At 43.3% G+C, this 71,834-nt stretch overlaps 6 protein-coding genes across 8 annotated transcripts in view; 3 read left to right on the top strand and 3 right to left on the bottom strand.

Annotated features, from left to right (window-relative positions):
* The window catches only part of arhgef25a (Rho guanine nucleotide exchange factor (GEF) 25a), a 47,860-nt gene extending 47,736 nt beyond the window's left edge, over nt 1-124 (top strand). For all 3 annotated transcript variants that reach the window (XM_080014730.1, XM_080014729.1, XM_080014731.1), the window contains one exon: nt 1-124. This exon is cut by the window's left edge. The gene's annotated coding sequence lies outside the window, so the exon portion shown is untranslated.
* Nucleotides 125-1,869: 1,745 nt separating this feature from the next.
* Nucleotides 1,870-3,554, bottom strand: sp5l (Sp5 transcription factor-like; the record flags this gene model as incomplete). The annotated part of the gene is made up of 2 exons (XM_080014902.1): nt 3,474-3,554; nt 1,870-2,910 (listed from the first exon to the last, which is right to left on the bottom strand). Exons 1-2 carry the CDS (start codon nt 3,525-3,527, stop codon nt 1,870-1,872), a joined length of 1,095 nt encoding a protein of 364 aa, XP_079871028.1. The 5' UTR covers nt 3,528-3,554.
* Nucleotides 3,555-22,865: 19,311 nt separating this feature from the next.
* Nucleotides 22,866-32,430, top strand: slc26a10 (solute carrier family 26 member 10). The gene is made up of 18 exons (XM_080015794.1): nt 22,866-23,341; nt 23,999-24,109; nt 24,220-24,377; nt 24,862-25,026; nt 25,530-25,682; nt 25,814-25,896; nt 25,970-26,117; nt 27,435-27,548; nt 28,106-28,183; nt 28,312-28,407; nt 29,185-29,291; nt 29,481-29,550; nt 29,891-30,073; nt 30,180-30,234; nt 30,493-30,581; nt 30,686-30,740; nt 30,876-30,982; nt 31,095-32,430. Exons 1-18 carry the CDS (start codon nt 23,077-23,079, stop codon nt 31,131-31,133), a joined length of 2,076 nt encoding a protein of 691 aa, XP_079871920.1. The 5' UTR covers nt 22,866-23,076; the 3' UTR covers nt 31,134-32,430.
* A 2,728-nt stretch (nt 32,431-35,158) lies between these two features.
* b4galnt1a (beta-1,4-N-acetyl-galactosaminyl transferase 1a) lies at nt 35,159-48,258 on the bottom strand. Its single transcript, XM_080014719.1, has 11 exons — nt 47,821-48,258; nt 45,269-45,518; nt 44,981-45,157; nt 44,635-44,741; nt 43,888-43,925; nt 43,609-43,789; nt 42,845-42,937; nt 41,880-42,067; nt 41,640-41,780; nt 38,905-39,142; nt 35,159-38,097 (listed from the first exon to the last, which is right to left on the bottom strand). Exons 2-11 carry the CDS (start codon nt 45,481-45,483, stop codon nt 37,889-37,891), a joined length of 1,587 nt encoding a protein of 528 aa, XP_079870845.1. The 5' UTR covers nt 45,484-45,518; nt 47,821-48,258; the 3' UTR covers nt 35,159-37,888.
* A 6,431-nt stretch (nt 48,259-54,689) lies between these two features.
* On the top strand, nt 54,690-57,055 carry c1galt1la (core 1 synthase, glycoprotein-N-acetylgalactosamine 3-beta-galactosyltransferase 1, like a; the record flags this gene model as incomplete). The annotated part of the gene is made up of 3 exons (XM_080015199.1): nt 54,690-54,796; nt 55,204-55,868; nt 56,714-57,055. The coding sequence occupies exons 2-3, from the start codon at nt 55,263-55,265 to the stop codon at nt 57,053-57,055; spliced, it is 948 nt and encodes a 315-aa protein (XP_079871325.1). The 5' UTR covers nt 54,690-54,796; nt 55,204-55,262.
* A 1,009-nt stretch (nt 57,056-58,064) lies between these two features.
* tac3a (tachykinin precursor 3a) overlaps nt 58,065-71,834 on the bottom strand; it is a 28,057-nt gene continuing 14,287 nt past the window's right edge. The window contains exons 2-8 of the mRNA XM_080015944.1: nt 59,882-60,004; nt 59,333-59,448; nt 59,145-59,241; nt 58,906-58,935; nt 58,771-58,824; nt 58,616-58,682; nt 58,065-58,210 (exon numbers count right to left, since the gene is read on the bottom strand). Coding sequence (XP_079872070.1) covers nt 58,192-58,210; nt 58,616-58,682; nt 58,771-58,824; nt 58,906-58,935; nt 59,145-59,241; nt 59,333-59,434 — 369 coding nt within the window. The 5' untranslated portion in view covers nt 59,435-59,448; nt 59,882-60,004 and the 3' untranslated portion in view covers nt 58,065-58,191. The remainder of the gene's footprint in view (nt 58,211-58,615; nt 58,683-58,770; nt 58,825-58,905; nt 58,936-59,144; nt 59,242-59,332; nt 59,449-59,881; nt 60,005-71,834) is intronic.

Raw genomic sequence — 71,834 nt, 5'->3', positions numbered from 1 at the left:
GCCATCGAGTTAGCGATGCGGCATTGGATAAAGTTTACACCGCTGTTAATCTTGACAATCTTAATCTTGACATTATTCGATTCTTTGATGAGACAATAAAACACACATTGGTGTCATAACCCCGGTGATGAAGATGCTGAGCTTCGATAGACCGAAGAGATGCCCTTTTGTTATTTTGACAAAGGAAGGGCATTTTGCCTTCTTCATTTTCATTGCATCAATCCCCCAAGAGAAAGTTCAAACAGGCTTGAGGACAAAGACAAAAGAACCCCTGGATGAGCAGACATCTGTTTGGCTGGCCGACTGAATAAAGCCCCATTCGGGGCAGTAAAGCGGGGCTGATCGTAACACGGCTGTGATATATGGAGGCCGGGGAGAAAGGGGGCACGGGTATTAACTTTCACAAGGGTGCAAAATCAAAGGGAGTTCCTGTCACCACTGAGGGGGTCCCGGCAACAGGGGGCCCATTCACAGGGAATTCCTCTCCAGTGCCCTCTGTTGCATCTGTTGACTCAATCCTCTCCATTGAGAGAAAGAAAACACTCATTAAAAGCCACATGACTGTGAACTTGATTGCAGAGGGCGAGACACACGGCCCCTATCAATGGGTTTGGGTATTTACTTTTATGTGTGAAAATCTTTGAACACCACGTCATCAGGAAGGTGCTCAGCTTTACGCCGGCAACACAATGACCAACAGTTCTATCTTCTCATGCCATCTCAAGCCATCGCTGAAATTAGATGTTAGGCTTTTTGAGAGTTTCAGGCCGTTCAAAGAAAGAAAGAAATGTTCACTTAATGAGGTGGAAGTAAAACGGGTAATAGATCATTTTAAACAGTAATAGAAATGTAAATTGAAACGGTCGGTTGTAAATATTCAACACACCTTAATTAGACATTTAAGACAATGTAAAAAAGCCAGAAACAGCGAATGAGTTTCAGTTGGTATTATGTTTATTAAAATTTACATGCGGCTGTAATTTCAATAAAGCTGTCCATGATATATTTACAAATAATTTACAAAGAACTTAGAATTTAAAATACTTGCTCGGATCTCAACTGATGGGCGTTTTACACAGATAAATACACAGATTAACATATTCAGTACAATCTGTTTATCAAAGAGGCTCACATTTACGTTTAAAAATCTCACGGTTGAAGCAGACAAATTAAGTTCTTTCCAAAAATACAAATCCAATAAATCCAATAGAAACAAGAAACCATTTTTTTTCCTCAAACAGAGCAACAAGATTAATTTGTATACACTAGCCTTTTGCAGTACTGAGGCATGAACTTTGTTTATGTTATTATGAACAACAGACCAAGGTAAAACAACAGCAATTTTGCCAATGTGTTTGCCAACCTCAAATACATGAATGATATATTTACATGGTGAAATATGATGACAAATCTGATTACAGAAAGATGCAAATGATAGTCTCAAACGGTGATAGAATTTTCAAAAAAATAAATTATATTTATTTATTAATGGCAAAAATTTGGTTTACGTGGACCATCTTGACTAAGGCAGGAAATATTCCAAATCATTACAAACAACTTACACAGTGGCAGAAAAAGAAATTATTTTGACTTTTTTTTTTATTTTACAATTTATATCTTCTATCCAAGCTTCGAAATAAACGTCTGCAAAATCACCCGGAAATATTTGAACCATTTTTAACACAATTTAAAGGCAAATGAACATTAAAGTCAAAGGTTAGTTTTTGGTGACAGAAGATGAAGCTGAAGCATGACGCCTACCACGGATTAAACCTGAGGCAGTGCATTTAAGCCAAACAATTTGGTCATTGTTTTTCTTTCATTTAATTCTTTCATTTTTTTTCATTCTACATGGTGGACTACAGCATCTTATTCTCTCTTGATGTTGGTGAGCAAGGGGTCCGTGGGGCCGTGCTGTGAAGGGTGGCCTGAGCGGCCCTTTCTTGTCTGGTGGGTCTTGACGTGTTTTGAAAGGTGGTCACTTCTCATGAACCTCTTGCCACACTGCTGGCAGCCGAAACGCTTCTCCCCGGTGTGCGTGCGAAGGTGCCGCTGCAGCTCGTCTGAGCGCGTGAAACTCTTACCACAGAACAGCCAGTTACAGATGAAGGGTCTCTCCCCAGCATGCCACCGCAGGTGGGCCTTGAGGTGAGAGGTCTTCTTGTAGACTTTGCCGCACTCTGGGATGTGGCATATGTGCAGTCTTTTCTTCCCAAACTCCAGCCCAGCGCCGTTGGCCTGGCAGTTGGGGCATTTGCAGCGTCGGCAGCGGCGCGTGGAGCTCAGAAGTCCCTTGGAGGTTCCCTGAAGGAGCGCAGCTATCTGAGGCTGGTGGCCAAGGACGAGCTGCCGGCCGAGGGAGAACGGGTGGTTGGAGGGATTGGTGTTGGTTTGGGGCAGGCTCCACCATTGCTGTCCGTCCTCCACGTGACCTCCAGACAGGTGATGCCTTCCTGAGGAATTCTGAAGGAAACTGGGGAAATTCTGTCCCACACTGTTGTGTTGGGGATAGTATGGGCTGTTACTCTGTGGTTGGGAGGCGAGCACTTTGACAGGGGAGAGTTCAAAAGAGTAGGGCGAGGGGGGTTCAGCTGGAGGGGTCAGGGGCAGCTCATGGTGGTGGTGGTGATGATGGTGATGGTGGTGACCCAAGCCAGACTGCATGTGTCCAGGGAACTGGACCTTGGGCACAGTGAAGGCCATCTGGTGTGTACCTAGTGCTGAGCTGGGCGCCATATCATTGCTCCAGAGCTGAAACATCCCAGATGTGGAGCTGACTGTGCCCTCGTAGGGGAACTGAGAGCCCTCTGGGCCCATTGTGCTTCCCACCTGCCAGGCCTGGCTACAGGTCGTGGCCAGGAAAGACAGGGCATTAGGAGCTCCCTCTGGAGAGGAGCTTGGGGTCCGGTCCTGAGAAAGGGATACACAAATACACGTTTTAAATCAGTCACCGTGGTAACTCATGGAAAGTTTAAAATATCTTTATAACTATAAGTAACTATAATAATAATAATAACAATAATAATAATAATAATAATAATGTATACAAAACATACCAGAGTCATTTATATCAATGGATTATCATTATACAATAATATGCATTATTGTTAATATTATTTTTTTTGGAAAAAGATCCGTCAATAAATATTTTTATGACTAACATTTGTTTAACTGGATGAGACGCCCAGTGTTAACTACACTTTTGAGTTTTTAATTATATTTTTCAAAAATGTGCAACTAAAATTGTATTATTAACATATAAGTGTATTCACCAAACACTTTGCCAAAGTCATCCATCAACTTAAAATATATGAAAGCTTATCCAAGCATGGCGCGCAAGCTATGGCGCGCTGCGCTTCTATTGCGCTTTTACGCACACGAAGTAGCGCTTGCTCCGGCCCTTTCTGAAACATCGGATGAATGTATCTCAATTTGCATCGACTGAATGCATATTCAAAATATATACCACAAACCTGCAAAAACGTATGCAAAAAGTTGTCGGTCCTTTGTATCGTCAGTGCAGCCATCTGTCCTGGCGCTCCTTCTGCATACACCTGCAACGCGATCTGCGCGACAAACACGGGGCGGACGCCGGGAGATCAAGACGCTCACATTCGAGGGGAAGACCTCGTCGCTCTGGAGGACTTCACTACAGGACGACTACGGGTAATTCCTCGTGTTCGGCCCACGGTTCAAAAGCGTCGGAGCGCGTGCGCCCCGTGCAGGTTGTCCGACCGCGCGTTTTTGGAGTTGGAGCGGAGAGCGGGAGCGCGGTGTAAATCCTGGAGACCATCTCAGAGACGCCTGCGCTGCGTCTTCTCTTTATAGAGAGAAAAGATCCTCTCGACGGGGTCTCTCATGATGCAGGAGAGGCAGTCAATAGAGAGGGGTGGGGGGCGCAGAGGGGGGGGGGGGATATGCAAGCGGGGAGGGGGAGGCCGGGGGGGGGGGGGGGGGGGGTGCTTCGACTGTTAGGTGAAGGGGTGGGCTACTCGTAATTTCGCTCAAACTCAACCAAACGCTGACCCCGCGGTCTGACTCCTCCTACGATTGTTGTGAAGGAACCCGGGGCTCGATGAAAGGTCTACTGTAGATCTCTCACCTCGGAGCATGAAATTCAATTTGCACTTTGCTGAACATCCGCAGTCATGTGCTATCTCCCCAGTCTCCACAGAAGGAAACCGGCTGTGGTGCTGCCTCGCGTCGTTCGAGGGGTATTTCGGAGAGCTGCTATTTAAAACAAAACAAAACAAAAAAAACACCTGCATTTATTACTGAGACGTGAACCAGAACAATGTGCTTAGCCAGTTGAAAATCTAACATTAATATAACCTGCATAGTCAATTAGTTCTCACTCTGAGGGTATTTACATAACGCAATATTCATCTCCGTTGTGAGAATTAAAAGAGAGATACTGACTTCAAGGCACTAGTGTAGAGATATTCGGTTGTAGATATTAATTAAATGTATAGAAACAGGAACATGTTATTTTTAATAGAAATACACGACTTAGCTGAATCTGCAATATGCATTTTTAAAATGGGTCAAAATTAGCTATATTACAATTTACAATTCATGAGTACACTATGTTTTTGTTAATACATTTATGACTTCATTGCTCCAAGTGCATTCTAGAGAAACACACGCCTATTTCCTGGTATAAGCAGATGAAAAAAACAACAACCTAAAAGCAAAATTTGTATTACAGTATTTAATTACACTCTAACCCTGGTTTCACGCTTTCAGAAAGCGGTGCTCGGAGGACAGGATTAAATGGCCGCTTCTTCTCTCCTAAACCCCTGTCTTTGTGGGAATGCGACACAGTGAAAGAAGTGTTTTCACTTCAGAAAGCTAATTGATAAAAACTCAATCAAAGCCAGTCAGCTCTCCCCGGTAGGTGACATGTCAAATAGGCCGCCCTGTGTGACATTCTCACATTGCTGGGTTCAAGTAGAGGCCGCTTCAGATCTGCTCCATTAAATGCAGATTGGGGCTTAATCTCATTCTGTAAGTCTGTTCACCATTACAATGTTAAGATCTTAAATCCAGGCTGGGAACCCATTTCTCATGGTAATTCCCTGTCCCTCACATTACTCCTCTGCCCTTTCTGACGGCTGCTTATGGGATTCTTAAATAAACTTTTCTCTGAAGGAGAGGTCATCGATAGTGACAAATGGCCCAACTTTAAACATTACACATGCAAATAAAAAATGAAATTATTATTCTTGAATTCTAATTGGGCTTTTATTTTGAGTGAATATTTGCGTAAAATAATATTGGTTGGTTGTGGATATAGGAGGAAATGATAATTTGCACAAAAGCATTTCAACTTACCCACAATTAATGTAATTTCATAATGATTGAAAGTACATTAATATATGAAGGGGTTAAATTAGGACAGATTAAAATAATGTTAATTTAGTAATTAAAATTCAGTCAAATTAAGTGTTTACTTCTGACATTTTACTAAATTTAAAAGCTGGAATAATCAATTTTTCAAAATTGTAAAGGAGAAAGATATTTGTGATGATAGAAAATTACATTACATATGTAATGTTATTAAGTGTGTATTCTAATGCATTTCCAAAAGTGCAATATAAAATTATATGTTTTAGTAGCTCAAATATCTGCATGGATAACTGATCTGATAAATCACCCTCTCATGTTTTTGAGACGCAAATTTAACATTTGTTAAAATCTCTACTGTAAAATAAATATGACGTAACTCTTTTAAGGAAAATAAGAGCTAATATCAGATTAAAGAAAACATTTAGGATGAAAGAAAAAAGAGAAGCAGTAAAGGGACGCGTGCAGGAGCGTGTCCAAATACTGAGTGTGTTTTCCAGGCAGAGGTGTGTTGTTGCATCTCTCTCCTTGCGGTTTATTACGGAGCAGAAGTTGTTAATTACCCCGATTCTTATTTCCTGTCCCCTCGCCCCCCACCACCCACCCATCCCACCCCACCCCACCCACCCACCCACCCCCACCACCCCCACTGTACTGCCTCCCAGATGAGGGGCTTTGAAGTGCAAAGTACTCTCTCCTCACTTTGAACTGTGAAAACAATACTCATGTGGTGGTTCTTACCTTCCCCATGTTACCTCATTTAAATAGACCTGGATACGGCTTCCACCCGTTTTCAAGGGAAAACTCATTTCCAGCAAAAGAGGTCCCTCTGTTTATTAAACAGCTGTTGAGATTGCCGGCAATCGTCCCTCGCAAAAAAAAACCCACCGACGTTTCATACGGTGCTGAATGGGTGGCCGTCGGAAAAACTGCAGCTTCCAGGAGCAACGCAGTGATCCAGATACTCGGTGCTCACACAAAGAGAGCTGTTTCCTCGTATGAAAACAACCACTTCTGCATTTTTACATTTCTACTTTATCTGCTGGATCAACAAACCTGAATTTACCTCGATTCATAAGGGGAGAAAAAAAATCGAAAATATTTTGCCTGTAAGTTCCCTTTTGGAGGAAGCAAAGACTAGTTTCTGATACATATTTAGCCTGAAGCTCTGCAAAACAATGCAGAATATGCTGGTGGCGACTCAGGCTTCTTTTTTTTCTTTTTTTTTTTATCGTGCCTGGGGGGCAGTTTAAAAGCTTTAGAACACTAAATTGTGCCAGCTGTCTTGGCCATCTGCACCCTGAAAGGGCAGCCATGGAGCAGAGCAGTCTTTGTACTGGTGTGGCCATATCAAAAAGCCAATTTTACAGCACTGTGTTGACTAAATGGCCCTCATGTGACAAATGTGGTCTAATGGATGAGAGAGGCACCATGTAAAAGCCTGCTGCTGGTTGTAGAACATTTCTTTTAACCATTCACCAATACAAGACGGGACAAGATGGGGCATAATTACCATGACACCGCATTTCATTGGAATGAAAACCAATGCCAACAGCTGGACCTTACAGTGCAAGTATTTGTTACCTCATTTAGCGGACAGGAAAGAGGCTCCTAAATGGGGTAACAAATAGTGGTGTAGTGTGAGTGTGTGTGTGTGTGTGTGTGTGTGTGTGTGTGTGTTCGCGCGCGTGTGTGTGTTTGTATGCATATGTTAATTAAGGGGGGGGGGGGGGCAGGCTAGGAGAGCATGTATACAAAGATAAAAAAAAAAAGTTATTTTGTTAAATCTGTTTTGTTAAATTTTGATAAAGTTTGTCTTGGAATAGCATCGTGGCAGATCTGGAGGCAGATCAAAGAAGAATAGCAATGTTTTACGTCACCTCTCAGTATTAACACTATTCCCTGTAATGGAAACCCTAAATATCTAAATATAATCTTATCTTACTATAAAGGAAGGAATCTGCCTAATCTCTGTGTCTGTCTGCCTGTCTGTCTGTTTGTTTGTCTGTCTGTCTGTCTGTCCTTCGATTGTCTCGACAACCATTCATCCGATCTACTTCACACTTGCCAGGTGTATTGCCTGGGGACCCATGGACTTGCAGTGTCGAATGTGGTGCGATTTGGACACGCCACACATGTAATATTAATAAATTTTGAATAAACAAGTAAACAGTAACTTACGTCTGCAGGCCCGTTCCGAACAGGCATGTTTTGAACAGGCGTGCAGTGTCGAATCTGGTGCAATTTTGACACGTGACACGTGTAATATTAATAAACTTCGGGAACAGCGAGCCGCTCGGCTCTGTGCAGCAGCGGGGCGGGGCTTCGCGAACAGCAGGCCCATCAGCTCCGGTGTTGCGCGTGGGCGTTCACGTAGCGTGTGTGCGGAAAGGATCTCCTGTGAGGAAATATATTGAGAGAAACTGTTCCTTTTTTGGTATCTATCCTATTGAAGCTAGAATCTCTCATTAAAACGAGATGTAGTATAGGTAGTATTGATACTCATTGATACGGTATCGATCTGCCCACGCCTACAATGCAGCCCGTACCGAACATGCATATTTTGAACGCGCTTGCATCGACTGAGATGCGAAGAGACATCTTGTGTACAGTGACTTTTAAGGTCTGATCATTTGGATTAGACGATTGGACAATTTCCCACTAATTAAAAAAATATGTATATATAAAAAAGAAAATAATCTGTATTTCCTATATTAGTCATCGACAGTTGAAGGATTTCATCTCATGAAAAGATGCTAATTGAAAAATATTTGTACATCTCGAATTGAAGATTTTCTTCTGTTGTAGTTTTTATCATTTTTATGCAATGGTTATTACAATTTCACCATGCAAATCAATTGTGTATGCTTGTGTTTTGGCTTTTAGCTGTTTATCGCCCGGATACACGTTATTTGAACATTTAACTGTGTTGAAATGCAGTGAAAACAAAGTAAGGCATCAACATTGATTGCACCATATGGTTGCAATATTTTCATCACATTAAAGGTATTTGCAGAACATTGATAAGTTCAAGATTACCAAGTGTTGTCTCAAGTGGGATACAGTGAGGAAATCGGACTTGACGCTCTGGTAATTCCCGCCCCTACTACAATTTACATCACTCGCTGTGTGGAAAAAAAAGTCAAGTAATTCCCTTATCTCCGGTCTATTAACATGTATGAAAAGCCCAAAATCTCCACCGTCGGGCCGACACAGACAGACAACATGCATCCGCACTTGTCAAAGAAAACTTTTATCAATACCAAGAGCACTTGAAGTTTGTTTGCATTTTGTTTTCCAGCACTCTTAACAACTTCAGAAGTCAGATCACAGGAGTATCTGATCAAAGCGCTTCGTGGTTAGTTCTGGAAACACAGGAGTGCTACGCCATGCTTTGATACTCCACATCAATATTTCAATTCAACAATCGCTTGACATGCACCCATACTCCCAAAGACGAAAGACGAAAGGAGAGAGCGAGACATCTAGGGGAGGCGCGGGGGGTGGGGGTGGGGATGGGGGTGGGGGGATTGGGGTTGTGGAAGTAGATATAAAGAAGCTAGATTGAAGAAATTGTACGCTCCCTTCCTCGCCCCCTCTATCAATGTTAGCCGAAAAGAACTACAGCGGCTCTATCGATTGAACCCTCGGCTTTTGACGGGAGAGCCATTCTACTGCGCCCATTTCGATCGACGTTAATCCGCGACAAATATGGAACGTTGGGCCCCCCCCCCCCCGAACCAGAAAACCAACGCTGGAGAGAGATTCGCGTTTCGGGGCCTTTTTTTTTTTTTTTCCCGCTCCGTGACAGACATGAGAACCCAAAGACACAGACCGAAAGTCTAAGCAGACGATATGTTTCAGGTTCCATCAAAGGAAGGTATCATGGGAACTCGGGGGAGAGAAGAAACACAGTCCATCTGCCCAAATGACACTTTCATGGTGCTTCTTAATCATTTCATCATCCTGAGTGGATGTGACACGCTTTGAAGGTTTGGGTCCATTAAATATGGAGTTTGATCTGAAAAAGAGTGTTGTGACAAACTGGCTTGGAAAAAAAAAAAAAGCCAGTAGCGAGACTGCTTATATCTGGGATGAGCTGCATTGTTCAACTTTTATACACCATCTTAGGACGTAGTTCTAGTTAATTGTAGTTAACATGTAGTGGACAATATATATGTATATATATATATATATATATATATATATATATATATATATATATATATATATATATAAGCATAATCACAATTTGACCACAATCACACTTTTATCACTTCCGGGAATCGAGCCGCGGAGTCAAGATAACAGCGCGAAACCGACAACAAGAAATGTGTTTTTTAACAGCCGCCGCGATTTTGATGCTTTATCAGTAGAAGCAGTATCCGTTATTAATTCTTTCCTCCGCGTGGCGCATCTATGTTAATTTGTTTCCCCACACAACATTTAAAAATTGATGACAACTAATTTAGTGGGGGAAATCAATTGTTTATTCATAGGGTTTGGTGTGTAGATTCCCTAAAAAGACTAATTCCCTACAATGGCTTGTCTGTATAACACCACGGTGTATGAATAATAAAAAATAAAAAAATAAAAATGCAAGGGCATAAAACAAAAGGAAAAAACAATGGGATTATCAATCACGGTGCGGCTGGAAACACACACTAATACATGGAGGAACAAAGGTAAATCATTAGCCGTAGAGCTCGACGGCGTCATCCCACAGCCATCAAGTCGACGTGGGTATTGTAGCAAACATGGACCCCCGCCACTTGATCTCGGAGCTTTGTTTTTCGTTGGCCCGGGGGGGAGATGGGAGCAACTGTCACGTCGATATCAACGTCTGAGCTCGCCCCCGGCGCGCCCGGAGGAGGCCCGGCCTCGGATGGAATGGGTATATACCGCGAGTTAACAAGACACTCGCGGCGTGAGACCAGGCCATTGACGATGCGCTCTCATCTCTGGTGTCGAGCCGGGCAGATTTTTTTTAACCCTGTCAATGCTGACGGGGGGTAATGAATACAATTCATCTCTGTAGCATCTGGAATGGAAGGAGGATTCACGTGGCCACGGGAACCACATCTTGGAATCGGTAATTCAGAAAAAAACTAAAAAAAACAAAAAAACCCAGCAGCTGAGATATAAGGGCTACATGTTCAGAGAGAGGTGCCGAACAGCCAGGGCGCTGGATTTTTTTTTTTGGTAAATGTATTCCGGCGACGCCGCTCCGTGTTAAGCCCCTCCGTCAGCCCGGCGTCTGTAATGTGAGGGGAAGTGTCACCCTGTCAGCGCCGTGCCAGCGATCAGCCCCGGCTGTTTGTGTGCGCGGCGAACGCGGCGCCGAGGAGGAGGGCAGAAAATGACACTTAAGACTCTTTCATCTAATCTGTGTGGCGTAATTTGCAACCCAGTCACTTTAATTGATGACTACTGATCAAATGCATGCTTTTGAAAATAAAATCTCTCGGATTGTTACCCCCTCCTCCCCCTCCCCCCCGCCGTCACCCCCACCCCTCCTCTTAACCTGCAAAAAGAATTCTTAATGAATCTGATTCCTCTCCTCTCTATGGGAGTTATGCTGGTTCTTTTTTTTTTTTTTTTTTTTTTTTTCCCGAGGGTTTGAACTTAAGGTTTATTGACCATTCGGTGCCCACCTCCAGAAGAAAGTAGAACATCTAAGTTATGATCTCGGAATATATGAAAAAAAAAATTGCTCGAACACACAGGCAAACTTGTGCGGAGTAGACTTTCAATGGCACAGCTAAACTCGCGGCGTATGCACCTGGGCTCTGTGCGCATTCCTTCCTCCGGAGATCTAACCTGAGCCTCAATGTCACTCAGGCAAATGGATAGTGACACGTCAAGCTTATCAGTGTCAACGCGCGGCTGCTCTGCGCAACTTTGATTCCGCACTTTTCCCACAGCTGAACAGAAGGCTGAGCTTTGCAAAACAAACCAACAAACAGAAAACCTGAAGAGTCTGATGAAAGAGTAAACAACATGGTCTGGTAACATGCCCCAAAACCATGACACTTCCTAAGTGGGTTACCATGCAGCGTAACCCAATTTAATATGGATGTCTGATCTCGGGAGCCACGCTGAGAACTCCGTCCCGGCGTCCGGGGGAAGCCGGGGCGCTATCCAAACACGGGCTCATAAAGATTGATCAGCCTTAGAAACGTGGGCCCCGAGAAATCAAATGGGGCCACAGTTAAAGCAGTTCATTATCAAGAAAAATGACATGGAGTCAATCTATTGATGTTGCTTAACTAATTGTAAAACAGGGACTCAAAAGCAGATGTTGCATTTCAAAGCAGCTGAGAGCAAGGAGACAGGTTATGATTTATGCTAAAATGTGTGGCTTCAAAGCATCCAACGCGCCTTCTAAACAAATTGAACAAGTCAAGCGCTATTCACCCAGGACCAGGAGGGAGCCCAGCGCAGAGATCAGAGGCGCACGGCTGCCGCTTGTAATATCCCTCACCGGAGGAGAGCTCCCTTTGGGGGGAGACAACACGGAGAGGCTACCAGAGAGGAGGAATTATGTACGAATGCAGCTGCAACACCTGTGCCGAAAAACACAACCCCCTCCCCTGCAAACTATCACCGTGATAGGGGGAGTGGAGAAGGGTGGGCAGCACCTGGAGACTTGACACCCTTTCTGTGGATGGCACTATTATTAAGGGAGGAGATCGGAGAGTCGGTGGAAGATACAGGGCTTATGTCAACACACTGATGCAATTTTAGTAAACATGTTTAAAGCAAGGCCATTTGTTGAGAAGAAGAGAGGAGGGGGTCGAAATGTTTTTTTTTTTTTTTATTGCTGTTAAAAGAGGGGGGGGAAAAAGCTCTAAAATGCTTCGTCTCATAGATTTAGTTTCCGAATAGAGGTTTTGAATGAAATTATTTCGTAAGGCCAAAATAATGAATTAGTGGATCAACTTACATTTTTTTTTGTCAAATCTTTATTCCTAATTAAGACATATTTTAAGACAAAAACAAAAATATAGATTTAACAAATCGAAGGGATTTTTTGGGATCCAATGACTCTAAGCCAGTGTTGTTTTTCTCTTTAGTTCTTCATGAACCTATGTGAGAATTTTTTTTAAATGAATCAAATTAAATGAATACTTTATTCTGTAAATAAGCTGCATCTATAGGTTGAAACAATAGATCACAGCAAAATAACAGACGCTACAGGATGGCGAACGTCTGGAAACACGGTTGATATGTCATCCATCATTTGATGATGCAGAGGTATCTTTTCACACTGATGTTGCCATACATGTAAAAAGACAGACTGCGCGGACTTAATACTCTCAGAAGTCATTTTTCCGTCTGTTTTCTTCTATTTGATGCAACCTAAATTGGGACGGGAGAAACGAATTGCTAAATTTTTAATTAACTTCATAACATCTGCACTTGTGCTTTGAGAGAGCAGCGAGCTTTCCTTTTAACCTATTCCAGCACATTTGCACACCAAGGTAAATCTTGATGCTGGCACTCTTACAGAAAGGAAGGGAAAAAAAAAAAATCAAAAATGGAAATGAACTCTCACTTATGTGTGCAGATCAAAGAAGCAGAATTATTCAACTTTTTGCCATTGCTTGATCTTCAAAAAAAAAAAAAGGAGGAAAAGTAGGGGAGAATCGAGATGGATGAATCAGTTTGAGTTAGAGGGTTCTTCAGTTGTTTTAGTCCCATTTTCTCATGGAGTGGATTTACTCGTATACATCCTCACTTTCATGTATCATACATCACTGAACAGTTACCGAGGGAGGCATATCCAAACATGTAATTTATTATTTGCCCTCGGGCCGTTCCTCCTAAACTAAATTACAATACGTGTAAAACACAATTCAGACAAAGGGGTACAGGCCTAGGGGCTCCCTTCAGATTTAAAAACCATAGCAATTTAAAATCTTATAAAAGTCATTGTGTCGTTTTTTTTTAAAGGCTTAGATATTTAAAAGAAAATAAAATGTCATTTATATTTATCAATGAAATTGTGGCTAATTATTCACAGAGCATCCACTCATTCTAATCTTTTGAGTGATAATGATCTTCATAATCAAGGTTAAACTACACATATCCTCGAGTATAATGTCAAAAAGAAAAAAATATGATCAAAATAACCACATAGAAAATTACAAGGTTATTGTAATATATTTTAATATTTAAAATCGAGTTTATTCAATGTGTATTCAAATTAATAGAATAAAACTGAAGACAACCATGCACCTTCCTATTTAATTTGTGACTATTTATAATACATAACATAATGAACTCTTCTCACTAGTTGTTTTACACAAACAGGAACTCATATGCACTTCATAATCCCCGCAGACTATTGAGCAATTGATTATGATTCTGTTTAAATATTTAGTTTGTGTGTCACATACGGCACTTAAGTTTAAATCAAAATATATTTATTTCTGGTGTGTTAGCATTGGGTCAGCACCATATTGACCTGACAAAGAGCAGCTGGCTCATGTGTCGCTACGGAAACAAGAGGCCTCATACAGTTCACTGCAAACTGAAGGTAGGTAGAAAACCTCTAAAAGATTTTTATTGACAGACAAGGCATGCTGTCACAGTCACTGTATGCAGTAATGTATATATATATATATAAAATTATATATATATATATATATATATATATATATATATATATATCACCTTATTTCATACAAATGTTGAGAGAGAGAGAGGGCATTCATCTGTATTACGTGCTTATTCTAAACAAATTTCTGTTAGCTTTGATAACCATCCCCTTCAACATTACAGTCCTTTCTGGTAGAACCTTGTGAAATAGGAGCAGCCAGTCCCCCCCGACGCCCGCCCCCCCACCTCCTGGTTGCAGGCACCTGCACAGGCCGCCCCTGACTGATTTGGGTGATATCACAGCAGAGCTCCTTCAACAAATCTGTCTTTGATATGGCACACACAATGGCATCTCTATAGGACGCCAGCTTACTTTTCCAATGTGTGTGATTGTGTTAGTCTTGGACTGTGTGTGTGTGTGCGTGCGTGTGTGTGTGTGTGTGTGTGACTTTTTTTTTTTTTTTTTCAAACAATGGAAAATAGTCCCAAGACCAGAACTAGGGAGTAATATAAAGTGAACACTTATTTAGAGATTTTATTGTAAAGTGGCTTTACCTCATCTCACCACAAGAGGGTACCACTCCCATGCCCTATCTGCATACACAGTTCAAGGATAACTCACACACTTGTACAGGCTATAATATTGTATTAAACTACATTTAAAACATAAAAAAATTTAAAATAGCCATGCATCTGCAAACTAGTAACGGTTTATTACATTTTAGATGAGCGAATGAATCAGATTAATTTATTTCAAATTAGGTGGATCACTTCTACACTGATAGTGGTAAGGAAGTCGGGGGGGGGGGGGGGGGTCAGTATAACTATTACTAAGAAAATCAAAACAACATCCTATACATCCCCTACTTGGCAGCTTTTGTAAAGGCATCACTCAGTGGGCCTTGTAATTTTAATGGACTTGATATAATAACATACAGACCTGCGCAGCTCAGGTTCCCCCCTTGAACCAAGGATGTTTTTCAGTTAGACAGCGTAGGTTCAGGTGGAGGCCATAAAAAAAACAAAAACAACTTGTGGCACTTTTTTGCATCTACCTGAGTCGGTGGAACTGTGAGAAATGGAAATATTGTAAGAAAGGGAAAAAACCCCGAAAACAAACAAAGGAAAACAAGACAACCTCAATGCAGCTAGCGAGACGAGGGAGGGCGTGTATGCGTGTGTGGGGGTTGGGGGTGGCTGGTCCCTTGGCTTTGTCTGCCTGTTGAGTGGGGCCATCAGATAACAGCCAGGACAATGGAGCTCCATTCTGAGGGCTCTCTTAAATGAGCAGGAAGTGTCGGTGAGCGGCCGAGCAGGGTCTTCTGGTGGGCTCCCTGGGGTCTGCTCAGCCCTGACGGAGCACGCCTCCGCTGAATGAGTTGGAGAGCCGGGAGGAAATGAGAAGGCCCGTGGCCACCCAGACGGAGCCACGGGCGCCCTTTGATGCTGCCCCGGCGAGCCACAGTGTTTGCGGGGTGGAGGCAAGGTGATGGAGAGGAGACATTGGGAAAAAAAAAGACAAGGAGAGGATAGGATGGACAAAGACAGAAGAGTGGCGGACGAAACGGGAAGAGAAACGCAGAAAAAGAAATGAGAGGAAAAAGGAGCTTGCGTTTTTTTGTTTTTTTTCTCCTGTGAAACACCGTGTGGAAAGGCAGACAAAGCCCTGGATAGTCATTCAAAAAGAGCTTCAAATGCTTATACAAAGAATAAATGATGTGCAGTCTCGCATAAGCCCCCTTTACTATTTAATTTCCATCATCTGCTTGTGCATGTCTCGAGAAGGACTTGACAATGACGGTTGCAAATGTGGGCGACCGTCAACCATCTTGTGCAGTCTGATTGCCTCATTGTCAACCAGCATGGCATACCTCGCCATCCATAGAGAAATCTATTGATCAATCTCAAAATATATACCACCCAATTATAAAAACGATTGACATTTGGCAACCATTTGTCAGTCTTGGCAGCCAAAAGCCGATTTACTTCTGTGAGTTTGTGTTGTCCCACGAATACATGTGCCTGTTTCAGCACAAGGCGTTCTGCGCCGGGATCCACGTCGGCCTGTCCTGCATTTTCCCGCTGCCAGTCTGGTACGTGCTGAGAAGTGGGTCTGCTGGTGAGGTTAGCAGCCAGAAACACTTCCGTAACAGTCAGATCCTTGACTAGATAGATCAGCGAGCAGACTGGGGGCGGCGGGGGGGGGGGGGATTCCAAGGTTTATACAGCAGACTTTCTAAAGGCTCATCTAGGCTGGCCAGGCTGCACACAGGAAAGGCCTACATGACAATATGACTGAGTGATGGATGTGTTTATAGAGATTAAATGGGAAATATGTATAGAACAATGCCTTGTGCATTTCACTCTTTTACATTTCGACAGAGAATATATAGAATTGGTCAGGGGTTCAAAATTGGGTACACAGTATAGATCTAGTGAGTAGAGACAGTACTGTACTAGTACAACCATATAACACAACTTGCTTAGGCAGAGAAAATGAATGAATGGACAAGGCAGAACATTCTGGATTTTTGAAATTCAGTATATAATGTGATACAGTATGAGACTTAGTGGTAATTTACAAGGTTAAACAATTTTGCTGATGGAACTGATTATTGTCCTTATGTTTTAGCTCTGATCCACACTTGGGCGGTGAGACCTGTGACCTGTGCTTTTAAGGTGAGCCTTGCTGCACCGCTGACTCTCAAGAGTCCACTCCACAAAAAGTCTCACGCACAAAACTTAATCGTCAGAGGCTCTATAATAAACCAACACAAAGCCCTGGTGGCCAAAGCTAGAATATTGGTGGTGTGCAGTGAAAACTATTCAGTACTACGCAGTACAACACCCTTCAGAGAAAGCTCATTTTAAACAAACAGCCTTTCTTTCATGTATTGTATCTTAGTCTCTTATATTTGCTCCATATGCTTGTTATTGTTCTATTCTTGGTGCATTGCTTTAATCCCAGAAGAGAATAATCTCTGATAAGGCAATGTATATTAGGGAGGGTGCCTTTATAAGTCTCCAAATGACAATTTGTGGAAATTTTGTTGTTCCCCAGTTGTTCTGAATGCTGGGGACCTGCAGTTAAAAGTGAAAATAGTGTTGATGGAGTGAAGGGGAGGCAGACAATGCAGCAGCAGCTCTTACAATGAGGTTCAAGGCTGTGTCCCCATTGTGCGCTGGAGCTGCACAATGCTCTGGCACAGTCTAGGAAATAACACATCCCACCACCAGACTCCGCAGACAACTGCCTCCCCCCCTTCGGAGAGCACGGGCAAAGCAGCTCCCCCTGCGCGCTCGAAAGCAACCTTGCCGCTTCCAAATTGAGACGAAACTCCACCCGCTCGCCGGCAGTTTGTCAGCGAAAGACAAGCTGAACGATGTCTGTGTGGCAAATACCTCCAACCTCCTCAGAAAATGAACGGATATGGTGATTCAGTGAGGAGAACTGCAGCTCACCCACAAAAATAAAAATACCCTGTTCAGGCTAGACACAGAGCAGAGGAGTGTTATGTTTTAAATCTGTGGCACCGTACCGGGATGTAAGTACAGCCAAGGCCAAAGGTGTCGAACAATCTGACCTTCTGTTCTCTTCAGAAGATATGCAAGACACGCTCAGAAAACGCCTTGACCTTTCCAGGATCTACTGCGGTTCTGTGCTCGCCGACATGGAGGAGCGGGAGAGAGGCGCAATATTAAAAGGACACATCCTCAACGAGGTAACGCAAAACAATTACATAATACAACGCCATCCGCTCCTTAGTCACATGCAAAAAGATAACACGACCAAGTGTGCCGTTTTCCTGTTTGAACAACAGGGCTTAAAAAGGACGCTAAGCAGGCCATCGTCTGTGTGGCTGCCTCATTGTGGTCGTAAAACACAATCATCAAGGATGCTTGGACACACACACCCTCCAGCGGTCCCTCTGGAGCCTGTGGACGTGAGCCAAGGAAAAGAAAGGGCAGCAGGGTGCTGCGCCGCCTCCCCCAAGACGGATGACACGGACGGATGATGAACGGACACGGCCGGCGTAGGTGTGGACAGGGTCAAGGGATGTTCACCGCCGCCGAACGCTCGCGGCAGACGCCTCTGCTTCAACACAAAAAAAACACAACACTTGTTCCAATTGAGGAACACGTTAAAAACGGAGGGAATGGTGAAAACACAGAAAACCGCCGTGTCTGACAAGCGGTTTACTGGAGAGGGGTGGGAAAAAGGGAGGAAGATTATTCACAGAACTTTGACAAGAAGTAATTAGATCGTAGCGGCTGTCTGGGGAAATCTAGACATGCTTAATTACAGATTCCTTCCCGCTTAGGAGGATTCTTTGCAGTGTAAGAAAAAAAAACTCCCTGAAGTTAGTTGAATATGCCTCACAGGCCACAGGACATGGTGGTATAACTAAATAATGGAGACCAACCTCCCATCATATAATGGTTGAAAGAACATCTTAATTCACTGGAATTGCTTTGCAGACACTCCAAGGAATGCTGTAATAAGGAACACACTGGTAAATTACAAACGGCAACATAATCGCAGGAATCAAGAGAGCATCATAAAATAAATGAGTAACGATGTCGAAGGCATCGAAAGCACGGTAAACAATGGATGATAAGTGACAGAGGGTGGAACGGGAAGGGAGAGGTGATGAGACCGAGACGCGAGGAGCCGCCCGCCGCCCGCCACCCACAGCCTCGCAGACAAGGTCGTTCCAAAAGAGCGTGCCATGGGGGGTCAGAACAAGCGTCCCATAGAGGAGATAATAAAGGAACAATAGGAGGAACTATAGTCCAAAAGATGACCGGAGCCTCTCCTTCGCACAAAACATCGGAGAGACCCTGTGAGAGCAGGTCATGCCTGAATGAGAGGGGTGGATGAGTTATTTTTATAATGTAATTAACACCGATGCAGCAGATAAAATGGGAACATAGTATATCTCGATAAACAAACTAAAGCTGGCTTCACGTCTTTGAGTTTGCGAAGGCCTCAACATAGTGTTACACGATAACCACATCTAAACATTTATAGAAGGCAAATGTTTGTTTCAATGAGTGGGAGCCTTTTGTTGCGCAGACGTTCACTTCGATTGGCTCCCGCACGCCACTTTAACTCTCGTGGATCGGGGTGCCACGCTGGAATGCAGACTTCCGTTTGGGTTTTTAAGGACTTTTTAAGGACTTGTCTGTGTCATGCAGGAGAAGGGCTACATGTACGTCTAGCTTTAGGGTTAAGGTTCCATATCCTTTTCCACTCAACGCATTGTTCCCCTTTTGCCGCAGATTAATATCTTGTTTAAACAGCCACCAGACACACCACGCCGTCGGTGTGTTCATAAATCCTCCGGAGCTGATCAACACAATGGCCCGCATTCTTGTAAAAGGCAGCCGCTCGTATCACCCCATTTATATCACTGCGTCTCCAGCCGACTGGAGACACATGAATTCTAGGAATTTTAAGACTGTAATGGAAACAACGCCGAGTATCTTCTTTATTTCATTAAGTCAAACCGTGAGTGAATCAACGGCCCCTCACACCTTGGAACCTGTCCAGCCAACGCTGCGTTACTACAGATGACCTCCCACCTACCCTCCCCTGCTTCGCTCCAACCGCATATTGAGCAATGACGGAATAACAACAACGCGGGCAAAAGGTCATAGAGGACTTTATAATTCATATACTGCAGCATCAAACTCCAGCAAGACCTCACAGGTGGAATTGCCAAACACCTTGTGCTGCGGTTGGATTACGGTGAGGGATTCATCGCAGGGACTTGACGAACAAACGGTCACGTCGGGGCCAGGACATTAACATGTATGAAATGGACAGTTTTCTAGCTCTTGATTGAACCTTTTGAACATTCAAAATCTTGCGACAAATGAAGCTCTGGTCCATCGGTAGCGAACCCGTCCCACTCATTATTTGACAAAACACTCTTTCATGTGCGCCCCGATGACTATTTTAAGACGTGGTTGAAGGTCTGTGTGTGTGCGCGCGTGCATATTCATTACCGACGCAGCCAGTCAAAGGCTCCCTTGGGCTAATAATGTTGTAATTAATCAACGATATTCTGCCAGAATAGCTTGAATTGGGGCAACAAAAAGCCAAGGCAAGTATAAGACAACAAAGCAGCGGTTTCTTGCTCTTCAATAAGCCCGTGCTTATCTGTCCCTTATCGTGGGGGGAAAATATGGTAAAACGTGTAAGTTCACACATAGAATGAATATAGGTTATGGAAAAAATGACTCTAAAACTATCATCTGGACCAGATGGACTCCTTCTAAAGCCACCGGGCGGTGGCTTGTTACAATGGTTGGAATACTGCAGCGGGACATGTGCTTTTACACGTAGCCTTTGCCACACGGAATGGGAGAGGTTCATTCAAAAAATACAAAATCTCCATTTCCATTGTTACACTGTTTGTATTAACTCAAGTCAATCCGAACCTCTCCTCAGATTCTAATCTCCGTTCGTTTTAATTGAGTCCTACAACCATGACACAAAAGGATCTCACACAGCTGCCAGCAGAGCCGGTTTGCAACACGTTTCACACAATGACGCAAAGAACTGACCGTAATCGTTGCAATCGTTCCTCAAAACAAGCTTCCATTTTGGTGATATGACGTACGAGTACAGACTTGGAGACCCGCTTATAGAAACAATATCGCATAATAAACTGTATTATTATTTTTTTTTAATTCAGCTAAAAACCTCCCATCCTTTATCCAGCAACTTTTTCCCCCCCTATTCACTTCAGACAAAGACAGAATCCTGCCACACAATCTGTGATCAGAGTCAAGGTGGAGTTTGATCCTTGAACCAAGCTGCCATGTGTGATTGAGTTTCACCAGGCTCTCCTGGGTGGAAGAGTCCCTTACCTGCTTTAAACACCCAGCCATTACATCCAGGAAATGAACAACCTGTAATACCGCTGACAGATACGGGGGTCTGGTGTTCCACCCCAAACCCGCCGACAATACTACTTTGATCCGGCCTGGCTTTTCACAGTGCTATACATTGTGTAAGTCGTACCTCCCTGCTTGTAGCTCCTTTGTAGTTCTCCGGTGACTCGACAGAAGGGAGGGTCCCTCCATAGCCGGGGCTGAGCTGTGGAGGTGCGGCAGGGAAGGGGGTCGGGATGGTAGTTACTGAAAAGTGGTAATTAGTTAATTACTCACTGGGACCGTCTCACGGACGCCGATTACACCCGATTTTAGACCAAATCCCACTTTTAATGAAAGTGACTCGATGAAATGGCCTTGCTCAGCCATGGTTTAAAATAGTCTCTCAGATGCTCTAATCTTCCAGATGAGGGCTAATCTAGGTCAAAGTGAAGTGTTTGAATTAAACCTGGCCGGAGGCAGGTTTATCTTTGGATTCATGGACGTGGGCCTCCAGGTCGACATAGACAACAGAGAAACTTGATTATCTGGAATTATTTTGATGGTGATGAAGGACCACCACCAACACCAGACAGGATGTTGGTGTCGTGCCATGTTGTAGACATCAGCTGACCAGTCTTGAAGTAGGACTTCCTTGTCCACAACTAATTCATCTTCATTTTAATGTAAGCAACGTTCCAGACAGGCATTTTTAAATTCTGTATTTATTTAAGTAGGATTAGCTTAGTGCTCTAAAAATGGCGACCAGTCCATAGCAACCGTCAAACTTCCCTCTAAACAACGCATGGTCTGGTAACCATGGTTCTATTGCACATCCTCCACAACATACCTGGCTTTAGAATCGCTGGATTATTAGAACCAAGCCAAGTTTGTTTGAGTGGGGGCCTGCAGCAGCTTGATCGTTCAGTTTATTTTCGGCTAAAATTATACAATGTAAAAAAAAAAAAGTATTATTGTGAATTATGACTTTAGTGTTTTCAGTGGGTGCTTGTTGTGAAGATTAGCTTTTCTCGCAGAGGAGAGAGAGCTTTCTCGACAGGACTCTGATTGCACTTGGCTAAATAAGTTTTAAACCCCTCACCAAACCTAAGTACGTAGATAATTAGAGTAATATAGTTGATTATTACGTTTATCGGCCACACCGATCGGAGTGACGTAAACTTGGCGTTAAGCGCAAACAGGAAGCAAGAGTGTCGCCCCCCCCCCCGATAATTGAATGGTAAAATATGAAAATAACAACATTAACTAGTAACGGCCCCTTTTAAATGTCCCGTAACTGCAATTTAGTCACTCAAGTTTGAAAAACATAACTTGACATTATTAGTTACTGCAACACAACAACGGTGGAAAGTAACGGCGTACACGTTCTTCGTTACTGTTCTTTTAGCGCACATTTTCAAGTATCTGCATTTACCGTAGTTAAAAAAAAAACAAAACAGGATTTATATTCATATATCTGAAGTATGTCTCGTACAATTATTTAGTAAATTGTAATCAGGATGCCTATCGCATATGGAGTAGGTACCCTAACCCTGTATGACCTGTTACAGGCTCTGTTATCTCAGGACTTTTGGATATTTTTCAGCTGTTTCTTTTTTGTTAACTTCAAGATTTATAGCATATTGACATTTTTCAAAAAAAAAAAAAAAAAAAGTATGTTCTTTTTACTTAATTGTTATTGCCTGTTGTTTTCATGGGTGCTTCTGTAAACACCACCATAAAGTAGCTCTCTATCAGTCATTTAAGAAGAAGAAGAAGAAGAAACAAAAAACATTCACCGAAGGGAAAATGTCGATGTGGTGCTTTCCCTGTTTCTAGACTCATTTTGCGTCAGGGCGTTTGTGCTTTTTACTTGAAGATGAAGAGCTCCGAGTGTCTCCTCCAGCGACAGGGCAAGCGACGCGGAAGACGGTTCGCAGTAGGACCCTGAGGGAATAACGCCGCCGGGCTCCCGGAATGGACAAGCGCACCTTTATGGAGCCGCTGCCCGGAGGAGATGGGGAAAGAACCTCCCGGAGCAGTTCAACACAATGACAAAAAAGGTGAAACTTTGAGCCATGTTATTGGCTGAAAAGGAGCCGGACAGGAAAACACCATGGCTCCCAGTGCCAGGGCGCCCTCCTCTATATATGGAATCAAATAGACAGCGACCTTTTGGTGCTGGACTGGAGCTCGGAGGACCGGGAAGATAAATAATACCGCCGGTCATTATCTGGGTCCGAGATGAGCTCTTCGGTGGCGGTGTACAGGAACGTTTACACCGAGGACAGGTTCAAGCAGACGTATGGCTCCGAGGAGAAAACGGGTGGAGGCGCAGGGCTCGGCCGGAGGCTGGCGGAGCGGTGCAGGTGCTCTCGCCGGGCTTGGCTTCACCTGTTGGGGGAGAGGGTTCCCATCCTCACCTGGCTGCCCAGGTACAGGCTGAAGAAGTGGATTTTAGGAGACACCATAGCAGGGCTGACTGTGGGTATTCTGCACATTCCCCAAGGTGAGATGGGAAAATGATGCTCAACCTAATATGACGCAACATAATTAACAATAAAATACAATATACATTTATATATTTTTTACTTTACACGATTCTCGTCTTTACAGAATTTCGTTACTGTTCTAGACTATTGTTCTTACTATTGTTATACTATTTCTATTACTATTTTTTATACTTTTCTTAATATTTCAATATTATTTTTATTACTATTTACTTTCATGATGTTGTGGCTGACTTTATATAAGAATTTCACAGCCAGCAATATCTGATTCCATGCTGTTTTGTTGTGCGTATGACAATAATTTAAAAAACAACCATATTCCTTGAACCTTAATTGGGGGAAAATATGTTGTGGATATATTTTTTGACGCTATTTTATAAAATGATTTTATATAATCACTGGTGTGTTTATATGCTACAATGCTGTGGCCTGGAGACGTCTTTTATTATTACTTAACTGAATTATAATATGCACTCTTAAGTGATGACAACACTGTGCACTTGGGACACAAGCAAAAGTTGGCTAAACATTCCCGACATAAACACACATAATAAACAGACATAAACACACATAAACACACATAATAAACAGACATAAACACACATAATAAACACATGACCTGTTGTCAACCTGTCTTCATATCTGACCCCGTACAGGTATGGCCTTTGCTTTACTAACATCTGTAGCACCGATATTTGGCCTGTACACCTCCTTCTTCCCTGTGGTCCTGTATATGATGTTTGGCACAGGCCGCCATGTTTCCACAGGTAGGAACCACTGCATATTTTTACATCAACTATTCATGATCTCTCTACCGGGAGCCTTTGTTATCCTTCCTCTTGTTTGTTTGCGCTGCTGATGACGTGACGTGTCTCAGGTACCTTCGCTGTGGTGAGTCTGATGACAGGCTCCGTGGTGGAGCAGCTGGTACCGACTCCTCTGGAGCCAAACTCCAGCATCTCAGAGGCTGCGGACTTCGAGGCCCAGAGGATCGGAGTGGCCTCCGCTGTGGCACTTCTCTCAGGAATTATTATGGTATGGCCAATAGAGATGGTGGCAAATCAATAGAGCTGGATATTGATTTTTATTGTTACTAAACAATACTATTGTTGATAAAATGTCCTTTATCTTTCTTATGCAGATATACAGAGTTTACAATCAAGTATGCTTTAAAATTATATTTTAAAATTCTTATTGAGCACTGATGCTGATGAGATCCACTACTTTAGCTGAAATTTGGCATTGAATGCCACAGAAGTTTTTGATTCTTGATATAATTTATTTGGTTTTTGTCAATACCATAAAATGAGTGAATTTACACACCCAGCCCCGCCAATGAACTTGATGACAAACATTCACATTAATAGATCAGTGTTTCTCTCTAGTTTGCTTAAAATTGCATTACACTTCATTCCCAGATAGATAGATAGATAGATAGATAGATAGATTGATAGATAGATAGATATGCATTCCCACGATGCATTGTGACTTAACCCTGTATCAACCCTTTGTGCCCCAGCTCTGCATGTTTGCGCTCCAGCTGGGCTTCCTCTCCACCTACCTGTCGGAGCCAATCGTCAAGGCATTCACCAGCGCCGCGGCCTTTCACGTCACCGTATCACAGCTGCAAAGCATGCTGGGACTGCGACTTCCCCACCACACGGGGACCTTCTCGCTTTTCAAGGTACACAGCGCTGCATCAAATCCAAGCGGGCCATGGGAGGGGGGGTCTGTAAAGGAATTTGTTAGCACAGTTATTATCAGAATGTACTGGTAATTTCACATGATATCGCGATATCTGTAACTATCCAAACATGTCCAAACATCCATGTTAAATAAATACTGCGGTTGATTTATTTCAATTGTATGGTGAGGTAAAGTATGACAAAACTTGTTTTGAGATAAAGCTCCCTCAATTATTTTTAATTTCATTTTAATTTCATTTTAAATGTTTACGTTTTATGTCCTTATTATCATGAATTTTGAATACAAAATTGTGTATGATGATACAATATGCCTTTCACTATTGAGAGGACACTAGTCTATTGATTTATTATCCAATTTCTGTTCTCTATTTGAAAACAGTACTACTGACATAAGCGAAAACTCATAAAGCTAAATATCAATACAATACAATATTTAACATTAAAATAAACTATCTGCATGCTGCATCTTGCCGTGTTGCAGACACTAGCGTCTGTGATGGAGAACCTGCCTCATACCAACATGGCTGAACTACTCATCTCGCTGGCGTGTCTGGCCATCCTGGTTCCTGTCAAGGAGATAAACACACGCTACCGCAGTCGCCTGCGGACTCCCATTCCTGTGGAGATTCTCACGGTTGTAATCACGTTCTTTCTACTTTCTACTACACAACAAGCCATTGTGAATCCTGTGTGAGTCATAGATGTAACTAAGTAATCCATTATTATCATTATTAGTAACAGCATTATTGTATTTGTGCATTTCAGGTGATTATAGCTACTGGAGTGGCTTACGCCTCCTCTCTGGACTCCGCCTACGGCATTCAGATAGTCGGCCATATCCCTGCCGGGTAAGTCTTTTTTATTTCGCTGATGGCCCAATGTGATTTTTCTGTAGCTTGACTATGATTTTGGAATCCTCAGCTTCCCAAGTCCCCGAATGCCTGCCTTGCACACATTCCCTGACATCGCCGGAGACACGGTGGCCATAACCTTCGTAGGCTACGCTGTGTCAGTGTCGCTGGCCATGATCTACGCCGATAAACACAGCTACTCCATACATCCCAACCAGGTAAGGCCATGTAGAAATCCAGCTCATTTTTTTACCAATTCCAATGTATTTTTTTTTATTCCATCAATCGTATATGATATGATATGATTTAAAAAAAACACCAAAAATCATTTAAATAAAGCACTATTAAAAAGAGTTCTCTCAGCTATATTATATAGTAGATGCACAATGTAGAACTTTTCAGTGGGCTACATTTTCCGAGACCAAGAGTGTGTCCCTGTAACCATAGCAACTCACTCTCCCGATCCTGTCCCCCAGCCTGACAGCACAGGAGAAGTGGAGACACTTTGCTGACACAAAAGCTGACCCTCTTCGTAGCATGCATGCAAATAAATGTCAATTTGACAAATTTATATATTTCAATTTACAAGTGTCAACTGATCAAAATGCGCGACTGTCGCGCAAAAATGGGGACGTTTGGTCAATCATCGAGTGATGTGGACGATGCTGGGGTGGAAAGTTACATAACAGCTATATAATCTAACATATAATGTTCAATATATCAAAAACCATAGGGGTAAAAATTATAATTGTTATGCCACAAATCAGTACAAATGGCAATGATTTTATTCAAATTCTCATCACATGGGGTGCCAATCCACGGAGGTTTGTACGTGTACTTAACTATGCTGTTGTCACGGGGCGCCCCAGTGACCCACCGGGTTCAATTCCGGCACGAGGCCATTTGCACCATGTCATCCCCTCTCTCTGTGCCCCCTGCCTTCCCTTTCTCCCCACACGGTCACTATTGAATAAAGCATGAAAATGCCCCCCAAAAAAAAAAAATGCCGTTCTTAGATCGAACGTCGGCGAGTCGGAATGACTGGATCGCAAGACTTGACTTTTTTTTTTAAAAAGTCAAAAAGCCAAAAGGTTTGAGAACCAGTGATTTTGACCTTTTTCACATCAAGGACCCTCGGTTGGATACGCATTAGGCCACGTAACCCATTTGATACGGTTTTGTCTCTGGGACCTGAATCTGAGAAGATTTATGGTGTTAGATATAATTAAGTCTAAACTTCCATGACTGTCTATACTATATTTGGGCAGATAACAGTGAAAATAGGCTCAAAACAGTCATTATTACACGTCTTCTCGCAGTGCTAACGTTTTGTAAATGAAATAATGGTGAAATTAAACTATTAGTCATTTTGCTGGGGACCCCTTGGAACCTCTTCAAGGACCCCTGGAGGTCCCCGGGGCCCACGTTGATAACCACTGACGTATTCATGTATAATGTATAATAAAGAAGTCATTTGGGATGTGTGCTTGTCATGAACAACCACACGTCTGACCTTTGTTTTTTTCTGTCCCTAGGAGCTGCTGGCACATGGCATCTCCAACACCGTGTCCTCTCTCTTCACTTGTTTCCCGAGCTCAGCGACTCTGGCCACCACGAACATCCTGGAAACTGCCGGGGGATTCACACAGGTACTGTGCTCATGGCTTAAGAGGGTAGAGTTGTGGTTTTTTTTTAACCCCCCCCCCCCCCCCCCCCCTTTAAAACACATTTGCACTTACATTTGTGAACTCTGTCACTTTTAGAGAATCAGAATCATAGGGACATCCGCTGTCACATTTAATCATTTATGAGCAATGTCCTCACAAAAAAAAAGGTCTTGAGCTATAACTATATTCGTACCAAAAAGTAATTGTTGCATCTCATCAAACGTTACTTTCATGTTTGGAAATCTCGGAGCCCTTTCAAGTGTAGGGTGAGTTATGCAGTATGAATGTTTGTTTGTAATTTGATTTCCTGTTCGTGGAGCTGCAAACAAAACCCATCCATCGCTTCAAAGGAATCCCATTCACGTGTCCGGGCGGCGTTATTTGTTCATAATAAGCACTGTACAGCCAAGCAACACAGTGAAGTCACAGTAAATACCTCTCCGGTGTTGTTGCGATAATCCGCAAAAAGGAAAAAAAATGATGCGTTAAAATAATAGTTAAGGGTGTTTTTTTTGTTTTTTTGTTTGTTTCTCCTGCAGCTTTCTGGGTTATTCACCAGTCTGGTGGTTCTGATCGTCCTCCTGCTGATTGGACCTCTGTTCTACTTCCTCCCAAAGGTGCGGTGTGTATGTGTGTGCACGTAGAATGTGTTTCAGTTACACGAAGGAAAGAAAGAACGCAAGCGACTGAGTGGAGGGAGGACAAAGAGAGGGAAAGTTGAAGGCATCCTTCCGTGTCTCTCCAGGCGGTTCTGGCGTGCATCAACGTCACGAGCCTTCGACAGATGTTCCTGCAGTTCCAGGACCTACCCGACCTGTGGAGAATCAGCAGGATCGACTTTGTAAGAACGCTGATTGATACACACATTTTGAACAAGCATGCTTGCTTTCTGTGAATCAGAGAAAGAAACAAATCAGAACACAAAAACTCATTACCAGACAAAAAACGACTCCAAATTGCTAAAAATTATTATTAAATATTATATAAGCAAACCCTTTTATGATTATACAAAAAATGCATTGAAATAAACGTACATGTAAATTTCTCTTTTGAATTATTATTTTTATTATTTATTATTATGATCCGATAGTCTTTTCTTTTAAGATTCAATATACAAAAATACATTTTTTTCATGCATTTATTAGCTGGTAGGACCTCGCAATCCTTGCAACGCACATATTATCATCATCGCATTGCAGCATTTTACATTATTCACATTCAATTCTTTCAGTGATGGTGGTCCATTTTGTCTGAATTGGTTCTATGTTCAAACTACATAAAACCAGCTCATCATAGATATTATTACAGTTTATATTTGAACTAACACCTGTGCGGGTTTTTAAACCGATATTTGACCGTTTGGGAACCTGTGCCTCAGATCGTCCTTCATCTCTGGCGCCCCCTTGTGAGGGCCTGGCATCCCAGATTGGAAATCCCTGTATCAGATGATATTCATTGGGTTTAAAGCCAATAAGGTTCAGGCTTGGACGTAGGTCTGTTATATTGTGAACTGAAAAATTACGATTAGTGCAGTGTAATTACATTTTCCTATACCCTATATCCGATCGGATATTTTGGCAGAACCTAACCAAAATGAACCAGAACTCTCTCTGTGCAGATGGTGTGGGTGGTGACCTGGCTGTCCGTGGTGGTTCTCAACGTGGATCTAGGTCTTGCCATCGGGGTGGTGTTCTCCATGATGACTGTAATCTGCCGCACACAGACGTACGCTTTCCCTTCATACAAATAATATTGTGGTCATTATATAAGAAATTGCCTTTACCTTTGGATATACAGGATGTGAATTCTCGCCTCTCAGATTTCACATCCATTCTTACAGTTTATGAGAAAAAATATAATTGAATATGTCTCGGACTAATTACGGTGTGTACTGTCTTATCTGAATTACAACAGAGCTGGTTGTTCAGTGCTTGGCCGGGCCAGCAACACAGAGATCTACAGACCGATGGAGAACCACAGCAAGGTGACCATATATACTGTGTGTGTATATGTGTATATATATATATATATATATGTATATATATATATATATGTATAATCAGCTTTACATAGAAACACTCCTATATACTATAATTTTCCCCACTTCATTTACACAATAAATATAAAAATCCAAACTCACAAGTCCAGTACAGGATGCCTTCCATCCTGCTTCTCAGTCTTTCAAAGCCCAGGCAACATGAATGAATCCAGTTGTGGGCCTGGGTAGGGAAGCTTGCTGCTTCTATTTTCTCCTTTTACTGTAAAGTGCATTCAGACAGCGGCGCGATACGGCACTTTCAACAACTCCCGCCTCGTCCCCTCAGTGCTACGAGGTTCCCGGAGTGAAGATCCTGACGTACAACGGGCCCATCTACTACGGAAACCGCAGCTTCTTCCGGGAGGAGATGAGCCGGCTGCTGGGCCTGACGCCAGAGAGGATCCGCGCTCTGGAGAAGGCCCAGAAGGCGGCGGAGAAGAGGGAGAGGGAGACCACCGTCAGCACCGTGGTGCGGGCTGCTGCACCGAAAAAAGAAAACAACCATATACGTTTCATTCTGTTACCGGTTTATGTCATTGGTTTTTTTTGTTTGTTTTTTTTCCCTCACCCTTCAGGAGAGAGGCGTCGCAAACACGTCGTTCTCATCGGAAAACGAGTTCTTGAAATCTGGTAAAGCCTTGAAAGAAAGGGTGACTTTTCAAGGATTATGTTGAATTTGCATCCAATTAATAAATCAATAATATTCTTCCATATATTGTTAAATGGGATGATTTGAATTGATTAAAGGGATTTTATGGCAGTGGAAAGTTGGGAAATGCTAATTGTTTAAGATATGTGATGCAATATATGTGATGCAATAGTATGTTAAATCGTACTTTTTTTTTTCAAGTTCTTTTCATCATTTAATTTCTCTTTCTTAATAAGCAGAAACGTCTGAGAGCGGGATCCAGGCCGTGCTCATTGACTGCAGCAGTGTGATCTTCGTTGACGTCGCAGGAGCCCGACTCTTCATACAGGTGGGTTTCGGTTTGACATGTGCTGAGGTTTGAACAGCCGAAAACGAAAGAGGCTTTTCCCGCCGTGCGGTTCTTGATTGATTGTTTTATTCTGGCTTTTTCAGATGTGTATTGAGTGCCAGAAAGTGGGGGTACGCATTTATTTAGCGCACTGCAACGGTAAGGCTGAATTCCAATATCCGCCTCCATAACTTACTATGAGCATCAATATAAGTGATTGTTTTATTGGTAAGAGGGGCAGTTCATTTACATTATTGTGTATATTATGATAATCATTCATCTCTTTTCATTTAGAAAGTGTCTTAAAGATACTCACGTCCAGCGGCCTTATGAACTACGTGAACCCACAGCATATTTTTGTGACGGTCCACGACGCTGTGGTCCACATTCAGCAGCAGAAGGTAGCTTCCGCAACACGCACGTGACACTTTTTGCCCGACCTTCAACGCGATAACATCAGTTACGTGATTTGAAAGCAACGAAAGTTCGGTTTTCTTTTTTCCTCCGCCGCAGGAAAAGCCTCCGGAGACCACCACGACGGTGTGGGTGTGAGACCGACGACGGGTCGCGGGTCACCGATCGAAACCCTGCGTGTGGGACAGGCCCACTCCGACGCAGTGTGTTGCCGCTGCGTGCCAAGAAAGACCAAATATATGTACATTATATCTCATTCCAACCAAAGACACCGCACCTCCTGATATCACTAATTAGCACACCTTACACCAGATGGAGAATGAATTAATGACATCACCTGGGGAACGTCCCGAATCCCTTAAGTTGCCGCTGCCGCCGTCGCTCCACCACTACCCTGCTCTGGATGTTTCCGGACCCGGGAGGCCATTTTCACGTTACTGTTCCAAACTCTACGGCAGATGAGAGAAGCTGTTTGAGCCGATGAAGCCTCTTTGGGGTGCGGGGGTACGCTGGTGATCTTCCAGGGGAATGCGTTTCAAGATTTTCGTGTGACGTCACTGGACTGGCGGCCAAAAAGAAAGAACATTCGTGTGCCAACCCCCCCAACGTTCCAGAATGGAGACGTCCGCTCACAAATGGTCACAAGTGAGCGGATTGCAACGGTGCAATCGAGAACGTCGCATTTAACGACCCCAAAGCAGATCAACTGTCCCATGTCAGTGGCACTCTTCTCCTCCCAGGCCGAGGGAGAGTCGGTAGCGTTGAGTTTGGTTGGACCTTGCCGACACTTGCCATCTTATTGGGCTCCACCGCTCTACTGTGCGGAGCCTCTAGTGCGCCGAGGCCATCCCCAGGACTTCCCACGCCAGCCGCACGGGATTGTCCCCCATGTTGAGTTTATAACAACATGTCAGATGTGTTAAAATGCACCTCAGATATATTGGAACACTACATCTGACACCCGAAAGGAAATCGTCGCCTATTAGGAAAGGTTTAATGATTAAATCCTACCACACTCACACACACACTAGTTTCTCTTTTGTATAGAAGTCAACCTTTCACAGCTATGGCTGGCAGTTACTGAAATTAAAATGTAAGTTACAGATATGAATTATTTTTATATATTTTTATCGATCCATAACTTTAATTGTTCAGTTTTAAATTGCAATTTTCATATTTATTTTGTGCAACTCATATTGCAATATAAAATAGAAAAATACATTATTAAATGCACTGAAATAAAAACTTTCTTAAGATTATGTATGTTTGTATCAGCTGGTATATTTGCCGACATAAGCATCTCACTTATCTGTAACGTTGCTTGTAAATGTCAGATAGTTATTGACTGATATTGGGTCTACTCGAAAAAAAATGCAAATCATATTTTCTGAGGTTTGTTTTGTGGACAATAAAATCTACTTTCTAAATATTGTAATTATCTTTGTCTCATAATTATTAATTACCAATTTACCATAAAGGGGAAAGAAAAATTATATGCATGTATTCAGCAAATAATTGTCAGGTCATTGTGTGTCAGCAGCATATATCGTGCATATAACACCAAAAAATGAAAAACACACCAGCCTGCTGTTTGTTTTCACACAGATACATAATATAATGTGAGATACCAGTTAAAATGCAATAAACTCACGTCATTTCGATAACCCCATCTACAATAACATCGCCACCAAGGGATACATGTGTGCTGTATTGAGATGTGTTCTCTAAATAGACGTATCCTTCCAAAAACTCATCTCACATCGTATCCTTTCAAACACCCAGAAGGGATATTGACACAGTTGGGTCTTTGTCATTGAATGAGTGGAAACTATGGAAGTGTGTGTTTTCCAGCTCCATCCCACTGCCCTCTGCCGTCGAGCCGTAGAAGTCTTCATTCCCAGGATGCTTTGTTCCTTATCATCACGTTACCTTGACCTGATAAAACTAGATGTAGTGTGAGTTCAAAATCAGGGCAAATAAAAGCACAAACTAATTATTTGCTTGCTTGATGTCGGACAGCCAAGTTATTAATTTTTTCCTGTGCATATTTCAAAGAGGCCTCCAGACACCGTGGGCCTTTTGGGTTTTCTCTTTAAAGCTCAAGCTGATCTATCTTACTAATTGGCAGGAAGTAGTCCACTTCAATTAGAGCATGGTACACAGGGCTCTGGCCAAATGTTTACCAAGAACCAGCCAGAAAAACTGCATACATATAACACACACACACACACACACACACACACACACACACACACGACATACTTTTTTCTATAAAAATACAAGACAGGTTGAACTTAACAAAAGAAAAAAGAAAAGACAACAAATATAACGTTTTTCCACCAAAAGCCAGATTTGAACATTGGAAATCATTTTTTGTGGATAAATTGATATATAAACTATTTTTTGCTAGCAAGCAATTAATACACAGGATTACCAACCACCCTTAAATTAGTTAGAATGAATAATAAAGTGTAAGACAGCGGAATAATGACAGACAGCGGAATAATGGATATTTAGTACAGTAAATATTTAGCATGTGCTTAACTATTATTTTTATAACTGCTTATCAGTCCTACTTATTATTATTATTATTTTTATTATTCTGTCAAATTAGTGCGCGACTATTTAGTGGTAATGATAATACCACTAAATTGCCTGATATTTTGTCTCCCTCTTGTGGTGAAATACCATCATTGCAATGGTAAATGCTATTTTATAACTTGATACTTTACAACGTGACTTTTAAAATATGTATTTTCAATTGTATTGGCACAACTGCAAAATCGTGAAATCTAAATATCCCGAAATCATTTTTATTTTGTAAATAAAGGTTTTAAATGGCGTTTGGGAATGCAGCAAGTTTGCATTCTATCAAATCACTGGAGCCCACAGTGTCTGTACTTACTAGAAGTGTTGGAGACTTTTGGCCGTCACTCCGCTACGTTTCAAAGCCAATATATATATATAGCCCAGGAAGTAGTGACCCCACACACACACACACACACACACACACACACACACACACACACACACACACACACACACACACACACACACACACACACACACACACACACACACACACACACACACACACACACACACACACCAAACCGTCTAGAGCCTGGGTGGAGAACTTCCTATCATGGGCCTGGCCTCCATCCCAGGGCCGCTGGGTGTTTCTCTAGATCTGATAACGTCTTTAGATGCGGTTCCACCCCAGGCTGCCCTGCAACCAAGCTCCTCCTCTGTATTTTATTTTTATTTTTTTTAACCAAACCTGGTTTAAGATGAGGTGATCAGCACCAACGCAGCAGTAAAGGACAAGGTTCAAGTAGACTCTGTTTCTCCTGTCTGTGTTATTGATTAACAGACCAAGAAGAAAGCGCACAACAGACTGTGAGATGAAATACTGAAGCACCAATGTGTTTTCTGTCACCATGATCTGAATGAGGGGGGAAAAAAAACCCCTGTCCATTTCACCCTCGTTCTCATTCCACTGTGCAATAATAACAACAAGTGTCCATTCATGTGCATTTCTGTGCCTGGCTACAGATGGACTTTATTGTTTGAAACCGTTGGAATTATCTGGAATAACAACAACTGGTGTATGTCAAAAAAGGTCAGCTGCCGGCTGTTACGTCTCCACTGGCGATGGATGAACACACACACACACACACACACACACACACACACACACACACACACACACACACACACACACACACACACACACACACACACACACACACACACACACACACACACACACACCACTTTGTCCCTGCCTGGCACGTAACACTGCGATATCCGCTCTACTGATATGCTGGGCGTCTAAATTCCCGTTCCCCGTTTCTCCAAACAAAACCAATAATAACAGTGTGTGTGTGTCTGTGTGTGTGTTTTGTGTTTACTGTAGTTGTTTTTATGGCAACAAAAAAAAAAAAGCGCAGAGCGTAACCGTGCGCGGGGACACTTTCTCAGTCCCTCCTTAACCCCCGCAATGGTTGACGCACTCCCTTTGCGCCACAACTCATTATTCTATGGCCACGACACTGCGCAGTCGACATTAACTCCATAATGAGAAGCTGAAGCATGAAAGTCGTCTATTGCTCCTTCAAGAATTTTTTTAAGAATGTTCTGAACGATGCGGAAAACCCTTTGACACATTTCTTTATTTTCAAAAACAGGAAGGACGGCCATGTCACATTTGCACATATTTCTCAGTAGGGTAAAAAAAATAAAAATAAATAATGTAAATAGAAAACTTATAATGCATTTAAATTACAATAATCAAAAAACAGACGAGTTATTAATAAACTGTGGAAACCCATAATAAGTCAACAGTGCAAGAAACAGGCTCAAAACAGAAGGAGGAGGAAGGTTTTTTTGGGAGTAATTAAAGACAGTAAAAGCTGACAGATGGGCGTGAAGAAGGAGACGCCTCGAATGTCTTAGAATAATGAGCAAAGTCCTGCAGCATGACATTATGGTCTGTCCTACGGTCAGCATGACGTTATGGTCTGTGTCCCCCCCCACCCCACGTCTTCTACTAGTCAACACATTGAGCCCTGACCAGGTTCCTGATGATATCTTACAGATTGCGATTTTCAACATTGTATAACGTTCGTAAAATAGAACTGTATATTAATTCATCCATTTGCTGACAACTACAGTAACGTATATTATTTAGTATATTTTGTATTTGAATTCCATTTGGAAAGGCAGAAGCGTCATTGCTTTTAACATGGAATTAAAAACAATAGATATGGCAAAGGATATAAGGGGATAAAACATATTTCTGTGTAAGTCACTTGATTTTTGAGATATATTGTATTCGTTAAAGCTTCTGCTTTTTCTAATGGCCTGTGCCAACGCGGTGAATGACAATTGCAGAAATTTGCCAAAAGTGTCGAGAAAGAAAATACTTTTCAGATGCTTTTCACATGGTAGCAGAGGTTGCAATAAATCAGGTTGAACAGACCACACCAGTTGGTGCCGAGTGACGGATAAGGTTGATGACTAACCTGCTCTAACCGGAAAACAAAGGTAATTTCCTGGTTAGTCAGACTGGAAATCAGGAAGCGAAAGATAGAGACACAATATGACACCTGGCTGATATGAACACACACAGTATAGTAAAAGAAGGAGGGGTAGGGCAGGACATTCAACCTCAAAAAAAAAAAAAAGGAATTCAAATAAATCCACTCTGCAATAACCTCAACGACACAATATAGTTCATGGTCACTATGATAAGTGGTTTAAATGTGAACTTTCCATATTTGAACAGCATCAACTCTAACCTACTGTCAACTCGAAAGCATTGTTTGGCAACCACGTAGTGAACTCCAATTATAAAGGTGCTTTTTCGGGAAAAGTACACGTCACTCTACTTCAGTACATTTTCAAGCATATCTGCTTAAGTATACTGAGTTATTGACACTCGGATTTTTACACCACTTGCATTTCAACGCAAATATCTCGATTTTTTTTTTTTTTTTTTAACTCTACATTTCTAAAACACTTCAATCAAGTTTTATGTATACTGTATATCAAAAGCGAGCCAGAGACAGAGGAGGTCATGGAGAGCGAGGATCCTGGAAATGATCCTGGAACTGATCATGGAACTGGTGGTCTATAGAGATCGGGGATTTAGAGGAACCCTTTAGAGGGGATTTTTGGCTCACACCACCACCACCACCACCACCCCACAGGGTCAAGAATATAAAAACAGGAACAGGATCCAACCAACTTCTCATGAACAATTGTTTCGCTGTGTGTGTGTGTGTGTGTGGGCGCGCTCATGCAAGGTCAGAGTACAGGGAAGGTTAAGCACTAGGATATGCTGACGTGTCCATATAACGAACGCTTGCAAAAAAAAAGGAGTGCACAGATATCGACACGTTCACGACAGAGAAACCGTTAAAAATAAAAAAAATAAATAAAAAAAAGACAAAGCTTCTCCTTTTTCAAAACTTCCCTGAGAAAGCCAAACCTTTGGTTCGACCTCCGAAGACACAGCCTCAGCGACGCCATTAAATACTGAAAGGAGGTCAATAGCCTCGTTCTGATTCCGCGCCGCACATAAAATAACGTTCAAATGAAGAATGGAATACTTAGAATACTCTGTGGGGCAAAGAATAAGGGCGTGGTCAGAGCCGCGGTTGGTTTGCTTTGTTCCGACTCAGGGAATAACGTTGCGACGTTGCACTTGGAACTTCGGTTCGATTCCCGTTCACTCTGCAACGCCGCGCCCCGTGCCCGGTCCAACACCCCCTCCGAAAATGGAGCACCCGCAGCGCGTGTGTGCGTACAGTCGCTTGTGTTGTTATTCTCTGGTTGATAGACCAGCGTTCGGGATATGAACCACGCGTCCAATCGGAGCCAGCGTCAAAGCTACGGCCCGCCTCCGGTGCGCCTCCCTCGCCTCGCGAGCAGGGCGAGCGCCGGCGCCCCCTCTCTCCCCGCGTGCGTGCGTGTGTGTGTGCGTGTGTGTGTGTATCGCATTACAGTCGGCAAGTTGGACCCGCCGGTTAACAAAAGCGACCCATCGTTCATAGCCTATATAGTACAGGAAGTGAGCTGTGCGTGTTTGCTGGGATCGGCGGTGCACTCTCGCCGCGAACGAGCCGCTCCCCGGAGCGAGCGCCGGCGTGCCGGGACCCCCCGCGGTGGCCGTGTTCACTTGCGGTATGCCCAAACGCACCGACCCAGAGGGGTAAACGCCCCCAGGGATCGGAAGAAGTGCACGTGAAAACAAATGCGTGTGAGTACACCCTCGGAAAGATAAACTTATGTTTCGGCTTCAGCAGTTAAATGGCCACCTGTGCCGCCGCGAAACATGTCCGACCAACAAGCAGCAAAACACACGTGGGGGGGGGGGCGCCATCTGTTCAGTTGCTGCTCATGCACCTGAACCTGTTCTTGAAGTAGAACAGCTCGTTGTGCAGCTTCCCGTCGTTGGAGGCGGAGTAGCGGAAGCGGTCGTAGGTCTTCTCCGCCTCCGTTTTACTCCACGGGAGGACGATCTTGGAGGCGTGGCCTATCACCACGTCGCTGCACGAGCCCACGTGGAGCGAGCCCAGGGCGTCGATGAAGAACTCTGAGGAGCCAGAGGGAGCACACTTAGAGACGGGAGAGACGGACACACGGTAAAATACTGTCTCCGAAACGTCGGGGAGTCGAAGAACGCCGGCGTCGAGCCCAGGCGCCTCCGGCTGACGAGTGTTCGACCGTTTTCCTGGTGATATAGCACACGCACACTTTAACGTCTTCTCCGTTTTCTCGTGACTGTGGTGGTCACAGTGGGTGAACAGATCGTGTGGAGCAGCAGAAAGGAAATAGAGAAACTCTGCACTCGAGGTCCGTCGCGGCGTTCATAAAGAGTCCTCATATGCATACGACAGTGCTGTGCGTGCTGCGACAAAAGGCCGTTTCTCAAAGATTGTTACAGAGGGCGGGAGTAACCGCTGCGACACTGGTTCTCCGCCATTGACCAACTGCTTAATCCCGACCCTGATCCTGACCTTTTAAGAAGCCGAGCGTCCGTCACAAAATGTGAAGAATTTGTACGGGTCCGTGTAAGGGTAAGAGAGCGCCCGCCTAATTACGCGCGGTCAGCCGCATTATCGCAAAATAATCCCCTTCAGAGTGATTAGAGTCCGGATCACTGTGTCCGGGGGGTTATTTTTTTCGATAATGACCGGCTGGCTGCGCATTATATCCTTTAAATGCATTCGCGAGTCGAAGTCCAATCCTGGCTCAAACGCGTCCTTATCGTCCCTCTTAGGCAAATCATTACCAGAGAGTCAGTAACGCAGAACCCTCGTCGCGCCCGCCTCTCCGTCTGGATAACCGCCTCCCCGCGACCCCGCTGAGAACGAACACGAGACAGAGATAAGGGACTCACCCAGGTGCCCGCGTCGCGCCAGGCGGGGGTCGAAGCCGATGCGCAGGATCTTGTCCGTCCTCCCCATGAAGAAGTTGATGACGGCGTCGGCCACCACGCAGTCGGGGAAGCCGTCCACGTGGTGGTGGAAGCCCTGCCGGATGTGCAGGCAGTCCCCGTCGGCATCGCCTTCGTCCACGGAAATGGTGTGACGGTACGTGGCGCTGTAGCCCGTCACCTCCCTCACCGCCCCGCCCACCTGGAGGTCAATATGGGATGGACAAATCGCAACACAGTGATGCACAGAAAAAAATATACCTACTCACAAAAAGTTAGGGATATCCGGCTTTCGGGTGAAATTTCAGGATGAACCTAAAATGCACTATAACTTTTACAGGTGAACTTAATTTTACCTTCCCCAAACTTTTGCACATGTCCAACTGTTCAATGTTTCAGTACTTTTTGCACAACTTGCTGTTCTCTCACAAGGAGCTGAGCGGCAAAATTCACAACAGTTTGATGAATGCCATGAAACGACCAATACATTTCCTGGTGTAATTAGAATTGGTATTTTAACAGTCCTCTTCATCATGCTGTTCACATTTTGACATCATGAGACCAAGACGACACCTAACAACTGATCAACAGTACCTCGCCATTGCGAGGCTTCAAACAGGATGTTGTCAGAGGGAAGTGGCCACTGAGCTTAGAGTGTCACAGAGTGTCATCAGCAGGTTCCAACAGAGATACAGAGAGACTGGAAGAGTCACAGAAAGTCATAGAAGTGGACGTCCTTTGGCCACATCCCACACTGATGACAATTCATTGTGAACAGTGCCCTGTGCAACCGGATGATGAATGCCACTCAACTCCAGGCACATTTAAGGGAGGTGAGAGGCACCCAAGTGTCACGTCAGACCATTCAAAACCGTTGACATCAGTGTGTACTGCGTGCAAGACGACCTGCAAGGGTACCTGACCACACCACCAGGCACAGCCATCATTGTCTTGCATGGGCCAGGGAGCATTTACGCTGGACGAGGGACCAGTGGCCTCAGTGCTGTTCTCTGATGAAAGTTGATTCACATTGAGCAGAAATGATGGCCGTCAATGATGTTGGATACGTCAAGGAGAGCGCTATGTGTCGGCCACTGTTGTCACCAGACGAGCCTTTGGTGGTGGTGGTGGTGGTGTTACAGTGTGGGCAGATGTGTCTAGTCAATACAGAACTGCCCTACACTTTGTGAATGGTACAGTGACAAGCCCATACTACCTGAATAACATCATTAATCCAGTCATTGTGCCCCTGCATGAACAACACAGGCCTAGTTTCATCTTTATGGACGACAATGCTCCAGCTCTTCGAGGTCACATCATTAGAGAACGGCTGCTGGAGACTGGGGTGATCCAGCAGCGTTACCTGATCAGTACCTCAAATGGAGGGGCCTGCACTTTCTCCAGACCTGAATCCCATAGAAAATCTATGGAATCAGCTGAGTCGCTGTGTAGAGGCTCGTAACTCTGTACCCCAGAACCTCAATGACCTGAGGACCACCCTTCAAGAAGAGTGGGGGGCCAGGCCTCAGCAGACAATAAGTCGACTTGTGAACAACATGAGACGTGGTTGTCAAGCTGTAATTGATGCTCAAGGGCACATGACAAGTTATTGAGACATTGACATTTTTTGTTGTGGTTTACCCACCACTGTTGTTGGCTTTTGTTTCAATAAATTGTTTGAGATGAGGAAATCACCATTGCATGCTTCTACTTAAATGCCCTACTTTCATGATATCATATCACTGTAGCGTGAACTTTTTACATTTTCTATAAATTTCACCCGAAAAACACACACACACACACACACACACACACACACACACACACACACACACACACACACACACACACACACACACACACTCACACACTCACACACTCACACACTCTTCTTCCAAAATGGATGTCGGCAAGAAACGAGCGGTCCAATTGGTCTGATCCGTTATAATAATAAATAATATTATAATACATTGAAAAAAAAAATTTTATTATTAATATTATTTGTTGATCTCTTCTTCTTATTATTATTATTAATAAGAGAAAGAATAATTGTTTGGTCCGCAAAATGTCAGAAAATGACAAAAAATGTTGATCAGGGTTTATTTATAAAATATCTTGTTGCCATGTTGCAGTTGTTGTGTGCTGCATGTGGTTTCTGCTCTCTGCTCCTGTGCACTCCCGTCTCTCCTTCTCGACTTCTTTCCTGCTCTCATTGGCTGGAGCTCACTGCATGGCTCCCTGACAGCACTGGATATCTAAACTGCCTGATATCTTGGCATCGGCGAGCTCTCTCCAGACGCTGGCACATAAATAGACAGGAACCGTGTACCATCCCATCATTTAATATCCCATTTAGTATCCAAAATCAGAAGTTATTGACTTTTTCCCCAGCATGGGGGGGGGGCGCTAAAAGTGCACTGACGATCCCAGTGTTCAGGTGTGTTGACCTTTTATCACACACGCACACGCACATGTCAGCACACTGAGCAAACACTGCATGTGGCTTCTCTGCAGGTTTCATAAACTGTGTACAAAGAGGAACTGAGAAATAACGCAGTTAAGACCAACAGCCAGCGAAGGCACCAACTGATATTCTACTGTGGAAGCTGCTTTTCACCCTACTGCATTCCAAAACGTCCTCATCAGGCATGGAGAGCTTTTTTCTGTGGTCTGGTGTGAACATCCAGGGCTTTCCTTACCAGATCCAGCGTGGTCTTCTCCAAGATGTCCACCATCTTCTCCAGCTTGGTGCTTGCCGTGAAGATGAAGTCATCGTCCACCCACAACACGTACTTGGTGGTCACCTGAGACACTGCCAGGTTCCTGCCAGCAAACCATCCCTGAATATATGGACGGAGGGTACCGCAAGTTAACATATTGACATAATAGTTACATATGAATGATGTTTTCAATCACTGCCTCTGTACTGGCCTTCGTACCTTCCCAAAAGGCATGATGTAGTGTTCGATGTGAGGCCCCTTCACTGGTTTCGGGTGCTCATTGTCGTCTGCAATCACAATGGTGATTGTAGGGTAGTACTGCCGTACGCTGTCAATCAGATCTTGAAGTTTGTCGTAGCGTAGGAAGGTTTTGGTCGCTATGGTAACAAGGGCACTCACATTGTAGTCTAAAAGCAAAGGAAAGAGAAGGTTAAGTTTCTAATTGTTTTTTTTGGGTGGGGGGGTGTCAAAGTGAAATATGTTGACATAATAAGATAAGTCTATTCATAGTAGGGCTGAACGATTAATCGATCGAGGCACGTTTTGCACACCTGTCGTACTCTCACGGTGCAGACGGTATGCGCACCAGTGATGTGCACGCCGGAGATAGGGTGGGGAGGTCAGGGGTGGGGTGTGTTTTTATTTTATTTTACGTCTCCTAATGGAACTAAACCCTGCCTGAGCAGCGCTCCGCGTATGTGTAGATATGCGTTGCGTATGCACTTTTAAAAAACAAAAACAAAACTTTCTGCAGAAACACTGCATATTTTTCGAATGTTCATTTTCAGATTCCAACAATTGCAACGCTTGCGGTTTAATCAGTGAGTCAATATCCTGCTGTGATTGAAGGTTTTTCTTTTTTACATTTCAATAGTAAAATAAAGACATGTTATTCATATCAATTCATGCATATGTCATATGATGCATTCATCATATGACGTAGGCGTGGCCGACAGGACAGTTTATATGTTGACTGTACACAGTGTTGTGTTTGTCATACTATACAATGATGTATTGCTTGTGTTTAGTCAGTAGTAAAAAAAAATTGCATACTAAAATGCAATTGCAATATTGGTCTAAAAAAATAAATAATAATAAAATAAAATAAATTAAAAAAAATCGCAATTCCATTATTTTCCATAATTGTTCAGCCCTAATTCATAGTAACATCCAGGGCAACGTACATCCATATGACCCAGAGTTGAAAAGTTTCGGGATGGAGCTGTATCCGACTTTAATGGTGAAAACTGCCTGGTGTCCTTCGGTCGCGAACTGGACTGAGGAGCAAAGCAACATTTTGATTCAGAGTTAGTAAAATAAATAAATAAATAAATAAAGTTTACTTTGTGAATTACAAATTTCTTTATATTCATCATATAGTGTACCTCCATTCCTACTATACTGCACACAAGGTTAAATCACAAAGCATGTATTTTTTTTACAGCACCAGCATTGCCTTTTTCTGCTTTACAGATGTCAAGCGTGTGATATCACTTACAATCCGCCCATGAATAATAAAATGCCACCATAGAAATCTTACAACATTAGTTAAACGTGCGCTGATATTCATGAGCCCATCAACATTTTACCCTCCTGCGTCATTGTAATAACAAAATGGAATATGCATTGTATGTTGTGAACCCTGACTGCCAAACAACGCTCTATGCCAGTAGTTCTCAACATGGGGTCCTTCAAGAGGTCCCAGGGGTTCCCCTGAAAAATGATCAAATTTGACCATAGGTCCAACTTCACCATTATTTAATTTAAAATATGTTAGAGAATGTACAATAATGACTGTGTTAATCATAGTTTCACTATTATCTCCCGAACTAGTGAACAGACAGGTATGAAAGTTCGGGACTTAATCATATCTAATAATAAAAATATTCTCGGATTTGGGGTCCCAGAGGCTAAATCTTATCAAATGACAAATGAGAGAGAACCACACCCGTGTCTGCGGTCCTGGGGTGGAACAGCGTGTTTGTGTAGGTGACAAACTGCAGCTGCCGGTTGAGACCGGACAGAGCGCCGCTCGACAGCTCCATGCTCCTTCCTCCCGCCCCCACCAGGGAGACCCCGTCCACGGTGGCCGCCACGTCAAACGTCCCCAGTGCTGCCGTCAAGTTCACCTGTTCCGACAGGTGACGGCGGCGATGAGTTACATATAACAATAATAGAACAAGTAAGAATGAATAGAAAGAATGAAGAGAGCAGATAGATTATTTACCACATGTCTGGCTCTGGGCTTTTGTTTGAGACCCAAACCTGCGCCACAAAATGAGATAACGTATATTATTGGACACACAGAGATAAGGTGAGATATGATTGGCAGTAATGTTCAAAGTAAGCTCGTGTTCACCGGGTGGTGATAACATTTTGTGTGGGAGGTCATTTCCTGGGTGAGTAAATCCATGTAAAACATATACGAGTTCTGCTCTTTGCAAAACAAATTAAAAAGAAATAATTAAACAAATAAAGACCTTTTTTCCCAGGAGTTTTCACACAGATAGTTGCTCCGAGGCCATCACACAGGTTATAATGCTTTCATTTTCCTAAATTCCACACACTGCACCTTTAAGAAAGGGCCTTTTAACATTCCTTGTGAGGGAGCAACATACACATCCACGATAGAGGTTCATATTTGACTTAGGATGGGTGCACTGGATGTTCAAATAACAACAGGCAAAATAAACGATTATGCAAAAGAAAAAGACACTCAGGTTGGAATTTACATATATACGTTGATAAAGCGTAGGAGACATGAGACATGAGAATACTGATCAATAGTGGTCGACAGGTAGATATTTCGAGACGTTTGGTTAGGTTCAAAGTTCAAGTTTGCTGTCATAGGCACTTAAACAGTACCACGTACATTCAATTGCAGTGACATGCTTGTGGCCTGGCTCTCTCAGCTTTCAAAAAAAACTCCAACAAAAACGATAAAACATTTTAAGGTTAAAAGGTGTCCTCTCACCAGGAATAATGATGGTTTTTAGGGGTCGGACCTCCACACCTTGTGTGGGGAACTGAAGTGGACTGTTGGCCTCAGCGACAAGAAACAGGTCGGCTGGAGTGGAAGACCTGCGCACAGAGAGGAAATAAACACCCTGCTGACCTTTTGACCCCGAACAATGATCTTTAAATCACCAGGAAAATCTTTAAAAACGTAGCCATCCAAAAAAAGCCACACGTCATAGGAAGTGGCAAACTTTCTCGCTCTTGTATTTATTCACCAAGGTGCGTGGTGGATTCGTCACGCAGCCTGACGAATCGGGGGTGTTTTTTGGACCACGGTGAAGATGTTATCGTCTATACCCTACCTTCTCTTGAAGCTGCTGTACTCCTCTTCCCTGCGGCGTTTAACCCCTTCAGGGTCCGGTTCAGATCCGAGGAATGCAACATGGAGGTTGTGGGCCCACACGCGTGGAAACAGCATCCGAGGTAGAGGCAGGGGGTTCTTATCAGACCGGCATTCACACGTGTTGTACGCCAACTGCCTGTGAAGGAACATGACAAAGTGTCAAAGATTGGGGGGGGGGGGGGGGGGAATAAAAAATGAAAAAAGGTTTTCGGAGCATGGGTCATCAGAACGTGCCTCCGTGACATACCATGCAACATCCTCCTTGATGCGGTAGGGAACTTTGTGATAGTTGCTGAGCGCGTCTCTGGTTTTCTTCTGGAGAATCTCCTCGATGGAGGAACTCTGTCTGAGTCCTATGTTAACACTTGCCTTGGTCTCCGGGCCCCAGGAGTAAATAAGAGCTAAGAGAAGCAAACCGCTGACCAAAAGGAGGACAAAACTCTTCTTTGCGATGGCGCGCATCTCAACCACTGGTACAGGGCCTCGTCAGTGTGTTTCTGGAACAAAAACAAACAGTGGAGGTTCGTATGCAGTTTACACCATCTAACACAACGTCAACTGCCAGTTTGTTTAATTTAGCTTTTCTATTGTGTTTGAAGCAAGCTGTTCAGACAGCAAACACACACAAAATCCTCCTGTATGGCCTACATATGGCAATGTTGCTGTGTGTGTGTGTGTGTGTGGATATATATATATATATATATATATATATATAAATATATATATATATAGTCATGCAATGACAAATAAACACAGGTGCATATGCTTGTTCGATTTTTTCTTTTAATGCAATTTTGTTTATTTTCTTTTATTATATACTCTTACCCCGTTTTCAATGAATTTCATTATTATAATTTGTTTTTTATTCTACTTTGTAAATGCATTTTGCTTGTTTGCTTTGCTTGTTACTATTGGATGGCCTTCTTGTAATGTAAGCACTTTGATTTGCATGCCATGTATGAACGGTGCTATACAAATAAAGGTTATTATGATAATTATTATTATGATGATGATTATTATTAGCTGGTTGTCCACTCATTTTGGTGGCCAATTTCTGATATTGTGTTGGGGTTTTCTATTCCACCTGCTTCAATTAAGTTTTGGAGCTGGGTTGTTGGTTTGTGATAAGATAATGATATGGAAATAGAAAGGCGAAAAGAAAAAGGTGAAGAGAAACCCGGTAAATCCATCCAAGAAAACAAACCGTGCATCGAGGCGATGGAAAGGCAAATAAGTTCATTAGCTCTGTGGATGTTTCTGTGGCGATAAATGAAACACCACAGGGAATATTAAAATAGTTCCACCATATCCAAAATAGTTTGGGTTTTTTATCATTGAAGTTATTAAATAATCACACTTCTCTGAATAGTCTGCCATTGTGTGTGAGCGCAATCACATAGAATCAGGCTCGAACCATTCACTTCCATTATAACCGGGAGGGAAATCCATCTCATACCCTGTGATGCGAACACACACACACACACACACACACACACACACACACACACACACACACACACACACACACACACACACACACACACACACACACACACACACACACACACACACATCATGGCCGGAAAACATGCAGACGGTCCCTTTAAGGTTTGTGAGCAAGTCATTTTTGTTATAAGGATTCAAACCCATGTAGCTTCCTTTTATCTGACACAATGGCGTGACTCATATCTCTGTTTATGGCTCCCACCTCACACTGTGTCTAAAGGAGAACTCAAACCTGTTGGCAAGAGCAGGGAGTCTGAGCTTCCTTTATTTTAACCGCACTGCACTATTGATTTTTTTATTTTTATTTTTATAAGCAGTTGTCTACTGTATGAATGTTACACAGGGCGTCGCCGTGAGAGGACATCCTACCATGTGTAAAAAAAAAAAAAAAAAAAAAAGGCCATAAAGGTAGATTGTTTAGTAGTGGGGATCACCTGACCCGTCCCCGCCGCGCCAGCGCTACTTTTAGGCCTTTCGCGACACAGCTTTGGTATCTGCGGCTTCACCTCTGCTGGCAGGCGGGGAGAAAGGCTCAACTCAGCTGCTGGGTTTTTTTTTTTAGTTTTTTTTTTCCGGATACCATCGCATTCAGGCGACTTGTTTTCTAAACGTTCCGATTCCGCCCCACAGGTTCCTGCCACAGCAGCAACAAGCCAGTGCTGACTCATTCCGGACTGGCCAAGCCTCGAGGGTATAATATCTGCCCCCGAGTCAAGGGTTACATTCAAAATGCACTGTGGGGTTATGGACGTGTTGATGGGCATTACGGCGAGTGCCGAGCTACGGGGAAGGCCGAAGCTGAGCTGTTTGCATGAGGCGGAGTAATAAGAAGTAGGGAAACGAAAAACGAATCGTGGACTCACTGCCGAGGTGTCTGATTTGCATCTGCTTTGGCTAAACTAACTTGGGCTTTCGCTGCAGGCCATTCTACAGCTTTCTGCGAATCCAAGAGCCACTCAAATGAGAAAATAAATAAATAACATATATATATATATATATATATATATATATATAAACACTACAGATAAAAAAACGAGATATGAAAGCCTTATTGTCACTATTGGAAAAGGACAAATAAGACGAAGAGCTGTATAATTTTATACTGACACGTTAAGACGAACATTAGGAGGGTCCAACAATAAATAAAAGATTACTATGAAAACGATATATATATATATATATATAAATAAATAAATAAATAATAAAACGATCCCGTCTTCCGCTTTTTTTTTTTAAATAAATTACACTTATTATCACGGTTTGTCACACCTACACACAAACAAAGAAACTTACGGTGGCAGATCCTCGGGTCGCTGGTTCGCGTGCGTCTTTCCCGACAGTGTTCGCGTGAGGACGCGCCACAAAAGGCGTGGTGCTTTCGGCTGATCCACGGATCTGTCTGCGGCCACTTCTCCCTCCAATCACATGTTAATTCATCTCCGTTAATTCACCCCCCCCGGGGTGTTTCCCCCCCGGTACTGAGGGGGAATCCAAAAAACGGCTCGCGCCTTCGGATTTGACCGACGCGTCAGGCTCAATTACTTGCGCCGACGAAGGGGAACCGAAGCGCGTTCGCTCCGCCGGCTCCGCGGAGAAAAGGGGGCGTAATGGAAATATTGACATGGGAGTGGATTCGTGGAGCATATCTCTGCTCACGGAGGCACTCGCAAATGTTTCGCATGCGTGGTCGTCCGGGCCATTGTGGCTGCGTGCCTTTGGTTCTTCGGCAAGGCAGGTTGCAACTTGCAGCGGCCACGATTCGGTCTCTACGGTGTTGAAACAGACAGACAGGCAACAGTCTGTCTGTCCCGTCCCGTCCCCCCCCCCCCCGCCCCCGCCAAATAAAATCTTTTTATAGCAGTCTGCCATGAATAACTTTTCATAGAATTGAAATGTGAGCTACAACTGATATTGTTGAAATTGATCAGTGGGGTATGTTTCCGTTGCATTGCATTACTTCCACATATCACATCATATTTGTTCTCTGTATTCAAAACGGTCAATAATATGGCGCGCCGACTTATTTTGAGTATTTACGTCACTTTCCTCACGTTTAGATGATTTTCCTCGCGTTCGAGGCAGCATTTCATGTAAAACAACACGTGGCGTGTAGTTGTTAACAATATGTTTTTTGTGTTAAAAAAAAAAAAAATACAGTTTAAATCTTTAATCCAAATGTTAAATCTAAACATCAAATCGAAATGTTAAATCGAAATGTTAAAGCAAAACCTTAAGTTGAAATCTTAAGTCGTATGCAAGGTAAGGTGACCCCTAAAATGTTTCGAAAATATGCAAATAGCCCACACTCCAAGCCTCCTTCCTGAACCGGCGTGCACAGCCCCGCCCAAAACCACGAACCGCGCGCATCCGTGAACACGCCAAGAGCCGTGGGCTGCGATTACTCTGAGCAGCGCGACGCATGGCGATCAAACACAATATCATATATTTGAACATATTCTCGATCTCTCCCTGATGGTCGGAATCTCCTTCCTTTGGGCTGCTCCCGTTAGGGGTCGTCACAGCGGAGCATCGGCCTCCACCAACGCCTTCTGTCGTCCCTTACGCCAACCGCCCCCCCTCACCACGCCCATAAACCTTGTCTGAATAAGCCGCTAAATTTGTCGCCGGTCGCTTCTTAGAAATAAAGTCGCTGAGAGGGTCTGAAAAGTCGCTAAATCTGGCGACGGGCGCCAAATTGGCAACACCGGTCGCGAACGAGTCAGCTGTATGGCTTTTCTATCGATCGAGGTCGAATGATGGCGTTCTGGAAGTGATACGGTCAAGTGTATATATATATATATATATATATCGAATAATTTAAGTGATATGTGTGCGAACATACCAAACACAGGTCAAAACAATAGTAAATTCAGCTTAATTATGAAGTCAGAAGTGGTACTAAACAAAGAGCAGCTCGGGAGCCGAAGGGGCCGGCTCTTATTGCTCAGCCGAACCAAACGTCCCGGCTCACCACGGCGAGCCGGAATTCCCATCACCCGTCCGGAAGGTGACGGCCGGAGGGCGGAGCTGCTGAATAATCAAAACCAGCCAGGACTTCGTGCAAACCTTTTTTTGTTTTGTTTATTATTATTAAACCCCTTTTTAAAATGTACAACAGCGAAGGCCCACTCGTCGCATTACAAGTACACATAAATAACTACAACAGATGACTACAACAATATTATTTTATTAACATCGAGGTGATCCACCTCACGTCTGCGTGTCAGTAAAACACCACCAATAATAGCGCTTCATACGCTGCATTGGAACATTTAGCCTGGCGCCAACGTTATGAGACCGACGTAGTTCACAGCTTATTCTCCTCCGCGCACCGTTCCGTCTTCAGGGACGTCAATGGAAACATCGCCCGCCGGAGCGGTCGGGCGGCCCCCGGGGCCCCCGGGGCCCCTCCGCCATGTTGAACGCGGGCGGGACCGGATGTTGTGACGGAAGCTGTGGCCGATTGGCCGTCGTGTCGTGTCACGTGACAGGCGGCGCGCTGGAATATTTTTGTCTGTGCGCCCGCAACAAAAAAAAACAACAACAACAACAACAACACCAACTTGTCTGGAGGCGCCCGGTGTCTTTGTAATGACACACTTACCGCAGGGAAACAATCCCAAAATGAGTTTCCCGTCGCCGCGAAGCAACCACGGAGGCTTTGACCCCACGGACTGAAAAGAATCACGGAGGAATCATTTAAAGTCATCATATTACAATGTGATATAATACAGTGCTGTATAATTTAATATGATATCACACGATAAAACAGTACATAATACAGTTTAATATAATATATTATAATTGAATGTGATAAAATATAATTATTTCCTGAATCTTCCATCGGCGATTAATAAAGTGTTATCTTACCTTAATTTATCTTGTTTCATGTAAGTATTATGATTATATGGTAATAATATGATAATAATAATATGATAATAATTTGTCAAGATATGTGCAATACACAGTGCCATCTGGCTCCTATTTATAGTGATTTTTTTGTTTTTTGTTGTTTCTATACATTTTACATTGTTTATAGTGTATACTTGATATGCTCTTTATTTTCTGCTCTCCTCTTTTTGCTGCTGGAACGATGTAGATTTCCCCGTTGTGGGACTGATAAAGGTTTATCTTATCCTAATACTATAAGGCACTTGGGGCTTTCGTTATACAGGTACATATTCTGTTGGGGGACATCTAGTGGCTAATGTTCAGAGAAAATCACACGTCGCCTCTGAATCAGGAGGAAACAGACATTCGGCATTTTACTCAACACTCAACATAGTTCACATCGTTGAATGAGGTTAATTCGTAATTTGATTTAATCCATATTGTCTCAGAATATTCAATTGAATATTATTCCAAATATTGTTCATTGTACGCCCCTTTTGAAAATGGGACCCCCTTTCACAACAATCAACTGAAGGTACAAATTAAAATGAGCTGTGTGTGCGTGTGTGTGACAGAGAGAGAGATAGAGAGAGAGAGAAATTAGAATTCGGTTATTTGAAACACATTTTTATTCTCTTGCATAATTGAGGCCTATATGAATGAACTCACCCTTTATACCTGGATATGCTTATCCCAGTTATGTATCTGTATATTTGCTGTTTGTATAAATCAGATGCATGTAGGTGTATGCAGCATTCGGAGATTGTATATGTGGTAAGTTCTCTTTTTCATTTGTTTCTTATATTCTTGCCTTCTGTTACTTATTTTTATTCTGTTTATTTTCCTCCTGCCCTCTATAAAGCAGTGTTGTTTTTCCTCTATAGATACAGACGAACTTTGAATTATATATTTTATTCATGTCAATACAGATAATATGCTTAAAATAATATATTAAACAACGCATATATAATATAAAAATATAAATATATGTGTTTGTTTTACATGTGTGTCATGTAGCAATCACTGCATCTCGGCTCGTGGAGAGCGGCTCATCCTGTGACGTCACTGGAAACCGACCAATCAGAAGCCTTCTCTACGCGGCTTAGTCCGACGCCGTTAAATGTGAGTACAATGCCTTTAATATCCCACGGAGCACACCTCGTGTTATTGCTCGAGCCACAAAGGGAACAGCTTCGGCAATTTTATACCTATATTTTACAAAAATTGTGACGATTGAAGCTCACATCTGTCTCAGTAATGAACAAGGCAATGAGAGGATTTCTAAATGCAGTTACAACCGTCGGTGACTGAGGAGCAGATCAAACATGACTGATCCAAGGTAAATGATAAATAATAAATAACATAATAATAATAATAATAATAATAATAATAATAATGATCCATAAAGCCGCAGTCAGCAATTCGAGGGGTCCAGGGTCCCTTTGTTAAAGTTGAGTGGCAGAGTGTGCTTTGGTTCTCTGTTCCGGTGTGTTTTGTGATTGCAGAAGTTCATTTGTTCGGGCCTGGTTACAGTGTCATTCTGTGATCGGGCAGTGTTTGCAGCTGTGGATGGGTTTACGACACAGGGCTGCATGATTATGGCTTAAATGATACTCACCATTGTTTTATTCAATATTGTGATCACGATTATTTATCATGATTACTCATCCATTTTGGGGAACACAGTTCTTTTATTGCACTTCAATCAACAGAAAACTGCCTTCACAATAATAATGTATTTTATAAACCTACAAATAAATAAACTCAAATGTACAAATCTTTGAATCAAAATAGGACTTTGTTTACATTAATTCAGTCTTCTTAAGGCTATATATAAATTACATCGAAACAAGAAGGTTTGTTACATTACATCTACAAACCCCAGCCAAAATGCAGTAAATAAATAAATGCAGTTTTTTTACTAAGTTATTCGACAATATTGGACTGATCTGGATCAAACTCGGACGAGGGCATGTCGGAACTGCCCTGAATACACATTTTATTCATCTTGTCTGAGTGTGGCGGATCCATGACATCCATAGACTACTGATGTCAGTCTAATAAACATCAGGGCTGTTGCCCATTTGGGGCTGGACCCCTAATAATAATAAATATAGCTGCAGGCTGCAATGCAACAGGGTCCAGGTTAGTCACGGCAATTGCACCAATGGCAACATTGGGATCAAACAATGAAACAATAACTAACATAATACTACATAACGTAAACTGGAAAGCCCCCATTAACCACAAATAATATGTTCAATTACTCAAACCCTTGTAGACATTTTGCAGCTTCACCGGCAGTGGCGGACAAAGAACACAACTCCATTACTTGAGTCAAAGTATAGATTACTGAATGCACAGACTTGCTTGTAGAACCTGTACATTACAAAGCTTGCAGAATATTCTACAAAGCCTAGAGAAATGCCTCTAGAAACAGAATAGAATCGACAAAAGGACAGCCATTGTAGTTTTTATGATAGAGAACCTTTGGGCCGCTGTCGTAAAGACATGTTGCATGTTTTCCTCTGAACGCTCCGTGTAAATGATAAACACCACTTTGGAAATAAGAGAAGAAAGAAACATGTTGACTGAAGAGGTCAATTGAAATTGTCACAATTTTATTTAAATTTAACTTTGTTTGACTGCGCAATCATAGACATATACACAGACTTAGCTGCGACATTCAGGTTCAAGTTCAAGAGATTATTTGTCACATACATATACATACTTTCATACATATATGCAGTGAAATGTAATGGAGTAGGAGTAGGAGCTTCAGTAGGAGCTGGACGGCGAAATTCTGTCGGCAGCGATGGAGTTTGTGTGTGGTACTCAGAGCAAACATTTGAAAGGATGTGAATCTTTCTTCATTTCAAATATCTCAAACATGGACTTCAGATACGGCCATGGGTGCTCTGGTGGTGAGGAGCCGTCATCTTTATCTGCCCGAGCCATCTTAACAAGTTCTTCTTCTTCTTTGGTGGTTATTGGCGGTTGGCAAACCATCTTAGGGGTGCCGTACCGCTGCCAACTGGACTTTTTCAGCAGTTTTGGACCACGGCGGAGTTCAAATTGAACTGTTGAAAAAATATGCAGCCAGCACGACAGCGTAGGAGGAGTAGTGCCATCTAGTAGTTTAGTTGTTTTTTTTTCTCCTGTAAAGAACACAGCGTATGGCGCATCGCATTTTATAAAAGAAAAGAAAATTCATCTGCTGACTTCATGGAAATGTAGTGGAGTCAAAAGTACAGTATTTGTCTTTCAAATGTAGTGGAGTAAATGTCATAAGTTTCCCAAAAATCTGATACTCAAATAAAGTGCAGAGATTGGAAAAATGTACTTCAGTACAGTACTCAAGTAAATGTACTTTGTTAGTGTCTACTACTGTTCACCGGTGATTGCTTGCTGGCTGCTTGCAAAAACGTTGCATACTCCATAGATGTTGATAGCATAATGCGTCAATGACTTATGGCAGATTATGTAAAATAGGCCCCGCCCAGACATTTTCTGTACACTTTGAAAATGAGTTGTGGCCAAAATATTGTGCGTAGCAAATGTCCATTGGAAAGGCTTTATTCGGGGCAGTCTAGACATGCTGTGGTCCAAGTTTGATGAACATTGAACCATATCTGTTGGAGGAGTTTGTAAAGAAACGTTTGGACAAAATTCCAAATGGCGCAAAATCTATCATGACACAAATGCTATGACTATGCGACTTGGCATGACCCATGGAATACATGGATGCAAGAATTTTGTTTCTAGGTTTGGAAGTTATTCGACAAAATGTAAAAGTGGTCGTTATAGCGCCACTATCTGGTCGAGGAATCCCGTTTTTTGCATTTCCTAGTTTGGGAACATGTCGAACCTATCTTGCAAGTTTGGTGTCCTTGGGTTTCACATTTTCTGAGCGCCAGGCACTTTCAGTGGAGAATAAAAATAATAAAAATTGGAGCAAAAGCAATAGGGCTCCCGCACTCATGCTGGACCCCTAATAATAATAATAATAATAATAATAATACTACACCTTTTTTGGCTAGAATTGTTCTGTGAACTTCTGCTGCTGTAAAAACTGAATTTTAGAATGATAGTAATAATAAAGTGTTATCTCATCTGTGATAGTGAACATGTGGTGACTTGGACATCCAGGAGCCTGGACGTAAGGTCACCATGAAGGGCCCCGGCTCGGCGGGGGCTTTCTGCCTGGGGTTCATGGTGGGGACATGCAGCGTCTACGTTGTCCTGCATCAGATGGGGTTAGAGAGCAGCTACCCAGCGCTGTCAAAGGTGCGTGTTGGGGAGAAGCCCCCGATCGGATCCACCAGCTGGAGGAAAGAAGGATCGGTTCTCATCAACCTGCTCCCCTCTCACCATGAAGGTGGTTAAATCCCTTTACATTGTTTGCTTGGGGATGAAACATATGCCATCTGGCACTCAAACTGCCTTCATATTGATGTAACCTGCCTGCTCCGCTCTAATGATGCTTGTTCTTCCAATAACAATGACAATCCACCATCATTTTATCAACTCATGGTGCCTCTTATTAAATGCTATGAGCCTTCTTACTGCAGAAAAACGGAAATGATCTGTACAGTATACACACATATACTGTATATATATATATATATATATATATATATATATATATAGTGGTATTTTCAGCAAAAAAACTTCAAAGACATGTTTTGGGGACCTAAGAGACCTAGATTAACTTGTTGAAAAGAACTATAATATGTGACCTAGAGACGATTTAACCCACTACCTCATTAACTTGTTTCCCGCTAGGTGAGAACAGTGAGGTGGCGGATGAGTTGTACCAGAAGGTCCGTGTCCTCTGCTGGGTTATGACCGGGCCGTACAACTTGCAGACCAGGGCCCGTCATGTCAAGGCAACGTGGGGTCGGCACTGCAATATGCTGGTGTTCATGAGCTCCACCGAGGACCCGGACTTCCCCACCGTAGGACTGGGCACCAAGGAGGGCCGGGACCAGCTCTACTGGAAGACGATCCGGGCCTTTCACTACGTCTACGAGCACCACGCTCATCAGGCCGACTGGTTCCTCAAGGCCGACGACGACACCTTTGTGGTGGTGGACAACCTGCGCTGGGTCCTCTCCGCCCACTCCCCCGAGGAGCCTGTCTACTTTGGCAAGCGCTTCAAGCCCTACGCCAAACAAGGCTACATGAGTGGCGGTGCAGGCTACGTACTGAGTAGAGAGGCCCTCAGGAGGTTCGTGGAAGGTTTTCGGACCAATGTGTGCACGCACACCACTCCTGTGGAGGACCTGGCACTGGGGCAGTGTCTGGAGAAGGTGGGCGTTCTGGCCGGAGACTCCAGAGACACTTTGCAACGGGAAACCTTCCACCCGTTTGTGCCGGAGCATCACCTGACCGGCAAGTTCTCCAAAAGCTTCTGGTATTGGAGTTATTGTTACTACCCTATTGTCGAGGTAAGTGTTTGCTAGGGTCCATCTTTTCCTTGGAACTATGAACCGCAGTAAAACGGGTTTTGTGCTTTAACAGCCATTAAATAAACTATTTTCTATAAAATTGTAAAACCATGACAGATTCACTATAGCATGCCAGTCCTTCGTTAGCCAGGCATGCTCCCCTCTTAGTTTTACCCACAGCATCGAGCTTAAAAGTCTTCAATATCATTAAGGCACACCTACCGAAAATAATTGAAAAAAACCCTTAATTCAATTTGGAAATGTATCTTATTTTATTGTATCTACATTTGAGAACACCCTGCGGACAATATATTGCTCTACTATTTTGTCGTACGTTTAATGGATAAAACAAAAATATACACAAGAGGGGAGGAGACTAATTTAATGAATATTTTATCATGTGGCCAATTCAGAATTCCCTGAATGACCTTTGCAAACACAGAGTGAATAGAGGCAGCAATTAGATGGATGTTTAAGTAGAAAATTGCAGTTTAGATAATATCCTGGCAACAAAGGAAAAACAGGCAATTTTTCACTGTTGATAGAGCTAAGTCATTATGATTTGCAATTGAATGAGACAAGTTCATTATCAAGCTTGGTCATCAGTGACCCTATTTCTAAGAGCTTGGTGCAAACAATACACTTTCTGCCGTGTCTCTGAAAGGAAGGAAGACCAAATGTTACAATATAAATATAATTATGTATTGTCGTCAGAATTTTCAAGAGGTAGATTGCATTTTTTTTCTGAGCAGACTTCAGTTCACTACACATGCATATTAAAGGTTTGTTGACATCATTTATAAATTGCTTTAAATGTTCATGTTGGCCTTCTCCTCTTTCCCCAGGGTCCACAGTGCTGCTCTGACCTGGCCGTGTCCTTCCACTACGTGGAGGCAGAGCTGATGTACACGCTGGAGTACTACGCCTACCACCTGCGGGCGTACGGATACCGCCCGCGGTACCGCCCGCGCTACCGTCCGCGGCCCCCAAAAAGCCTGGACCTTGGTTTGCTCTCCCGGGTCGAGAAGCTGTCGAGAGGTTCCCGGAGCCCCACGACGACTCCTGCCGCCACTGCCAACGGGAGCCGCGCTAGACCAGAGGCGTGCGCCGGCAAATTGGAGAAAGACAATTTCCACCCATTAATGCCTGATAACAGGAGCGCGCTCACACAGGACCGGCAGCGCTGAGTCTGAACCGCGGGCGGAATTAGCTTTTGTAAAGTGATTTATAGTGGAACCTAGAGAGAAGAGTCACTTTTCAATTTTCACCCAGTGCTCAATGAATGAGGAACTTTCTGGGAACCCGCGGCAACATGAAATTGTTTTTTATAGCGTCCGATAAGTGTTGAGTGTATACAAAAACACTTCTCCTCACACTGCATCTGGTCTGACCAGTTTTCCAGACACCATAACAGTACTGGTGTTATGGGGGAGTCCTTATGGATCGCATTCATCAATGAACAATGCATTCATCTCTTCATATGTAGTTTACTACGTGTATGTACGGTCTCATCTTATCCTATGCATTCTGGCAGAACAGCAACACATTGTTTTTGAATATTCTGAATATGAATGCGTAGGAGTAACGTAAAGTTATTTTGATGAAAACAAAAAAAATTATTTTGAATAAAAACATAAAAAACTGGTGACTTGGTTGAGGTGGGTTTTTTTTTTACTAGAAGTTTGTCAGTATCCCATTTACACACACTGCAATAAACAGCTAAAGTGGCTGTGTTTCAGGTTTCACTGCCAAACGCAAAACAAAAACCCCAAAAAACGGTTTTGTAGAGCATGTATTTGTCATTTCCTTTGTGGGTAAACATGTGATCTGATCATAGTTGACAGTATACAGTTCTAAACGTGTAGATGTGTCTCAGGAAACTGGGCACTTGCCAAAGCAAGCATGAACTTTGATGAACTGGTTAAATAGTTTTTGCTGGTATGAGCTCCTCATGTCATGTTGCATCACCCTACGGCAAATATTTAATTGGGTGAAGATCAGCAGTGGTTACGTGCATTTGTTATCTGCAACAGCATGAAAGCGCGGAACCCTTTAACTGTGACAAGACATAAATAAAGCAACACGTTAAATAATACATTATTTATAAAAATGTTTATTTTGAACATTGAGGAAAAGAATACTATGGTAAAGAAATAGTTTGTATTATTCATTACTCTTGATACTGTTTGTCTTATATTCATCATACGCAAAGTGAAGTTACACAGCAGTTGCCATTTCCATAGAGTTGTACTTGGTTGCTTTGTGATTGCTCTGTGATCCTCTGTCATCTCTGGCCAGATGAAAGATGCTTTAGAGGGGGTATTTACTGCCCCTGCAGAAACCTGGAGAAAAAACACAACAATAAGGATATTCAATTTTCCTATATGATATTAAGGCACAAAAATAAATATACAGTATATGGCCGTCTTTCTAAATGCAATTTTATTCATGTTGCACAATAAAAGAAAAAATATATAGACATGTTGACAATAACCTCTGGCAATAGATCATTTGTTTTCACCCATTCATATATGGAAACCCTGTTTATAAATTTGAATGTATTTATTTCACCTTCATTTTGATGTCTCTCTTTTATATAAAAGAAAAACATACAGGCAATTAAAACATCAAAACTTCCACAACATTACACTTAGTTGCGACACAGGCATTGGTACGACATTTAATATGGAATGTGCTATAGGTAGGATGTGTTGCTGCAGTGGCTGAGTCAGAGAAAAGGCGCCCACCTCAGTCTGCACTTGTTGAGGAAAATGCCTTTTCTTTCCGGGTACTCTCTCCTCCAGGAACCATCATCTACAAGAACAGACGTCAAGAGATTGTCCCAATGGCGATAAATCAATTCCGTGCAGGGAACAGATCAGGTAATATTCATGATGCCTACCGGGCTCCGAGTTCCTCCGTCCCATAAGACCCACGAAAATATCATGCATCTCCCCTAATGCATGGGGTGGGGAAAACCACAACGTGAATTCAGACAGCAAAACCTCTGTACTCATACAAAAAAAAAAATACTTACTTTTAGTCTTCGATGGTGCAGGATTAACACCTGGAAATAGAACAGAAATACACAGACACGCCTTTAAAAATGAAAGTCACTGGCGTTAGTGTCCTTCAATCATTGACATTGCGCTGAAATGTCCACCCTGTTGCCGCATTGGCACCGAATTTACATTGGCAGATTGCAATTAAAAAAGCATGTAATTAACGCAGTCAATGGTGTAATTATAATTTTTTTTGAGAGACCCAGAGACTCACCAGCGCTTCTTCTGCCCATCAGACCCACAAATGTGTCATAATCCAAATCGCTGTACCGCTTCAAGATGTTCCTCTGGATGTTTCCAAGACCGAGAGGCTGTTGGAGCGGCGGTGAGGGAAAGAGACTCGTGTTCGGTGTGATGGAGACTAAAAAGGATATTCTACATTTTGGCTCTCAGGTAACTTACATCCGAGGCTGATCTCCTGGACCCGGGCTCCTCGCAACTGGACAGGGCGCATCGGAGTTTCATGACGAGAAGCAGAGGAATCAGCGCCAAACTTATTCTCATCTTCTCTGCGCCGCCTGGAAATAAAAGTGATTATTAGACTGTTGTGTTAATTATGACCGAAAGAGATCGAGGATTTCATGGAACTACAACAATAATATGGTTGAATTATAATTGTTGTCGAGCGAATTAAATCAACAGTAAAGATTAATTCAATGCCCGACCTGTTGCTCAAGGTGCGTAAAAGCGCACTTGCTGCGTAAAAGCGCACGATCTGCCTATTATGAGACAATATTCCACATCTGGGCTTACCTACTGACTTTTACACATTCGTGTTAATTTCTCTCCCATAAAAGAAATTCTAACTAAGTCACAGGTTTCATCCAGCTCGCCAGTTTGGCTCTTTTAATTGCACCCATGTCCCTGAAAAGCGCATGGCGATAAAATACTTTTTTAAAAAGGTCGCTGGCAAATCTTCCGCTCTGTACAAGTCCAAACAGTCCAATATACCTGTTTGCTGTTGAGCTGACCGTGTGGGGGTGAGAGGGTCCTGGTGCGTCCTGGTGCGTCCTGGTGCGTCCTGGTGGTCCCGGTGCGTCCTGGCGGTCTTGGTGCGCAGTAACTGGGCAGATCCTGCGGTGAGACCAGTTTGGATCCAGACTGAGGGTCCACCCTTTGACTTGTTGAATGATAAATGGCTGCCTGCGTAACTCCAATCAGAGGCCCGTGCGTGGGTGGGGTCTTAACACGCAAACGCTCCAAGCGGGTATTGTATTGATGGTCAGTATATACTAATACAATGACGTCATTTTAAAGTGGTAAAAGACTATCTTGTTAAATCAATCCCACATTTGATATGTTTTCCGTATGTATTTAGCTGGCACTTTATAAGAAACAGCCGTAACAAACTCTATACTTGTGTTCCTCTATATGCTGTTTCCATTATTGGTGGCTGGGTTCGCCTTTCCCGGCAAGAATGCAAAGATGAAGCACCCACAAGAAGTGAAAGCGAATTTCGGTCAGTAAACCCCCGATAGGGATGAACATTCACAAAAATGGACAACACCCTGAGATTAAAAATGATCCCTACCACTTCAAGTGACCAAACAAAAACAAATCAACAAATCAATCGATCAGGAGAAGACACATTTTCAAGAGAAGCATTTGACCATCTTAGAATGAAGACGAGGGTAAACCCAAATCCGTTGCAGTTTTGAATGGAATTCGATCTTATGGATTTGCACTTTAAAGTTTTGAGCCTACTTATATCCGCTGAGTGGAAAATATGTCAATAAACCCTTTGCATGATTTTATTCAAAATGCATGGGACTGTCAATATTGTGATGAGACTCGATATCTTCTGTGATTTCTGTGATGATAATGTCGCAATATAGTTGAAAAGCAGGTAAACAAGCAGTCTTATCACCTGTTCGGTCAAAATCTGGACGTGAAAGAAACTGCCATGCTCCTTAACCGGTGGATTCCTACTTACGAATTGACGTCGTAACGTGCATGTCATGTGCAATAAGAAAATAACACAATCAAAGCATCCTCACCATGCATATTGTCAAAATGCAATTATGACATTCAACGCTTAATTTCACAGTGAATGAAAATAAGTTTGAATAGGCTTTTAAAATGATGTACAACATGTCTTCATTAGGAAAATTCAGGACTTAATGCTTAATAGTGTGTGTCTGAGCAGGGCTACGGCTATAATCTTCAACAGGCTGAAATGGTTAAGAACAGAAAGCCAGACTCTGGTCATTCACAATGATCCCGACAGACACATCCGTATTGGCAGAATGACTGACACGTTTACCACTGATAGTTTCAAAGGATCTTCACAATCCTTTATCTAGATTCCTCCTGAAAGGCTCTGACAGGCATGAAACCGATTTTCCATCATGACTCGTAGTATGAATACATTACATGAACTCTATACAGAAAGTCCTCGAGAAGCGGTGGAAGAATCATCTAATCATCTAATTCCAGATTTTTCCATGACAAGAAAAATATTTGTCAGGAAAAAAAAATTATATATATATATGTTTTACAGCTTCCAAATATAAATTGCTGCTATTACTTCGACCTCTAGTGTCGATGTAAATTCGGTTCTGCCCTGTTACGAACATCTGTTTCACCAGCAACTGCACGCACAGAAAATGAGCTATCTGGAGCTTTGAAGTCATTCCAGGTTCCTTTCTTGCAAATACAAAAGGCAATCACATTTTACAGTTTGGGTACATGTCACAGCACAAAAACAGCATGAATATTTCAGAGATGGAAAGTTTTGACATCACAGCCGTAAAGCGGGCTCAAGGGAATCTTTTTTTTTTAAACGTTGCCCTCAGGAGACTTTGGACCTGACAAAAAGAGGTGGACATCTAAGCTGATGATTTCACAAAAGGTTAACGCTGCTATGTTTTGGTAATGAACCTAAGTCCTACGTCCTATTTGTCCACTTCCTGTATGTAAAGTGGTTGCGACAGACCAGGGGTCCACGTGGGAGATCTGACGGAAATGGGGAAGTCATTAATTGCAGTTTTGAATTATTAATGAAATCAAAGCTCAAAGCTTACTCTGGACGAGAGGAGAGCTTGGTATTGGAATGAGGATAGGAGCACTGGGGACTTTTTATTCAGCACAGTGAAGGCTATACTCAGGAAACCACCTCTTTGTATCTCAAAGGGATATAGTTGTCATCTTATTGACTGGATAAAGGGTCTCCCAAAATGTAAAAAATGCCTCATTACAGTGTAAATCACACATCCCACTGTGGCACAACCTCCTGTTTCTAGTCTCTTACACGATGCATGGATGTAATCAAAACTGCAAAATGTCAATAAAAGCCTAAAAAACTCCCGATAGAATACATGGGTTGTGACCATTTTATAATAAATAGAGATTCATTATCAGACTATATTATGAGCATCGTGTTTTCTAAAAGGAGATTTCATGTTTTCTAACGGCTTAAACGTTTGCCTCATTGAGGCACAGTGAGAGTGGTAGGTTTCTCAACAGTAAAGCATTCAGTGAGGTTGTTCCAGGAATGATGGGAGGTGACATTTTAATGAGACCTGAGTTGAAAAATCAACAATCAAATTATTATCTTTTTAAGATTAGGGTGCGCTTAACCCCTGTGTACCCTCTGCCACCACCACCTGTCTGGTTGCCCTTGACGGTGATTACACTGATGACATTCCTCCGGCCTGACCCTTTGTTGTGGTTTTTAATGGCATTTTAATTCCATTCCAGGGTTGTCCCCTGATCCTGTTTCATTAGGTAAACTGCTGCGCTGCAAAAGCACAGAAAATGTTTTTTTGGCCAATCCAAGAATTATTCTCTTTATATGGTTTGGTTGTCCTCTAATGAGATCTCTAGCATCGCCACCTGAAGTCTCACACGTCGCTTGGGTAAATATGAAATGATGAATGTGTAGGGGTGTGTGTTCATATGCACACGTGTCAAATGTCAGATGTCAAATATCAGTATTATTTGTGAATATCCCGCTACCCTGCACTAGCACTGCCAACAGTACAGCAGCAAAGCATGAAAGCTGGTGGACCATTGTTTCACTGTTAACTCTTGAATGCAATTTAGCCTAAAGATAGAAATGTGGGTTTATTTATAGGACATTTACTGTATGGGTGAGTCGTAGGGAAGTGTTTGATGTCAAACAAACTTCCGCGGAAGCCCTGGAGAAGGGGCACTACTGGAGCATGACAAATTATGTGCTGTTCCTCTGACGTCTCAGCAGGTCGCTCACAGTCGGCGTAGGAGCGGCGGGAAGCGTCAGCAGCGTCTGCAGCGTATGGCGGCCACAGTTCAGGCGGACGAGCGACGGCGGGTGTCAAGGTGTGATGTCAGCTGGCTGGGCACGGGGGCTCCGCCACGAGGTCGCGACACGAGCATTAACAGCAGATTCATACAAACGACCCTCAGAGCCCGGTTCAGTTTTCACGCCGTCGCTTTAGAGGTGCATATTGTCCTCAGTTTTCCAGGGTTTTTTCCTTATGTAATATACTTGTAATTCACTCGTCTGTAACGCACCCACCACCTGCACGTATTGGTGCAACACAACTATCTGCAACGTACTGAGCTTCCTCCAATATCTACCTGTTTTCAATAGGTGATTTGTTTTCTCTGTGGCCCTCGCTTTCCGTAAACGGCCCTGAATCCGCATTTAAGTGGTGGAATTAACCCTGGTTTGCCGTACGCTTTGTAGAGAAAAGGACTGGTGGGTTGTTGAGACCAGGAACGCGGAGAGAGTTGTTTCACTGACAAAAACAAATTCATAATGCTGCGTGTGTGGGGGTTCAAGCCGTGCAAATTACTTAAAGTGTCCACGGGCGGAGAAGGTCAAGCAAAGTCAAAACTCCCCAGGTCCGTCAACGCAGTGCACTTGGTTTGCACGTTCAAGTAAGAACATAATAATCATAATGGTCAGGTTTGGAGGCCTCCCTCTCACTCCCCCCCTCTCTAATGGAGCTGCCAATCATCCATTTGTGCGTTCTTGTCGTGGCCCAAGGGCACGAAGACGAAGCAAGATCCACGCTGGAGTTTATGGAGGGGGGCGTTGGCGCCACTAGCCTGACGCGCAGGAGAAAAGACAAGTGATGTTCTGAAAGAATGAATGACTAAAGAGAGAGGAAGAGAGGTAGAGAGAGAGAGAGAGAGAGAGAGAGAGAGAGAGAGGGGGGAGAAGGACAGGCAGTGGGTGAAGGAGAGGCATAGCTTTATTTGCCCACACAGGTAACAATAGACAAATGGTTTGTATTTTCATGCCGCTGAGGTCCAGAGGGGATGAGTGTGAACACACTGTAGTAAAAGGACACACACACTCTTTCACACACCCCCCCTCCCTGCTGTTCGCTCGTAGCTATTGGCGATATTAGGACTGAAATAAATAGATCTGGAGGACTCTGGGCTCCTCGGTGTGCTTTAGCACATGTAAGACTGATCGGTCCGTAATTGAGATAATAGGCTGTAATTAAATAGAGGGAATTTAACTTGGGGTCATTTTTTTTTTTTCACCTTGGGGAGTGTGATTGACTTTGACGACTTCCACTTCCTCCCCCAATGCACTTTCCCTGATGTTTAACTTGTTTAAGTTCTCGAGATGTCACTTTCATCTACATGTTAATTTGAAGGCTGTCTCTCAAAGACTGGCATGGATGCTGATTTGCTTGGAAAGTCCATTTGCATTGGTACATGTTGTCCTGGCACCGCCGAAGCAAAATCGCTTTTTTCTTCCCTTTCCTTCCTCTCCGTCTGCCGGAGAGCTCCTGAAAGTGTCTCTGTGTCGTCTCATCGTTAGATGAGAGACCTTTTTTTTTTTGACCACTTTAATCTTTTTGTATTTTCTGTGAGAATAGCTGCCCCCAAAGCACTCCAGTGAAAATAGCACACTCTAATGCTGATTAGACTCTTGAAACTCTCGTTTTTATGTCAGGGGAACATCTTCGGTCATTTTTGGTCCTTCTAGTAACAGCATTTCCCATTTACTGCTCATCACGCAGCGAGAATGGTCTGTGCCAGCGAGAGGGAAAAAACATTGGTATCCTGCTCCTCACAGGGGTAATCTGTCTCCTGACAGCCGGCCCATGTAGCGCATCCATTTGTTTGTATTCCAGTCAATGAAAGGAACACAATCAGACATTTTCTGTCTTCAATCATATAATTGGCCTTCTATTTTCCATTATGGGATTAGAAGATTACGCTCACTTCCAGGGTGGTGACTTGAAAATACAATTTGATTTTCTATCATTTCTATCATACATTATTCTTTTTTTGATGCAGATTTTAATAGATTAAATGCAATTCATATTATTCCTTATTCATTTTTTGAGGAGACGAAAATGTGAAGGCGCCGTTTTGTTTTTGTTTGTTTTTTTTGGGCTTCGGACTCTATGATACAAAAAGCTGATCATGGGTTCGTTTTGGATCCTAGACGATCAAGATCATCTCTTAAGTATTTTCATTTAGCCGTCTGGAGTTTAGCACACAGAGTTTTAAATCAACCGTCACTGGAAAACTAAAACACAGGAAAATAATATTTCACTTCGGCTATTTTTCAGGTACAGACTTTTTTGTTAAATCCATTTCCCTGTAGTCATATAATTACATCATGCTGTACATTTCATCGCACATGCACCAATTTTCCTTCATTCAGGAAAAATAAAGAGGCTGAGTCACCAACCTAGTATGCGTAATCAAATCTTTTGAATAACCTCATGCAAGGTTTATGGCCTAGTTACACAGCAGATAAAGCTTTCTCATTTTTTCTGTACAAAGTATGTAAGTGCGTGGCAGACGAGGCGGCATGGTTAAGCCACGCTCTGGAGGTGATGGGGCTGGCTTCGCCCACGACCTAGTTCCGTTTCCTGGGACAAGGTCATTAAGGGAATTGGTCGATAAGCGAGGACCCGTGTTATGTCACGGTGAGGGGGCGTGGCCATTGCAAACGCTAGTGTAGTGAATACTGACAGACTGCGGGAACGAGACTGACCGAGAACGGTGAGCGCGCATGTCGCGGTATTGTACGCAGCACACAATACCGACTGTTCGGAGAGCTGGTCGTAAGTCCGAACCGGCGTTAAACAGGTAGGTCATTATGAGGAGTACCTGTATGTTGTTTTGTCTTTCAGTGGGGGCTGAAAGCATGACACTGAAACAACAGCGGTCCGTCCATGCAAAATTAACTCTGTTAATCCCTTTTAGTTTATCTTCCTGTTGTGCCAACGAGCATTTCTTTCAACATTCTGAATAAAATCCTTGCCATGTCGGCGTTCCACTGCCCGAACGACTCCGTCTCCCTCCCTAAAGCCGTATATGTGGGTAAAGACTCACACAATAGACTCACACACTGCAAGTGGCGTAGTCGGCAGGATAGGGGAGGGGCAGGGTGCTGGAGGAAAGGCGCCCACGAGCCGATTCGCTGGCTGCGGGAATGTCTCGCAGACCTGGAGGACGAGCGGGATATCCTCCACTGCCAGCGCGTCCCCACCAGCGTGTGTCCCTGGAGGGAAGGAGCGGACCTGCCGCAGCTGGGCGCCCGGGGCGCCACCACCACACCTTCGCTGTCTCCGGGAGACACGAGCGCCACCAGGAGGAGGGGTGGCACGAGCACGCCGCAAAGCATAGCTGACCCTTCGCCACCAACCGGGAGCCAGCCAGATGACCAGCCGGAGTCCGGCCCCAGGACCCGGGCAGCCATTACGAACAGTCTGACACCCAAGACCATGTAGGAGGTAAAGCGGTTCTTAGGGCTGGCAAGTTACTACAGGAGGTTTGTAGCTGACTTTTTGGTATGATGGTATGATACCTTGGATAGTGGGCTCCGTGTGGTTCCCTGTGGTTTAGCAGATTATAATTCTCTAATGGCTACTGGCAGGTTGAAGTTGCCGAGCAAGACAGGGAGAAAATGGCCTATGGCCCTCACTAACTCAACGGCGACGTTTCAGCACCTGATGGAACTAGCGCTCAGACGGCTCCTGCGGCAGGAGTACATGGTGTATCTTGACGGTGTTTTGATATACAGCCCCACATTTGAGGACCATCTCTCCTGCCTGTGTGAAGTTTTCTCCAGGATTCAGGCGGCAGGTCTCATCTGCCCCGGTTGTTACTATGCCTGAATTCAACATCCCCTTTAAAGTGCATACGGAAGCCTCCATGGAAGCTGTGGGGGCCGTGTTGGCTCAGGACAAGGAACGACTAGAGAGAGTGGTGGTGTGTACTACTCAGTCGCTTGCCTCCACTGAAAGGCGCTGATCCACGTATTTCCCTCTCCCTCTGCATTTTTCGCATGGGTGCTCGACCTCATCCCTTGGTGCTTGGGCCCGTAAGCACCCAGGGGAATTGGCACCTATGATCCTGAGCCTGGTATGGTAAATGGCACTTCACCGGAAGCAGCCATTCAGGTGAATGCCCTAGGCTCGGACAGGGACTCAAGTGTTCCCCAGAGAGAGGCGCTGTTGTTTCAGTGGCGGTTTTGTAAAGAGGAGAGTAGAAGAAGAAGAAGAAGAGTAGGGTCTGAGCAACTACGGAGGAAGACCATGCCTTTATAACCCAGTGTGGGGTATCCTGACGCAGGGTTTGCAAAATACACAGACTGGATGAAACTGCTACGGATGTTAGCAATGCTTGAAACCAGGATAATCTCACAAGAAAAAGACAGAGATGCACTTCAGGATACAGTCCCGATGTCGCCCTCAACCCACCGGTGAGCAGGCTCAGAAAGAGTTGCTAATGGACGATACTCTCACTGTTATTTTTCCAATACTTGACAAGACAAAGACAGTACTAAAGAAACCAACCAAACAAACAGTAGATGCTACCTACTGGCATAAGATCGGTGACATGCCTTAAAACAAAGGCAAAACGAAGAAGCATAGAACTGCACAGTTATGCGGGTCGCTGGCTCACTCCCCTCCGAAGACTGGGCTATCTAGAGTAGCTAGCCAGAGTAGCACATCGTATTCTGGGCTAGGCACAGTGCGGCAGAGACCGGCATGGACTGGTCGTATTAGCCAGCCACTGACCCTACCGCTACATAATAGATTTAAACCATTGCTACAAGAGTCTACGGCGGACAACTTGCAGAAAAGTGATGAGAGATGGACCATGAGGACCTTGCCAGGCAGAAGAGCTGGACATGGGTCCACGGACATAAGCCCCAGGATCTCGCCGGGCAGTCGAGCCGGACATGGGTCCACTATCCTGCTGCAGCAAGTGACCAAACCCGACACTCTCATTGTGGGAGATTCTGCTATAGGGGACATATGGGGTAAGAAAATTACAACATAATGCTTCCCAGGTGTGACAGTCAATGATATCAATCAGAAAAAAACCACAATTATATCGGAAAATATCACAGCTACTCAAGTCACTGTGCATAAAGGTTTCAATGATATTCGCAGAGAACAATCAGAACTGCTAAAGAAGGATTTCACTGAACTCTTAGATACACTGGAAAGATTTGAAATTCAATCATTTGACCCCTTGCAGCAGGTGATAGGGGGACTAATAAGTTCAGTCGTCAACTTGGACTGAACACATGGCTTTCTAGAACCTGCAGTGAAAGAGGAAAGAACTTTATTGAAATTTTTAATTTGTTGAGGGGGGCGCAAATATCTTTTCAAAGTAGATGGCCTACACCCAAACAAGTGCGGCATGGAACAGTTAAGGGACAATTTTCTGTTTTCTGCACTTCACCACCCATCGACCCCACGCCGGTCTAACACGCAGCTGGCCAAACCCTCACAGGTCAGACCACAGCCCTTGGAGAGAAACAACAAACCCTTCCCCCCGTTTCACCCTCCCCCATCGACGCCAACCATCACCACCCACAAGACCTCCACAACGGCCAAAATAACACCCCCTCCCCACCCTCCCCCAGATCAAGGTCTTCTCGAAATCCATCCCTCTCCAATGCCTCCTCGTATCTCGGCTTCACCTGCTAAATGAAGGAACAGGAAATTGTTGGCACCAGACCCGCATTCGTGTCTATGATACCCAGCCCACGACCTTCATCACCCAAAAGACCTGTGCCCCCACGACGACACAAGCGCAAGCAGACAACCCCCCCATAAAACTCAGCAACTCAGCAACACATCAACAACTACTCAGCAGCGCACCCCTTCCCCCCAGCCCAGTGTCCCAGACTTTGTGTTCTAGCAGCAGCACTGATTACTACTCATCATGGGTCCAGCCATAGCCATAGACAGGTTTACTCAGGAAGTCTTGCATAATGAGCTAGACACAAGGTTACCTGTGCCAGTGCCTGGCACCGTCTCCATTCCTGACTAGTAATAGAGTTAACAAAGTGAAATCTTATCACACTGCTAACCTGCCAAATTTAATAACCATCCCCCATCAACCAAAATCGGCCTTGGGGCCTATCATTGTCAAAAACATCATGAAGATGGGTCTTCTTTATGTTAGATCTCTGGCTCACAAATAATTATTAGTTATATATTAATAGTTATTACTACTTCTAAACTTGATTTTATGTTTTTAACTGAAACATGGTTATTAAAATGAACAGTGCAGCCATTCTGATTGAGACAGCTCTCATAATTTTGCCTTAATGGATGTTTGTAGATGGAAAAAGAGGTGGAAAGGGTCGCTGTTTTATTTAAAAATGTAGTTCAGGGCAAACAGATGTCATTTGCTCATTTCCCATCCTTTGAATACCTTTGTGCTGAATTGAAATGTTCCCCCAGTGATCTGCTATTAATCATTTACAGGCCACCTAAACACTCACCAAACCTTTTTTGATGAACTATTGTCTAGCATTTCCACTGACTCTGACTGTCTAGTTATAACTGGTGACTTAAATATTCCTATTGATGATTCGAATGACAAGGGTGCGAAAGAACTCTTTGCTATTCTGGACACATTTGAACTGTCTCAACACGTGAAAGGGCCTACTCATAGCCGGGGCCATACCTTGGAGTTGATTATTACAAAGGGTCTCAATATTTCTAATGTGTCTGTGATTGATCCTTCCGCAACTGACCATTTCTGTGTTTCTTTGATATATCCTTTATTCGCGACATACAGATCAAATCAAATACTGTTAAAAAAGGTATATCAATGAGAATTCTAGTGCACTCTTTAAAAACCCCTTCTCCGAGTTATCACCTCTAGCCTCGAGTTCTGCTGATCTTGTAGATAACTTTAATTCCAAAATTGTGAATGTCATAGATTCATTGCACCCTCTAAGGTTAAAACATTTTCTGGTCACCTTGGAGAAATGTTGCCTCTGTAACAGCCCAGAAAAGAGAACATCAGAAGGCTGAACACAACTGGCGGAAAACAAAACTTCATGTTCACCATGACATCTATAAAGAGAGCCTCCGTGCTTACAATTTAGACTTGAAAAGTGCTAGAGAAACTTTTTTCACCAATATAATTAACAGTACCACTAATAATGCAAAAACATTATTCGCAGCTGTTGATAGGCTCACAAATCCCCCAACACAAATACCCCTGAACTCCTTTCCACCCATAAATGCAATGAGTTTGTGTTCTTTTTTACTGATCAAATTTAAGGCATCAGACAAGCCATCAATATTTCTGCTTCAAACAAAAATGTTGGATCACCCCCATGACATTAAACTGCATACATACACATACAGTATGTATGATCGTATATATATGAATGTGACAAATAAATCTCTTGAATCAATTATATAAAAGTAATGTGGCAACAATGACACAATTTAATGTCATAGACCCCACGGTGGCGCAGAGCATTGCACTGCTGCCTCACAGCAAGAAGGTCGATACCCGCCTGGGGCGCTGTTGGCACTGTGCTCCGGCAGGTTATCTCCCAAATAGGAGCCTTTCTGTGTGGAGTTTTCATGTTCTCCCTGTGCTCACATGGGGTTTCCTCCACCTCATGTCAGTAAGGACCCCCACCTAAAACATGCACACATCATTGTCTGACCAGCGATGGACACTCATCACCAGGTCCCCGGGCGCGTCCACGAATGCTGCCCACTGCTCCTGGCTGTGCCCCCAGAGGAAGGACAAGCCAGGATTGGTTAAATGCAGAGGCCTCATTTCACCGGCCAACATCCAAAGCATGTGCACGTGTGTGTGTGTGCGTGCATGTGGTGTGGTGTGCTGTGTGACGATTAAAGATTGTTCTTCTGTTCTTAACCCTTGGGGAAACAGTGACACTTAAGCCATCCACCTGCTGCCTCGATGCTTTTCTTTAATAACGTTCTTGGCTGTCTGGCAATAGACATACTGCAAATATTCAACAGCTCTCTCCAATCAGGAAACTTTCCAAAAGCCTTGAAAACTGCAGATATCACCCCCCTTCTAAAGAAGTGGAGCCGAGATGCTTCTATCACTAACAACTACAGGCCGATATCAAATCTACCCTTCATTGGTAAAATCATCAAGAAACTTGGCCTCCGGCAACTTAATTATTTATTGGCCTCAACTCGCAGCTATGACCACTTCCAGTCAGGTTTTTGACCCCTTCACAGCACCAAAACTTCACTCATCAAAGTTGTAAATGACATTTGTTGTAACACTGACTCCGGCAAAATTTCAATATTGATGCTTTTTGACCTCAGGGCTTCATTCCACACTGTTGACCACTCAATACTTTTGAACAAGTTGAAAAATTGGGTTGGGCTTTCCAACACTGTCTTAAGCTGGTTCAGGTCATATCTACAAGGCAGGAACTATTTTGTCTCCATTGGCAACAATATATCTGAACTAATTAACTTGACTTGTGGAGTCCCCCAAGGTTCAATCCTAGGACCGTCTTTGTTCAACCTCTACATGCTCCCACTGGGCCTAATTATGGGAAATATTGATATTGATTACCATTGTTATGCCACCGACACCCAAATCTATATTGTTATCTTACCAAATGACTATTGTCCTATTGATCTGCTGTGCCAGTGCATTGAGCAAGTCAAGGACTGGATGTGCCAGA

Source organism: Zeus faber, assembly GCF_960531495.2.
Source record: "Zeus faber genome assembly, chromosome: 15".
Classification (NCBI taxonomy): Eukaryota; Metazoa; Chordata; class Actinopteri; order Zeiformes; family Zeidae; genus Zeus; species Zeus faber.
The sequence above is the reverse complement of the archived record's forward strand: the minus strand, read 5'-3'. Positions and strand labels throughout refer to the sequence as shown.

Coding starts and splice junctions, on each gene's coding strand:
- slc26a10 (XM_080015794.1), top strand. CDS start 23,077: ATGAGCTCTTCGGTGGCGGTGTACAGGAACGTTTACACCGAGGACAGG. Junction 23,342..23,998: donor TATTCTGCACATTCCCCAAG/GTGAGATGGGAA, acceptor GACCCCGTACAG/GTATGGCCTTTGCTTTACTA. Junction 29,551..29,890: donor CGATGGAGAACCACAGCAAG/GTGACCATATAT, acceptor TCGTCCCCTCAG/TGCTACGAGGTTCCCGGAGT.
- b4galnt1a (XM_080014719.1), bottom strand. CDS start 45,483: ATGCGCGCCATCGCAAAGAAGAGTTTTGTCCTCCTTTTGGTCAGCGGT. Junction 44,742..44,980: donor TACAGCAGCTTCAAGAGAAG/GTAGGGTATAGA, acceptor CTCTGTGCGCAG/GTCTTCCACTCCAGCCGACC. Junction 43,926..44,634: donor AAAAACCATCATTATTCCTG/GTGAGAGGACAC, acceptor TTTGTGGCGCAG/GTTTGGGTCTCAAACAAAAG.